Genomic DNA, 72,089 nt, shown 5'->3' on the forward strand with positions numbered 1-72,089 from the left:
CTCGAATGTGCAATATTGTGGATGCAACAGATTTTCGTCTTTTGTGTGGGCGAAAGGGGGTGGGGCGAAATTTTGAGATACACGTTTTATAGTAAGATCTAACAGGAGTGCGGATACCGAATTTCGTTACTCTAGCCTTAATAGTCTCTGAGATGTTTGAATATCCCCAGATTTTCGTCCTTTGCGGGGGCGGAAGGGGGTGTGGCGAAATTTTGAAACAAACTCGTCTCGGTCCGATATATTTGGAGTGTGGATACCAAATTTGGTTGCTCTAGCTTTTGTAGTCTCTGAGATCTAGGCGCTAATGTTTTACTTTAAGCAAAGCCGCCTATGCTACGTGTGTGTTAGAGAGAGACAGGGCGAGAAAAAATGAAATTGTTTTCTTGATGCTGGCTATAATAATAATACGATCCAATTCAGATTCCGCAGTCTTAAAGATATGGTCATTCTCTACAATTCTACGTTTTTGGTTTTCTCATATCTTTAAAATTGTGGATGCCACAGACTTTCGTCCTTTGTGGGGGCGGTAGTGGGCGGGGCGAAGTTTTGAAATATTTTTGTAGCAGTGACATATCACAGAAGTCTGGATCCAAAACATCGTTGCTCTAGCTCTTATAGTCTTTGAGCACTAGGCGCTGAAGGGGACGGACAGACGGACAGTCGGACGGACGGACAGACGGACAGACAGACATGGCTCAATCGACTCGGCTATTGATGCTGATCAAGAATATATATACTTTATGGGGTCGGAAACGATTCCTTCTGGACGTTACACACATCCACTTTTACCACAAATCTAATATACCCCAATACTCATTTTGAGTATCGGGTATAAAAATAAGAAATTAAAAGCCGTTCATATGCCCCAGCGACGGCGAACAACCACTTCGACAGCGCCAGGCGATATCAGACAGCAGAATATGAAGGGGATTCCGGAGGACAGGACAGGGCAGGGCAGGACAGGGGCCGGGGCCGGGGCAGGGGCAGTGTCAGACCAATCTCACCAGAACGCAGACTCAGACCCAGACCTAAAGCCTCAGACCTGGCAGAGAACAGGCGCTGACTGTTGCAATTTTTAACATTTTTGCTACTGCACTTGTGCAAACGAGGGGCGACACACGGACACGGACAGACAGAGCAGCTGGAGTTGGCGATGCAGCTGTCGGCCCAAGCAAAACAAGATCGTGGTGGAAGAAGGAGCCAGGCTGTGGCTCCAGTTAAGATGGTAAATCAATAAAATAAGCAACTTCCACTGACGGCTATTCCGCGCTTCAAGCATTAGAAAGGCTCCACAGAGAAAGGCAGCTCGGCGCAGCGTCTGCTCCCGAATTGAGTAATTAAGACATCAGAGATTGATCGACTCAACTTGACTCAAACTCTGTTCGCGTCAGCGGAAACTTGTCATGCTCTGATGCCTCCGACTGCCAAGTACTACAGTTGCTCAGTGGCAGTGGCAGTTGCAGTTGCAAGCTATTCAAAATCAAGATTGCAGCACATTATACAAGAATTCTGACAAGGGAGCCAGCGGCAATGATGTGAATGGGAGAGTTGTACCTGTATCCAACAGATAGCCCCAGATATGGAGGCAGGACCTTGAAGCGTACAAATCATGGCAGAGTGGCAGTGTGGCAGGGATATCATGAGAGAAAGGGGCGATTATAGCTGAATTAATCAAGCATTCATTCCGATATTGATTCCGCAATCAGTCAGCAATTAAAACTGATGCTGACTCATATTTCACATTAGAAATGAGAAATTAGAAACCAGAATTCGAAGAAGCTTAAATTCTTGGCAAAAAACGCGACGACTCAGGCCATTAGCCCAGCCATAGACTTGATTTTTATCAATTACAATTGCCACTTGATGATGCACGACAGCGATATGAGGCTGAGGCTGAGGCTCGGTTCGGCTCTCGGATAAACCAGCTACAGAATGTGTGCTTCTGCCCCTGCCCCTGCCCCTGCCACTGCCACGCCGCAATTGTTTTATTGCGTGAATTACACGAAACCGAAATGCTTGGCTCGTGGACAGCCACTGGAGATTCGCCCACACAGATGGACGGATGCTCCAGCAGCGAAGCAGCGGAGCAGAGTCGATGGCCAAATTAGGGGCACAGTGGGCGGGTGTCTGAGAGTGGAGCAGGGAGTGGGAACAGCAATTTGTCAAACCCAGAACATGAAATGTGCCAACAGAAATCAAATCAACCAGCATTTGGGTTCGGGTTCGGGTTCTTGGGATTGGGATTGGAATTGTGAGCGAATGAATGGGAAAACCCGGAGTGTAATTAAACTGAACATACAACGAATATGTTGTAAATGTCAATTATCAATCAAAATAACAAACACGCACTTGCGGACACTTGGGGAGAGGACTGGGCATATACTCGTAAAGATACAGATACATCCACAAGCGGAAAAGAGAGGGAGAGCGAGATACAGGCTTGAGGGAGAGAGGCATAAGGACAAGAAGCTGCCACTAAATTTGAAGAGGTTTTGCCCATCGATTTCCCAGCATCCGAACATCTCAGCGACTCGAACTCGAACCCGAATTTTAATGAAGAAAGGAAGATGCAGAAGCATCAGCATCGCCAACAGCAGAAGCAGATCCACATCCACACCGGCCCATTGTCAATATCCGAGTCCGAGTGGGCACTTGTCTGAGCGCTCGGACAGGGCACTCGAGCCACATAAGTACCCATACCCATGATGCCGTGATGGAAGCCCCCGTGAGGGAGCTCCGACTCCAGCTCCAGCTCCGACACCAACTACCGTTTTTCGGTGGCTTGTGAGAAAAATATACAACATGCTGCATGCAATGGGAGCAGGAGCCAGAGATGGAGCTGACGATGGGAAGCTGGGACTCAAAGAAGAATGAGTTGAATGAGAAGTCGGACACTTCAATGCAGTATAGAAAGTGTATTAAAGAAATTAATAAGAAGTCAGGCTCAGAGTCATCATCATCATCGGAGCACAGCACTCGCTCTTCATCGATGGCTGAGCAGGCAACACCGGATGTAGCCTTTGTTCAATTGACAAGTGATAGAGGGAGTGGGGGGAAGGGAGGGGAGGAGCGGGTCACATTTCGACCCAGAGGGGGTTGCAAATATTCAAATTCAAAGGCGAACAAATTTAAATCCCGTTTGTCAACAGATCTCTCCAGAACTCAGGCAGAAAGAGCAAAAATAAATGTTGATTGCATTTAGGTCCGCCACTCCAGAGACACGGAAACAGAAACAGAAACCCCTCGGGAGCTGGGACAGGCTGGAAATGGCTCTCAGGGCCGGGCCGGGCCGGGCCAGGCCAGCCAGCGATGCTCAGGCTTGTCTAAATATTTACACAATTTAGAGCATTCAATTTGAATTGACACAATTATCGAAATGCCTCGCAAGGCGATGCAATATTCTGCCTGATTTGGTACCGACTGCTATTGACATTGCTGCTCCCGTGGAGAGTTACCTCTACTTCAAAGAGTGGGCCTGCCAAAGGACTCCCTCTAGCTGGTTCTGTCTCTGATTGTCTGGCTCTGTCTCTGTTTCTGGCTCTGGTCTTTAAGCCATATTTAAATCGCAGCGAGAGTCTTTTGTTGGTCTTGCGGATCATGTTACCAGCATTCTTCTGCAGGCTGAATGGGTTTTGTTTCGTTTGGATTTGATTCGTATTGAATCCGAGTCGGAATCTCCATCTTCTGACATGAGACGATTAAAGAACATTTCAATGCTTCTCTTCTCGGGTTTCCAGCCAGCCAGCCTTTCTCTGACTGGTCATGTCCAAGCGGGTAATTACATACGTGTCATTTCGGTTAGGTTAGGTGCCACACGGTATCCGATTTCAGTCAACCCTTTGCCCCTGCCTACTGATGCCTGCTCTTCCTCCTCCTCCTCCTCCGCCGCCTCCTCCTGTGCCCTGACAAGTCAATTGTGTGGAAAATATATATCAGATTCGTGTATCCAAGCTTTCGGTTTCTTGGCTCAAGCCAAGCGTGCCGAGGCAAGCCAAGCGATGCGATGCTCCCAATGGAGCCCAAAAGTGGCCTTGAGTCGCCTGTGCCAAAACTGTTGGCTACTTACCAGAAGGAAGAAGGAGCATCCTTCGCTCCACATTTGTGTGTTGTGCTACCGCCGAGGGCTAAGGTTTCATACCGCCGACCCACCGCACACAGATTTCCATTACTTTCCCATCGTTGGAGGGATCCAATTACCAAAAATCAGAGGCAAAAAAACCTTTCTAATCGTCGTCTTAGGCCCCTTTTCTGGAGTATCCCAACAGCGGGTAGTCTCCCCTAGTCACAGCACATCTATCCCCATGCTGCTCCCCTGATTGTTTTGCTAACAATTCATCTTAGCCGGGAAAGGAGAACGGGGAACAGGGGACAGGGTCAGGGGCAGGTGCTGTGGCAGTGGGAAGACGAAGAGTGATCCATCAAGTTGGCACATTAGGCAACTAAACGATTTAATGCTCCCCTCGAAGGCGAAAGACAACTGTGCCAGTGTCCCTGCTCCCGGGTCCAGTGGTGCCCAATGGTGCTGTTGGTAGTGCAAGTGATGCTCCATTAATCACACGACACGAGCCGCTCAAGGATCAGCGGCGGGGCGGAGTGTGGTGAACAAATTGCGGCAACTTGAGCGAATCCTTACCGATAATTATGACATTGCAGGAGTCATGGCGCGATAGCAAATGATGATGTATATGAGAATGCTTCTCCCCCTTCTCCTTCACCTCCTGCCAGTCTGTCTCTGTCTCCGTCTCTGTCTCGCTGCTGGTGTCGAATCTATGGCGGCTAATCAAGTCATCTTCTGGTCGGATGGCGAGTCTTTTGTTTTGGCCACAGACAATTTATCTCACAGCATGTGTGAAAGTTGTGTCAGATTTATGAGGCAAACGGAGTTGGAGTCGCCTCCTTCTGCTGCTCTTCCTCCTCTTCCCCCCTGCTCCTTTTGACCCCCTGCCGCTGGAGGGCAGCGACAAATGAGCCGCCTTAATGGACGTCAAGCCACAGCCACTGCAACTGTCGGCCATCGACTAATTAACGATGCCTATGCCGATGCCAATGCAATGAAAGTCCCAGATCGGAGTCCATCAAAAGGTGGAAGAGCGGAAAATCGCGATGGAGCGACGGAGCGACGGGTCTGTGAGAGCAGAAGAAGTGATTGCCTGTCGAGTGGGGCTTGGGAACCGATCTAATTCTATTAGCCATTCGATCAATTATTATTGCTCTGAAACAAGCACCGGAAACCGCATTGAATACCTTTGCAGAAAAAATGTTCACATGACAGCTATATGATATAGTGGTCCGATAGATATAAAGAGACATTTTTAAATGGTTATTTTCTATGGCAATTATTGAGGATATAGTCATCTGATCAAGTATGCCATGAATGGTATGCTATCAGCAGAATAAAGAAGGTAGCTCCTTCTTCCTAATAATGTATTATGGGGTAAAGGATTTATGTATCTATACATCCATTAGTATATATTAGAGAAACCCCCACTAAACCATTCCTTTCATTGTAGCCTCCAGCACAACCAGAACTCGGGCATGGGCTGCCGCAGCCGGCGTGCAGATGGGGCTGCCTCACCCACGCCTTCGGACAGCTCCGACTCGGACATCTCGCTGGGCACCCACTCGCCCGTGCCCAGCAGCCTGCAGCTGCAACACAGCCCCGGGAGCACTTCGAATGGAGCCAACGACCGCGATGAGAGCCTCAGCGTGGATGACGACAAGCCGCGGGATCTGAGCAGCTCCCTTCCTCTGGCCTCGCCCGGCCTGACCCCTCCCCAGCTGCCCCACAGCGGAGTGGTGTTCGGTGGAGCGGGTGCTGGTGGGGGTGTTCCTCCGCTGCCCGGACCGGGCTGTCTGCCGCCCTTCAAGCTGGATGCGGCCACCAGTCTATTCAGTGCCGGCTGCTACCTGCAAAGCTTTAGCAACCTGAAGGAAATTTCGCAGCAGTTCCCCATCCAGCCCATTGTCCTGCGGCCGCATCCGCAGCTGCCACAGCTGCCCCAGCCGCTGGCCTTGAACGGAGGCTCCGGCGGGGCACCGCCTCTGCATCATCCCGGCTATGCGGCCTATGTGGAGTGCGTGCCCAGCCACGCCCAGCAGCACCCACCGCCACCCAAGCTGCGAATCAACTCCCCAGAGAAGCTCAACTCGACGGCGGTGGCAGCGGCCGCTGCAGGAGCGGGATCAGGAGGCGGTGGAGCTAATCCCGGTGCTGTGAACCATCATCACCACGAGGCGACCACCACTGGCTACCACCACAGCGGGCAATTGCTACTGCACAGGCCGTTCTCAACGTCGCCCGAGCTGAAGCACAGTGCTCCAGAGATCACATGATATCAGCGGGTCTGAGGTGTCGCCCCATCCGCATCCGCATCCCCATCCCCATACCTGTCCCCCCGAAGCACTAAGGCCCAGCTATTCAAATTGTTTCAATTCTAATTCTAAGTTAAATCTAGTTAAGCGCATCATTGGAGCGAGTTCCAGTTCGAGCAATAACTGAATCAAGCAAAATCGACTTTAGCCAGATCTTTGATCCGGAAATCCTACCCTATATCGTACCCTATCCTACCTACCTACCATATATCCAGCAAGTTCCAGTACTCGTACCACAGCACTCGTACCGTAAGCGTCGCACACTCTTCAAAGCCATTTAAGCCAGTTGGAAAGCGAGTTACAGATAGGCATAGTGCAGGAACCAGAGCGATATTATAGAGGAAGAGAGACAGAGAGAAAGAGGCCCTGCCACTTGCGCACTCGGGCAGCTGAATGTGAACTTGAATTCGAAACGTTTTCATTCAAATTTTTGTGTGTGTACGTAATTGTAAATAGAGTTTAAGTATGCAAATCATAGAGCTTACGTATACATTTAGATTGCAATAAAAACCGAATGAACAGTTAAGAATTTAAATCATTATACGAACTTGTTTGATTTTGGACATGGACATTGGAACCCCAAGAACCCCAACGTTTTAATTTGGATCAGAGATCAGAGATCAATTTTAAACAAAGACATCTCCTAAGTAAAAGTTACACCATACCAAATTAAATGGCATTTTGAATTGATAATATTTCTTATTCTTTCGGGAAGAAACTAATTCATGATCTTAAAGGATGTCTTGAACCATTTCCTCATATCAATGCCTTGGCCAGCTATCATTTTCAGCCTTCCTCAAGACCAACGCTATTCCCTGGAGTAAATAATTTCCCAAAAACTTCAACAGGATCGGGAAATTTCTCTCTTCCCCTGTTGCTCTTCCTTTTATTCAATTGCTGCTGCTGCTTTCCCGATAGTTGTTGATATTTTGAAATAAAATATCAATTTCTGTGTAAACATCAACAAGAGACTACGAATGCAAGCGGCACCGAAGTCATCTGAAAGCCAAGTCAAGTCCAAAGGGAAAGAACAACAACGGAGAACCGTCTACCATATATCATCTACCCCTCATCCTATCCAAATGATGGCAACGGCGTCGGCGGATGGCGCCAACGATGACATGTCCGGCCTTGCCATGTCCTACTTGAGTGGTTTACTTAGCTGCCTTATGAAAATATCCAATGCTGTGGGCAAACGCAAACACACGAATGCATCCAGCAGCCACAGCCACAAGCAGAGCCACGGCGGACCTCTCACCAAAAACAGAGGAGAGTAGTGGCCAGGCGAGGCGAGGAGAGGCGATCCACAGAAAGTGACGCGTCACTGTCACTCACACACAAATGCACCACATCATCGTCATTATGGGCTCAAAAGTCGCCTCTGTGGTGCTCCCTGGGAACATTCTGTGTCCGTATCCATGCCCATATACTATATACTATACTATATCGAATTTGGAATCATTCCGGCTCTGCATATGCGATCTAATCTGAGGCCGGGGCAAGCGCCAGAGGAGCCCCAGAAGAGGAGACCAGACTCTTGCCCAGATTGATGGGCCTGACTGACTAGTTGGATAAGTGCTTCCTTTTTACAACAAATTTTCGGCTCAAATTACAAGGTGAGTCCGTGAGGGAGAGGGGTCTGGGAAGGGGCCTGGGACGGGGACGGAAGCGGAGACTGGGCTAGAGCATGTGCAAGTCATCAGACCATCCGAAGGTCGTCAGCGCTAGAAACACTTGAAAGCGCAATTATCAGTAGACCGGGCCAGCCCCGTCCCGGTATTAAGTATACGCCACATTGTCAGTTAATTTTCCCCAATGCAAGAAGCATTTTCGGCCATTTCATGTTTTATTTTTAGTCCCGTCTTCTGTTGTTTTATCCAATTAATGCGTCGACGCCACAATTTCGAGGGTTGATAATTATTAACGCCCGGGAACAGTCAAACAACCTCTGACTCCTATGGACCCAAAGAGAGGGTGTGTGCTGTGTGGCGGTCCTGCATTTACATATTTTACAAGACGACTCAATTTTCAAATTGAATTTATGCACCCTCCAGGAAAAAGTGTTTCTCTTTCTGTTTTGTCGTCAATTTGTAGAGAGTTTCCTTCCACATCCCATCCTCGATTTCTGCCTCATTCTGGGTGCCGTCTCGTTCGAAAATTGCTGTTCAACAACTCCCCCGAACAAAAGCCCATGGTTACAGTGGAATGCGCTCTCATTGTGGGTGCACAAAATATTTGGACAGGCGACATTAAACGTTTGTTTTTTCAAAGAAAGAAGAAAAATTGATGTGGATGTGGTATATGGGCTGGAATGACTTAATAGAAGAGATACTCGAACATTCATAGAACTAATTTTGTATAGTCTCTTAAAAAAGATGTTGGGACTCCATATAGTTTTATATAGCCAAATATTTATAGAAGTGGACTATTGCATCCGTTTCCGGAGAAGTTTTCTTTCTACCATCTGAAAAGAATAGTCTCTGAATATAGTCTATTAAATATCGAGTTCAAGAGATGGTGATAGATGAACCTTTTCTATTATCTCTGGTTTGGGGTGTAACGAACCTAAAAGGTTTCGATACAATCCGTCCCCCGACTTATAATGAGAGCATCGCACCACACCCCACAACCAACGCCCCCTCCGCAAGCAACCACCGATCAACACGCGCCAACTCCAGAACGATGACCAAAGACATCAGGTCACGCGCACTTTCACCACTCCAAGCCAAGCCATCGGCCGAGTGCGGTCTTCCGGGTTCATCGACGGAGGAAAGTCGGCGCCGCCAAAATCTGCGACGATCACCAAGAACGGCAAAGTGCACCCCGACGCGGAAGTGCATTTGTCAAACCCGCAGACCCAGCAATACGGGCATATAAAAAGACGGCGACGAGAACCAAAGAGCAACTTACGCAGAGATCCGGCTCACAGTACGGTCGGGGTACCAAAATGTACGCAGAGACCCGGTCCGGAGTACAGACGCGGTACCCGGAACTCACAAGAAGACATCGGCGACCAATTAAAATAAGTTCATTTAAACCGCTAAGAATTACAATAAAGTGTCGAATTATCAAAGTAAAAAACCCTCGATTGCGTAAGTTCACCCCAATTAGTCGAGGCACCGACGCCACCCCACCCCGATCCACCTCTCTACGACAGGCCGTCCCCTGACGCCGCCCTTAAGGTTCCATCACATTTCTACAAATTTCTTGTGTATTGACCCCTGGACGGGACTGAGCTTACCTCAGCCTGAAATAGGTCCATCACAAGTGGCGCCCGAGCAGGGACCCAAGGGAACGTCAGCGAGGGTTTGTGGAATAAAACCCCACGGCCACTAGAGAAGAACAAAAGAAAACGACCCAAAGAAAACCCCGACCTCGCACAATACCAACGGCAAGAGTTGCGCAACGAGCAGCCGAAAGCGCGACACAGCGACAGAGAAACGGGAACAGTGCCGTCACCCCGAGAAGAAATTCGAAGCGTCAGCCGCGAAGCTCGACACAGTGCCCTAGTGAAGGAAAAGCGCTAGCCCAGCGAAACAGCCAACTCGAGTAACAATCGAAGCGATGGAATCCCATACAGAGGAACAGCCCAGTGGGTATTACCCTGGAGAATTCGTCGCCAACCCAGGGGTGAGTACCGGCTGGATACACAAACGCCGCCGAGAGGAGCTGGAGTCCTTCGCGGAGGAATTCGGATTCAGCCGCGAGGGTAACGTGGAAGATTTGCGGAGAAATTTCGCCGAACTAGTCGCCGGGCCCCTCGAACACGACGCCTGGGTCAGGTTGGCAGAGCTCGAGCGGCAGTACGCCAGATCGCCAGGACGAGCCAGATCGCCCCAGCCCGACATCTCAGCACTAACAGAGAAGCGAAAGACGGACCCCAAACTCAGCCTACAAGTTCCAGGAGTCATGGAGGGCAAAGCCAGCACCTCACCGACATCGATAACCGTCGAAGATCTACCGAAACCCCGCCCCCGGAGCCAAGGCCTTCGCCCATGAGAAGGATCTTGCCGACAGCAGGAGGAAATGGCCCCACAGACGGTCATTACTACAGTCACGCCGCACAGATGGCGGAACGGATCCGAAAGTGGGGAATCCAGTTCGACGGGCAGGACGACCCACTGTCGTTCGTCGAACTACTGGAAGAGCGTGCCCATGAACTACGTGCCGCAAGCCATGGCAGAGGTCCTCACCGACCGAGCCAACCGTTGGTTCCGCACCAGCCGACTCCAGAGCGCCTCTTGGGCCGATTTCCGCCAGGAATTCCTAGCCTTTTTCCTGCCTCCCCGGTACTTCGAGCAATTGGAAGACCAGATCAGGGACCGCAAACAAGCGGTGGGCGAACCGTTCAAGGACTTCGTCATCGAGCTCCGGTTGCTCATGCACCACGCCGGGTACGACGAAGCCAAGGAACTTAGCCGGATCTATGAGAACACCCTCCCGGCGTACCAGCTGTACGTGCGAAGGCACGAACTGAGAAGTCTGACGCAATTAACAATGTTGGCCACAGAGTTCGAGAGTATTCAGGAACGAAACGTACCAGCGACCCTCATCCCCCTCGACAACCACCCAGGTACACGCAGCCAACGGCACAACAAAACGAAAGCGTTACGAATCGGGCCCAATTCCGAAAGCCTCACTGGAACACCTCGGAACCCGCAAGGAAGCCGCCCCAGGCCGGCGCTCCAGCACAGGAAACGGCACATATAATGATCACCACCCCCATCGCCAACCCACACGCAGCCTGTCGACGCTGCGAAGAAGCTGGACATGTTTCTCGCGACTGCACCAACCCATCGATCCTCTTCTGTTGGGAATGCGGCAGGCGTGGAACGCGCACCGTGGGCTGTTGCCGCCGGGACCCGGCGGGAAACGACTCGCGTCCCCAGCTGACACGGGAACCGCCGGGCACGACGCTTCCTCAGACAACCAACTAAGAAACCCGCTACAAGTACACGACGGCCGGATAATGGCGAGAGTGACCATCGGAGGACGGCGCGCGGAAGCCACGGTCGACACCGGGGCGTCCCAAAGCTTCATCAACACCTACCTCGCCCGCAAACTCGGCCGCGACAACGACCTGCGAGCCGCATGCGTCCCGATCCGCTTGGCAGACGGCTCGGCTCGCGAGATAACTCAGATCTTGCTAGCGCGCGTCAAACTAGACGAACAAGAGATACAGATGCCACTCTTGGTACTACCCAATATGGTAGAGCAAGCCATCATAGGGATGGATTTCCTGTGCGCCATTGAAACCACAATACAATGTGGCGCCACACGCCTCCAGCTCCAAGGCTCCCGACGCCCCACCCCAAACACGCCGACGATCACCGCTAGCCAAGTACACGCCCCCGGACCCACGAACTCGAGACCTCCGCCGCCAATGAATTCCCCGCCACGACACGGGACAAGAGCACAAGGAACAAGGAACACAGAACCCGTGGCCACGACGAGGCACACTAGCCCCCGGCCCACTCCGAGAAAACCAAAACTAAGCAAAGCCACGAAGAAAGCGAGCCGGTCTCCCGAGGGCACCGACGCGGTTCCACCAACGAAGGGAAAAGAACCCAGGACGCCCCTCCAGAAGACAACCCGGCCCCAGCAACGACAGGCGCCACGCAGCAGCCAGGCGCTCGAGGTACCACCTCCGACTGCCACCCTGGCCCACGAACGCGTCGACACCGCCCTCGACGCGAAAACCCCTACGACACCGACCGACCCGCTACTCCCGCGCCCTCTCAGGCAGGACCCGGGAAAGGCGATCACTGCCACACGAGGCACCCATCGGAACCCCGACGCACCTGGAGCCGACGCACCATCGATCGTCCCCGACATCATGGAACGCCTCCCGGGCAACACCTCGTACGGCGCCGGCATGCGGCCCAGCACCACGCCTGGAGCCATGTCGGTGAACCTCACCGCCCAAACTAGCCGTCGGTCAAACGCTACGATCGCCATCGAGACCCGCACGTTCGTACATCACGCTGAGTACAACGTCGCGCAAGCACCCCCCAGGACGCACACGAGCCCCCTACTCATGATCGAGGCACCCGCCATCGTCGCCAGCATAAGCAAATACACTCGCGAAGTCGAACCAGCAAGCGCATTCGACACAACAATCCTCCCCGAGAGCCCCGACCACACTTGCGACCCAGGAATCGACGACCCACCCGAGGACGATTCGGAACGAATCTCCGACCCATGGCCTCCCGACATCGCGCCGAAAATACGGAAATTCCTAGACGAGGAACTGGCAACACTCGCAGGCATCCGAGGGACGACGGGCCTAACGGAACACACCATCGTCATGAGGGACAACTTACCCATAAAACAACGGTACTTTCCGAAAAATTCAGCCATGCGGCGGATCATCTATGAACAGGTCGACCAACTGATAGCTGAGGACCTAATCGAACCATCCCGGAGCCCCCACAGCGCGCCAATCGTCCTGGTCCGCAAAAAGGACGAGAGATGGCGCATGTGTGTAGATTATCGGCAGCTAAACGAGCGTTCTATCCCGGACGCGTACCCGCTGCCCAGGATCAACTACATACTAGAGCGACTCCGAAATGCCCACTTCATCACGACCCTAGACCTGAAAAACGGGTATTGGCAGATACCAATGGCCCGCGACAGCCGGGAAGCCACGGCATTCACGATACCCGGCCGAGGATTATACCAATGGAAAGTAATGCCTTTCGGCTTACACTCCGCGGGAGCCACGTTTCAACGGACCCTCGACGCCGTTATCGGCGCAGACATGGAACCATTCGCGTTCGCATATCTCGACGACATCGTCATCGTCGGGAAAAGCTTCCAGGAATACCTGAACAACGTGAAAGAAGTTTTCGCACGACTGCGGAAGGCAAACCTACGGGTCAACATGGACAAGTGCGCCTTCTTCCAACGCCGGATAAAATACCTGGGCCACATGATCAGCGAAGAAGGTATCCACACGGACCCCGACAAAATCGCAGCCGTAAAGGATCTGAGGCCGCCGACCAACCTGAAGGAGCTACGACAATGCGTAGGCATGGCCGGGTGGTACCGCAGATTTGTCGCAAACTTTGCCACCGTAGTCCAACCAATGTCACTGCTGCTGAAGAAAGGGAAAGCATGGACATGGGGTCAAGAAAAACAAGACGCCTTCGACGAGCTGAAAACACTGCTCACCACCGCACCGGTACTCGCCTGCCCAGACTTTAACGTCAAATTTTCCCTGCAGACGGACGCAAGCAACCTTGGAGTAGGCGCGGTCCTCACCCAAGAGATCGAAGGGAAAGAGCGGGTCATCGCATACGTCAGTCGACGCCTCAACAAGGCAGAAGGAAACTACTCGGCCACCGACAAGGAATGCCTCACCGTCATCTGGGCGATCCGAAAACTGCGATGCTATCTCGAAGGCTACCGATTCGACGTCATAACCGATCATCTCGCACTAAAGTGGCTGAATACCCTCGAGAGCCCTTACGGTAGAGTAGTAAGATGGGCGCGCGAACTACAGCAATACCAATACGACGTGCACTTTAGGGCCGGCAACCAGAACGTAGTCGCAGACGCACTGTCAAGACAACCACTGGAGACCCTCTCCCACATTGAGGAAGACGACACACCATGCACCTGGCTTAAACAAAGGATCCAACAAGTCCAAGACGAACCCCAGAAGTACCCAGACTACACGTACGAAAATGGGCAGCTATACCGCTACCTAGGACACGGAGCCGACGACGACGACCACATACCGTGGAAACTATGCGTGCCCAAAAACGGCCGGACGAGAGTACTTCGTGAATGCCATGACGAACCAACGGCAGGACACCTTGGCGTCCGGAAAACCATCCTGAGGGCAACACAACGATACTACTGGCCAGGACTACACCGAGACGTGCGACGGTACGTGCAGGGCTGCGTAAGCTGTCAGAAGTTCAAAGCCACGCAGCGCAAGGCCGTGGGCAGGATGCTCACAAGTAAAGCCGAAGAACCCTTCGCCACCCTGTGTGCCGACTTCGTCGGACCATTACCACGGTCCAAGCACGGGAACACCATTTTACTGGTATTCTTCGACGCTTTCTCCAAGTGGGTCGAACTGGTACCCCTCAAGAAAGCGACAACAGCGAACCTCGAACGAGCCTTCAGAGAACGAATACTGAGCAGCTTCGGCGTACCGAAACTATTCGTCTGCGACAACGGAACCCAGTTCACCAGCCGATCGTTTAGAACATTCATGCGAAGCGCAGGCGTGGAGCTGCAACACACAGCCCCGTATTGCCCCCAAGAAAACCCGACGGAGAGAGCCAATCGGACTGTGAAAACGATGATCGCCCAGTTCGTCGACGACCACCAGAATACATGGGACGAGCTCCTACCCGAGATGACATTGGCGATCAACTCCAGCGTCTCCGAGACGACCGGATTCAGCCCCGCCTTCCTCCTGCAAGGAAGAGAGCCCCGACTCCCCGGCGCCCTCTACGACGAAGTCACGCCCGGGACAGGGAGTACGCCAGAGACGGCCACCAGCAAAGCGACGAGGCTGAAAGAAGTATTCGCCATCGTCCGGAACAACATCCAGAGAGCCAGTCAAGAACAAGGGAGACATTACAACCTCCGCCGGCGACTATGGCGCCCCGCCGTCGGATCACTGGTACTACTACGCCAACACCACCTCTTAAACGCCGCCGAGGGCTTTGCGGCAAAGCTAGCCCCGAAGTTCGACGGCCCCTACCGGGTCAAGAGTTTTCCATCGCCAAACATCGCCAAATTACAACACTGCGAAAGCCGGAAACGCAAAACCGCAAATATCAACGACCTGAGAGAGAGTTCCACGATCACGAGTCCGAAGAACCCACTGACCGACTCGAGAATGCTGACATCGACGAAGAAAGCAACGAGACCTCAACCCGACGCCCCAACCACGGCACCGCTGAGTCAGCAAAACCCGGGACACCCGGCCAGAGACAGTACCGGCAAAAAAACGAGCCCGATGGCATAATACCGCCGAGAATGCAAGCGCAGCGAACCGCGTGACCACCAATTAATCGAACAGCGCTGACGCCAGCGAGAGAAGTAACGTAACCCACTGACGAAGCGAAGAGAACGCGGGAACCCCAACGCAGACCCGCCGACGGGGCAAGAAACGAGATGATAGCAAAGCGGCATGCGATCCCAAAACGCACCCCCGGTGCAACACGGAAGCGAAAAGAAGAGCGTGCTCCGCGTGTACAGCCCCAAAGAACGGTTTAAATAGCCGCAGCGCTGGCCCATATCGATCAGTGCACTCTCGCCAAGAGAAGACGAAGTCGTCCGAGCCAGCAACCCTCAGTCAAAGACTCATCCACCGCCGCACATCCAACGTACGAGTCTTCGTATCTCTCGTCGGGGAAGAAAGGGGAGAGTGTAACGAACCTAAAAGGTTTCGATACAATCCGTCCCCCGACTTATAATGAGAGCATCGCACCACACCCCACAACCAACGCCCCCTCCGCAAGCAACCACCGATCAACACGCGCCAACTCCAGAACGATGACCAAAGACATCAGGTCACGCGAACTTTGCCCACTCCAAGCCAAGCCATCGGACGAGTGCGGTCTTCCGGGATCATCGACGGAGGAAAGTCGGCGCCGCCAAAATCTGCGACGATCACCAAGAACGGCAAGGTGCACCCCGACGCGGAAGTGCATTTGTCAAACCCGCAGACCCAGCAATACGGGCCTATAAAAAAACGGCGACGAGAACCAAAGAGCAACTTACGCAGACACCCGGCTCAGAGTACGGACGTGGGACCAGAAACTTACGCAGAGATCTGGCTCACAGTACGGTCGTGGTACCAAAATGTACGCAGAGACCCGGTCCGGAGTACAGACGCGGTACCCGGAACTCACAAGAAGACATCGGCGACCAATTAAAATAAGTTCATTTAAACCGCTAAGAATTACAATAAAGTGTCGAATTATCAAAGTAAACGAGGGGGAACGTTGTGAGTTGCTGCGGACACCGCAACTCTACAGTTATACCCGATACTAAGTCAGTATGGCTCTCCTCCGGCAGACGCCGCTAATATTAAACGACACGACAAGGAGTGCGTGCGAGAGAGACAGAAAATCAGTCTGAGCGTGACGTCGGGTGCTGCGTAGCCAGTGCAAATTGATTTGTTCCTTTTGGCTATAAAAATGATCTGATCTGATCCAGATTCAACAATCTGATATATATGATCATTATCTATGATTCTGCGTTTTTAGTTTTCTCGTATCCTCAATATTGTGGATGCAACAGATTTTCGTCCTTTGTGGGGCGGAAGGGGGTGGGGCGAAATTTTGAGATATACGTTTTATAGTGAGATCTAACAGGAGTGCGGATACCAAATTTGGTTACTCTAGCCTTAAAAGTCTCTGAGATCTAGGCGCTAATGTTTTACTCTAAGCAAAGCCGCCTATGCTACGTGTGTTAGAGAGAGACAGGGCGAGAAAAAATGAAATTGTTTTCTTGATGCTGGCTATAATAATTATACGATCTGGTTCAGATTTTGCACTCTAGAAGATATAGTCATCTTCTACGATTCTGCGTTTTTAGTTTTCTCGTATCGTCGAAATTGTGGATGCCCTTTGTGGGGGCGGAAGTGGGCGGGGCAAAGTTTTGAAATATTCTTGTAGCAGTGACATATCACAGAAGTCTGGATCCAAAACATCGTTGCTCTCGGTCTTATAGTCTTTGAGCACTATGCGCTGAAGGGGACGGACAGACGGACGGACGGACAGACGGACAGACGGACAGACAGACATGGGTCAATCGACTCGGCTATTGATGCTGATCAAGAATATATATACTTTATGGGTCGGAAACGATTCCTTTTGGACGTTACACACATCCACTTTTACCACAAATCTAATATACCCCAATACTCATTTTGAGTATCGGGTAAGTTCACCCCAATTAGTCGAGGCACCGACGCCACCCCACCCCGTGTCTACGCAGCCGTTTCGTATACACGACGAGCGACGCCCATCCTAGCCCCGATCCACCTCTCTACGACTGGCCGCCCCCTGTCACCGCCCTTAAGGTTCCATCACATTTCTACAAATTTCTTGTGGATTGACCCCTGGACGGGACTGAGCTTACCTCAGCCTGAAATAGGTCCATCACAGGGCTATGTTTGCCCCACTGTCCTCGGAGATTATTGACAAAGGGACAAAACAGAGAGACAGGCAGACAGAGACAGGGGGGGACGTTTACCACAATATAAAACATTTAACGTGCACATCTTTAAATCTTTTGACTGACATTTGCTCACTTTTTCGCCGCCTGTCTGTGGGTGGGGTGGGATGATGAGGAGAGTGGGTGATTGAGAGGGGGGGGGGGGGGGGGCACAGAACGAGCCCCATCATTAAGTGCGTAAATGTACTGTAAATAGACAAACGCTCTTTGTATATATTTCATCCAAAAGAGGTGCATTGTTGTCTCGCTTTTCGGGGTGGGGAAGAGATTCAGATTGAGGAGGAGAATGGGCAGGGCGGGTGGGCCTGGGGCCCTGGGTGGCGGAAGCAATGCAAATTCCCCGAGCAAACAACAGTCGAAACACCGAGAAAGGCCCATCTGTTCCGGACTGTTCCGACAATTGTGAATAGTCAACAAGGCGAATCAATAAATTCCGACTTTATTATGATAATTTTTCGTGACAAATTGCTGAAGAGTGGTTCGGGGAGTGAATTAAATGTCCCGAGGGGCTTGGGATAGGCTTGAACTTTGTCCAAATATTTGCAGCATTAAATGAGCAACGAAAACACTTCACACACTTCACTCGACACTCGTACTAATTGTCGCCGCCGAGCATCCCGAATGAAAGATGAGTCGCTTTCCCTTTTGTGTGTCTAATGAGATTTTCCCCGGATAGAACCATCGATATATACATACGTAAATAGTATATATAAAGATGGGGGAGTCATGTTCAGACGGGATTCCGATGCCGATGCCGATTCGGTTTTGGTTTCGGGCGAAAGGTGCAGCAGGCAGACAAAGGAACAGGAGGCGTCGATCCGTAATTCATAAGAGCATTGAAAAGGCAGTAACAGTAACAGTCACAGTCTCAGTCTCAGTCCCAGTCTCCCTTTATCTGTATCCATCAAGATGATGTCTTCATCCTGGTTCTGGTTCTGGTTCTGGCTCGGTTTCTGGTTGTGGCTCAGAAAAGGAGGGCGTGGCTATAGTGGTTGCGTCTTGGTGCTAAAGAGACTCGCCTCTGCTGGGGTGTCCCTTAGTCCGTCAGTCCCTCGGATTCGGATTAACAAAAGCACTCAGCCAACTCCGATTCTGATTCTAGAAACATTTCCGCTGCTGTTTCTGTTTCTGTTTCTCTTTCAGTTTGTGGCATTGTTATTCTTGCCCACAGACCGCATGGATTTACAGATTTTGAAAACGGATTAGACGGAAAGACGGGGAAGGGAATGCATTAAATGCTCTCGCTGCCCATAATATTCATGAGGCCGGCTGGCTGGCTGGCTGGCAGATTTTCCATGCGATTACTGAAACTCCATGTAAACGGTTTTTCGCCCCGATAGCATCGTACATCGTACATCGTACCCATCGATGATGGCTAGATTCGAGTAATCTGTACAAATTCTGGTTGTTTATAATGACATATTCCCCCGATAGCTGTGACTGGCTGTAAATGGAACTGTTCAAAGTTTGTTGAGAGAATTAAAAAGCACTTTCCTTCGACATATAGAGGGATAGAATCCCTTAGTAGCTGCAGAAATTGGAAAACTTAATTTGAGATGCATTAAGCTAATCGGCCAGCGGTTGCCTTCATTCGAACTAATTAAACTAAATTGCTATTCCAATTTTCCACTTGCTGGCGAAAAGATGCCTTGGGACAGACCATCCTCCTCCCATCATCAACATCATCATCATCTCGTTTAGAAAATTGAGGCTGCCCGAGTGAGCTTTCCCATTGAAATCATCTCTTGTTGGGAGATTGAAAAATCGTATTCAAAATCCATAATGTTGCCAAATGTGCGATGTTCCATGGTCCCAGCTCTATTGTGTCTTCCCCAGCGATTCCCGATTGAATTATGAATTAATAAACATGTTTGCCCGCAGGCCAGATTTGGGTTACGCCAGCCAAAAGACAAAAGGGGAACCCCGGAACCCAAGTTCTCTGGCTAGAGAGAGACAGAGTCCAACCCCTATGGAAATGTTCTGTGCGTTCGTTTCGTTCTCTTTGGCTCTGGCTGTGGCCGGGCTGATGCTGTTTTGGCTTTTTGGTTTTTTGGATTTTGGGCAAAAGCACACATACAAATCCGTTACAACAACATGCGTGTAACTTGAGGATGCACTTTTCCTGCTGATGCCCCTTTTATTGAAAGATAATTGGGTTCGCCAGGCGATGGGAAAGGAGGGCAGGACCCGGGCGACCAGACAGGCGTAAAGAACGGACGTTTCCCCAAACCTACGATTCGCAATTCAATTGAGATTCAAATTCACTTACCCCCTTTAGTCGGAATCAACTTATTATATTTCAAATGGAAGTATCTGACACATCACCGCCATCATTCGTAACGCCCTCATCCAATCCCAGTCCCAGTCCCAGTCCCAGTCCCTGCCCCAGTCCTGAACGCTTTTGACGTGTAAATGTTATCTCTTTTACAAATTAAGATACGGAGATGGCCTTGTGGTGGCTTTTCGTGTACATACGCGCGTATCGTGTATCTGTTGATGTGCGGCTGTGCGTGCACCACCCTCGCCCTCCCGCTAGACCGCTCGAATCCAAAAAATGTCCAACAATTAATTTTGTAATTTTAACTTACTGACATGAGCGTTAACGCTCCCATGCGAGATTGTGCGTGCAAGAAGGGGCAACAGCAGGGGCGGGGCTCAAATAAATCTGCTTGGGGGATCACCAAGAAGTGGATAGGTAATATTTGAGAGCCATTGCTTTGTTAATTATTTGCCTCGCACAGATAAACGCAAGAAATTTATTTCAATTTGAAGATCAAATTCGAGGGTCTTAGAATATTTACGGGTATGTACATATGTATAATATCCATTAGAGATGCGTTGCCATTGCTTTTTAGATGGAAATTTTCTTTATTTCCATAAAGGACAACCCATTGGTTCATTTTGGAGCTGCATTCCGAATACTCGTTTCAAAAGCATCTCCGTACCTTTGGAGCAGAGCAATTTGTGGAGATTAAGCCACCCGAACGGCGGCTTCCAAACGGTGTAGAGTGTCGCCCAAAGTGTCAATGGGACTTTTTATACCCGATACTCAAAATGAGTATTGGGGTATATTAGATTTGTGGTGAAAATGGATGTGTGTAACGTCCAGAAGGAATCGTTTCCGCCCCCATAAAGTATATATATTCTTGATCAGCATCAATAGCCGAGTCGATTGAGCCATGTCTGTCTGTCTGTCTGTCCGTCCCCTTAATCGCCTAGTGCTCAAAGACTATAAGAGCTAGAGCAACGATGTTTTGGATCCAGACTTCTGTGATATGTCACTGCTACACTGCCCCCACAAAGGACGAAAATCTGTGGCATCCACAATTTTAAAGATATGAGAAAACCAAAAACGCAGAATCGTAGAGAATGACCATATCTTTTAGACTGCAGAATCTGAATTGGATCGTATTATTATTATAGCCAGCATAAAAAAAAAAACAATTTCATTTTTTCTCGCCCTGTCTCTCTCTAACACACGTAGCATAGGCGGCTTTGCTTAGAGTAAAACATTAGCGCCTAGATCTCAGAGACTACAAAAGCTAGAGCAACCAAATTTGGTATCCACACTCCTAATATATCGGACCGAGACGAGTTTGTTTCAAAATTTCGCCACACCCCCTTCCGCCCCCGCAAAGGACGAAAATCTGGGGATATTCACAAATCTCAAAGACTATTAACGCTAGAGTAACCAAATTTAGCATCCGCACTCCTGTTAGATCTCACTATAAAACGTATATCTCAGAATTTCGCCCCACCCTCTTCCGCCCCCACAAAGGACGAAAATCTGTTGCATCCACAATATTGCACATTCGAGAAAACTAAAAACGCAGAATCATCGATAACGACCATATCTATCAGATTGCTGAATCTGGATCAGATCGGATCATTTTTTTTAGCCAAAAGCAAGAAATCAATTTGCAGTGGCCGCGCAGCGCCCGACGTCACGCTCAGACTGATTTTCTGTCTCTCTCGCACGCACTCTTTGTCGTGTCGTTTAATATTAGCGGCGTCTGCCTGAGGAGAGCCATACTGACTTAGTATCGGGTATAACTGTAGAGTTGCGGTGTCCGCAGCAACTCACAACGTTCCCCCTCGTTAATCATCTATTGTTTAAATTCCCCCCATATCGACCTTACTCCGCTCTGTGGCAGCCTCTAATCGGTTTAGGTTCGCCTGCCGCACACACTCACCCAGACGCGGCGATACACGGTAGGGAGGGAGGGGGAACGATGCACATGTCGCACAGGAGAAAATGATCCAATCCACCGATGGATGACCAGACTCCAAAGGAAGACCGCAACTTGTGGGAATTTAGTGATGAGCCTCTTACACTCGGCCAAAAAAGAAAAATCTGCCAAAATTCTTGAAAAAGAGGCCCGTCCTGCCTTGGAGGTGTCACTCTCATGGCTGACGTCATGGATCGTCAAACGCCGTTTCAAAACGCATCTGCATGTGTGCGTTTGGGTATCTGTGTGTTCATGCATATATGTACACACTTGATCATAATAATAGGTACACGTTGAAGCTTTTCATTAATAATTAGTTTTATCGTGCTTTAAGTGTTGAAAAACAAATTTTTTTGGTATGTTTTATTTGTCAATGTATTGCAGTTCCATGACAAAAAAAATGAAACAGGGAAATCGCCGAATAACAGAGCTTTAAGCGAAATTGCGAGTTGACATCACATTTTGGCTGATCAAAATAATAGGTACAGTGTCAGTAAATTTTGAATATCAAGTGAATAATTTGGAAATTCTTGGCTTTTTGGCAATTAAACATTAAACAAATAATTTTTTTTCTTACAAGAATAGGCCGAAAGTCGTATTGTACAGCCCAATTGGCTCTTAGTCTGAAAAGAGAAGGCCAATCTCTTCGGGCCATTGCCAAATTAATGAAAAGGTCTCATAATTTTGTTGAAATGCTTTAAAAATTAAAACCTAGTCAGGAAACTCGCTGAAAGCCACAGAAAACAACCATAACACTTGACCACTACATACTTTTCTTTGAGGAATAAGGACCCATTTAAGTCGTCAAAGGCTATTGCATCAGAAATTGCACTAGAAGTTAGTGCTCTAACGATCCGTAGACGGCTACAACAAGCCAGCCTTCCAAGGAGAATAGAAAAAAAGGTCCCACTTACGCGTCAAAAAAATTTTGCCATGATGCAAACTTTTGCTAAAAATCATAAAGACTGCCCAGGATGCGCAGGAGAGAAAAAGTGGCCTTTTATGGAGCGTCGAAACTAAAATAAATTTATTAGGGAATGAATGTGAAAGCAATGTAGGAAGCCCTAAACGAAAGAATTTTGATCCATGTATTGTATCCGAAAGTCGTATTGTACAGCCCAATTGGCTCTTAGTCTGAAAAGAGAAGGCCAATCTCTTCGGGCCATTGCCAAATTAATGAAAAGGTCTCATAATTTTGTTGAAATGCTTTGAAAATTAAAACCTAGTCAGGAAACTCGCTGAAAGCCACAGAAAACAACCATAACACTTGACCACTACATACTTTTCTTTGAGGAATAAGGACCCATTTAAGTCGTCAAAGGCTATTGCATCAGAAATTGCACTAGAAGTTAGTGCTCCAACGATCCGTAGACGGCTACAACAAGCCAGCCTTCCAAGGAGAATAGAAAGAAAGGTCCCACTTACGCGTCAAAAAAATTTTGCCATGATGCAAACTTTTGCTAAAGATCATAAAGACTGCGCAGGATGCGCAGGAGAGAAAAAGTGGCCTTTTATGGAGCGTCGAAACTAAAATAAATTTATTAGGGAATGAATGTGAAAGCAATGTAGGAAGCCCTAAACGAAAGAATTTTGATCCATGTTTCACAAAAAAAAATACGCCAAAAATAATTATAAAGGTGAAAAAAAATAAAGGTGGATGCATCGGATATTAACTATTAAATCCCATTTAGGCAACAAAAAAATAATAATAATCAGTTAACAAACTTTTTTCATAACAATTATTTTGAGCAGCCTGACATTGACTTTGAAGTACAAATGGATCTATTTTCTTTTATAACATTATCTTATAATTTAAACAAGTTTACTTGATTGAAAAAAAATACTTAAGGAATAATTGAGTACTAATTTTAAGTCTAATATATTGCATAAAACCGTTTTCTGTTATGTTAAAGTTTACGTAGATGTGTGTACCTATTATTATGATCAAGTGTGTATGTATGTATGGGCGATACGTATGCCAAATCGGCTTAAGGGCAAGTTATCGGCATTTGAAAATAAAAACAAGCGCATTATTGACACCAACCCGAACAGCATAGATTTAGCCTGCCCAGCGATTTTGATATGTGGAAATACACTGAGAGAAACACAGGAACAATCTTAATTTGAAATGCAATTTTTTGACTAGGGAATACCTTTGTGAATACCCTGTAGCTTTAGCTATTATTTGAGACTGTAGACAATTTAACCAAGAGAAGGGTGTACGCAACTTCCCACAGAATTTTCTTAGTGTAGCCCATCGGCAGCCCATCGACGGCAATGCTTCTGGCAGGCTGGAAATAAGAATGACGATGTCAAAGCCTCCGTCTGTCTGCCTGTCAATACGTTTTCCATTTGTCGCCTCTAATGACACACATATTTAGGTGTTAATCGCCTCATTGGAACGCTGGCAGCGGATTTGCTCGCATTGTTGTCCGCTGCGGCGGAGTCGGGGTTTTAGGCTCATGCTACGGCAATGGCAACGGCAACGGCTCCGGATCGGCCCCAGAGTCGGTCTTAGGGTAAATATTGATGCTGCGATTATAACTATTGATGCGTTCACAATGGAGTTGCCGGGCATTATCCGCAGCCGATCAGCCAGCTAGATCTGCCTCTCTGTCACTCTGCCTATCTTTCTCTCTCTCTGCCGATTAGTCGTGACCGGCGACTCAGTCAATCGTTTTGGCTTTATGGCACATTATCCCCTAAATCGCAAATAAAACTGCAAACAAATTTCCGCAAAGCAAGACCACCGAAAAAAAGGAACGGAAAAGGAAAGAAAGACGAAAACATATGGGATCGGGGCAACCAGAGCATATGCTCGGAATCCGGATTGGGATCGTGAAGGTATTAGAAAAATTGTCAAATGGCTTCAGTGGCGACGGAAGTGAGCTGCCAATGATACCATAGTCGTCTCTCTCTCCCTCTCTCTCTTACAGGGTTGTTTGATTAAGTCTTTCGTAGGTTTGTACATACGAGTATGTATGCGAAAGATTTGCTAAATATTAGGTCTGTTGACGAATATAATTTTGTATTATACTAAAATGGTTCTAAATACATACAAATATGTATATAATTGGGCTATTAACTATATTCCCATGTAATGACAGATATCAAATCATTTTAATTTTCGTTTCGACCAATAGCAGTTACATAGTAAAAATTACCTCAACAAATCAATTAATAGGTAAATATGTACATCTGTACATATATCAATTGCTCTCAACTACTTAATAATATTTATATGTATAATCCATTACTCGTATCTTGATCATCACATTTAAAAAGATTCTCGAATTTTAGTCTTGAGAAGTGCTATGAACATAGGAATGTTCATGTACATTTTTGATAACATCCCGACGGGGGTTTGACATTTATGGATTTATATAATTTGGACTCCACTTTTAATCAGGGTATGCCATGAATTTCTGAATGTGGTTGTATTGCAGACACACAGATAGATGATTATGTGACCTAACACATTATCTTAAAAATAAACTCGACATCATTCATCTTTATCATATTTACATATGTATGTTTATTAACGTGTATCTGAGATTGATTGCTTGGATCCATTGGATATCATATGTACATATTCGTATGTATGTATGTATGTACATATATATGATTATCTGTGATTTTATTTGTCTACTTCCAAGAACTTTTGGATTGCTATGACACATATGTACGTACATACATACGTTATTAATTGTTCATCTTTTATCCGAGCTTATTCAAAGCTAAATCCAAAAATATGTAGACAATAAAAGTCAATATTCGATACGTTTAATAATTCTATAAACAGGACTCTTACACCTTTCTATATTTTACAGTTTTTATCCAAAACTACTTCTTATCTCTCTCCATTCATTCATAAATACATACATACCTACTTTTACTTTCTCATTTTTTCATTCTTTTTTAACCAATAAAAACCGTTTTCTCTTTCCTTTTCTCGCATGATTTTGATTGGCTAAAAACGTTTTGCACATTAACAGATCTCTGTGTAGCTTAACAGCGACGAACTGCTTGTCCCCCAAAGCAAGTGGTTCTGTGAACTGCTTGCAAGTACTGAAAACACTGCTTGCTACCGTTAGAGATTTGAAATGTCCTCAAATAAAACGCCTTGCTTTGTTGTTTTCAACCATTTTTATTTCTAAAAAATTAACATGCCTTTTTGTTGTAGCTATAATTATAATCACTAATTAAGTAAATGTTTTGCTTCTGCATTTGGTGTTTTTTCCACTTTCATTTTTCTCTTTTATCGATTTAATTCTATTAAAATTCAACACGAAGTTCAGCTAAAAATCAATCAATCGTTATATTCAACGTTATACGCCTTTGATCTTGAAATGAATTGGTTTTTTATAACAACTGGATGCTAGTTTATTAACAAAGTTCAATGCGCACGCAGGCGTACGCGTATGTATAAAAACAAAAACATAATTAATCCCTAGGATAGATTACTGAATATATGTATACTATATTAAATGAACACAACAAACCATTTTTACACAAGGGAATTGGCTATAGAAGAGCAACAGATTGTAAAAAACGATTACCATATCTAGAAGAAGAAGATAAAATGTACAATGCGCTAACAGAGATGAGAAACAAATAAAAAGTCTAAAAAAATCTTCGACTAATGATTAATTCTAACTAAGTGTAAAGAACATTAACAACCGAAAGAGAAGAACCTACACATTGGGGATGGGTGCTTACGTTCCTTATCTTCGTCATTTTTTTACACAGATTTTTTATGAATAAGTGGTTTACTTTCGCTATCAGGCCTAGAAATTTGTGAACATCATGGACGGATGTTAATCTGAAGTAAAATTTTGCGCACAGTGACGCCTTGCTGACGGTTTATAGTGGGGCAGGTGGTAGGAGAGAATGGAACTGGGAATGGGAAGAGGGGAAAGGGGAAAGGGGCAAGGGGAATATTGTAAATTTTGATTTACACTAAAGTTAACTATACTAATCAACAGCTTCGTGACCCGTTGGCTTCTCCATTTTGTTTCCTTTGTACAGTGTTCGCGCACACGTGCTCGTATCATGGATGTATACTTATATACTTGTTATACCCGATACTCAAAATGAGTATTGGGGTATATTAGATTTGTGGTAAAAGTGGATGTGTGTAACGTCCAGAAGGAATCGTTTCCGACCCCATAAAGTATATATATTCTTGATCAGCATCAATAGCCGAGTCGATTGGGCCCTGTCTGTCTGTCTGGCTGTCCGTCTGTCCGTCTGTCCGTCTGTCCGTCCGTCCGTCTGTCCGTCCCCTTTAGCGCCTAGTGCTCAAAGACTATAAGAGCTAGAGCAACGATGTTTTGGATCCAGACTAATGTGATATGTCACTGCTACAAAAATATTTCAAACCTTCGCCCCGCCCACTTCCGCCCCCACAAAGGACGAAAATCTGTGGCATTCACAATTTTAAAGATATGAGAAAACAAAACGTAGAATTGTAGAGAATGACCATATCTTTAAGACTGCGGAATCTGAATTGGATCGTATTATTATTATAGCCAGCATCAAGAAAACAATTTCATTTTTTCTCGCCCTGTCTCTCTCTAACACACACGTAGCATAGGCGGCTTTGCTTAGAGTAAAACATTAGCGCCTAGATCTCAGAGACTATAAAAGCTAGAGCAACCAAATTTGGTATCCACACTCCTAATATATCGGACCGAGACGAGTTTGTTTCAAAATTTCGCCACACCCCCTTCCGCCCCCGCAAAGGACGAAAATCTGGGGATATTCAAAAATCTCAGAGACTATTAAGGCTAGAGTAACCAAATTTGGTATCCGCACTTCTGTTAGATCTTACTATAAAACGTGTATCTCAAAATTTCGCCCCACCCCTTTCCGCCCTCACAAAGGACGAAAATCTGTTGCATCCACAATATTGCACATTCGAGAAAACTAAAAACGCAGAATCATAGATAATGACCATATCTATCAGATTGCTGAATCTGGATCAGATCAGATCATTTTTATAGCCAATAGGAACAAATCAATTTGCAGTGGCTACGCAGCGCCCGACGTCACGCTCAGACTGATTTTCTGTCTCTCTCGCACGCACTCTTTGTCGTGTCGTTTAATTATTAGCGGCGTCTGCCGGAGGAGAGCCATACTGACTTAGTATCGGGTATAACCGTGGAGTTGCGGTGTCCGCAGCAACTCACAACGTTCCCCCTCGGCAGTATATTTATAAATGTGTGTGTGTGTGTTTGTATGTGTGTGTACTTATGTAATGGTATATCATAGGCATCTAAGGCATAGTTTTTATCTAAACAATAAGGTTTTCATTTCATGTCAATCCATGTTTAAGTTTACCAATTATTTACAACAATTTCGTATCACAATTGTAATTTTTGCATGTTCTTTGCGTTTTGCTTGTTTCAAAAAAAGTTGCTATGCTTTGGACACACAGTGGGCGTTGTATGCAAACTGTTGAGCAGCACTGTGCGGATATACATATTCGAAATGTTACTTTTGCTACGTTGCCGTTACTTCATTGTATGTGTGTGTACTTATGTAATGGTATATCATAGGCATCTAAGGCATAGTTTTTATCTAAACAATAAGGTTTTCATTTCATGTCAATCCATGTTTAAGTTTTCCAATTATTTACAACAATTTCGTATCACAATTGTAATTTTTGCATGTTCTTTGCGTTTTGCTTGTTTCAAAAAAGGTTGCTATGCTTTGGACACACAGTGGGCGTTGTATGCAAACTGTTGAGCAGCACTGTGCGGATATACATATTCGAAATGTTACTTTTGCTACGTTGCCGTTACTTCATTGCTTCTTTTTATTGCTTTCTTTGCTGATTTTGTTTTGTTTTTGCTTTGTTTTTTGTTAAGTAAAAGTAACGATTATAATAATTGAATTCAAAATTCGTTAACCTCTTGCTAAGCTAAAACAAACTGTGTCTGTTTTTTTTTTTTTTTTTTTTTTTTTTTTATGGGAAAACAATATTAACAATAGTGGGTGGTGTGGGGGGGGGGGGGGGGGGGGAATGGGTTGTTGGAATGGGAATGTTGAGGGTAGGTCCGCTCCCGCGGGACTGCCGCTAGGCATTACTTCGCGGTGCGGAGCTTGGTGTCTTCTATGGCTCTAGTTGGTTCGGCCTTCCGGTAGTTCCAGACGCAGGATGTCGTCGTACATCGCAATCCACAGGATCGGCCCTAGGACCGAACCCAGTGGAACGCCACCGGTGATTATGTGCTGCTTCGCTCCATCTTCCGTGTCGTACAGCAATACGCGGTCCGTGAAATAACTTCGGAGCGTCCGGATGAGGTATTGGGGTGTGCCTCTCCTCGCCAGTGCATCGAGTTGAAGGCGCACGTCTAGCGTGCACACTAGGCAGTATTCCTTCGAGCCTCCTGCCCATCGCGTTCCTGCAATGGCTTCTCACCCAAGCTCGTAACCATCTGGATGGCGTCGATGGTGCTCCTCTGCTTCCTGAATCCGAACTGGAGGGTGGAGAGGCCATTCCGTTGCGTCAGCTCGGCCTCGAGTCGGTTGCATACCAGCCTCTCGAAGATCTTACCCACACCATCTAGAATGCATAGTGGTCGGTATGCCGATGGGTCGCTTAGGTCCTTGCCTGGCTTGGGTACCAGGGCAAGTCTCTGGCGTTTCCATGCTAGTGGTACGTACCGCTCCTGGATGCACTGGTTGTACATCCGTGTGAATACCTCTGGGTGGGCACTGACCAAGCATTTCACGGCCGCGTTGGGGATTCCGTCGGGTCCTGCCGCCTTGCCGTTCTTCAGTTTGGCAGTGACCTCCTTCACCTCCTTCACCGAGAAGGTGGTGGTGGCCGCCTGTGCCTGATCCTCGACGCTGTCTGCCTCCTGGAGTGGTGGTTGCCGGGGGAAGAGTGCGCAGACTATTTCCCTCAGCAGGACAGGGCACTTGGGGGTGGGTTGCCTACAGAGCTTTCCCATGACCAACTTGTATGCCCCTCCGAAGGGTTCTGCATCTGCCGCCTCACAGAGCTGCTGGAAGCATTTGGCCTTGCTGCTTCTAATGGCGTCTCTAAGGGCTCTCCGGTTTGCCTTGAATGCCGCCCCTTTGATCCCAAACTGTGGTGTACCTCTGGATCGCTGGTACGCGCGTCGCGCTGCGCAGCACTCCCTCCTCGCTGTGCGTGTACGTGCTCAGGACTTGCCACTTTAAGTGGCGAGCGATCTCCGGTCTTGCAAAGGTGAGGTCTATGATAGACACTCGGCCTGCTTTGCTGTATGTCGGGGTGCTTCCTGCGTTCAGGAGACAGACGTTCAGGCTCGCAAATTCCTCCAATAGCGCTGTCCCTCGGGGCGTGTTCCTGGCACTGCCCCAGGTCGTAGCCCAGGCGTTGAAATCGCCCGCTATTATGACCGGGGATCTGTCCTTGGCGTCGTTGGCTATGTCCCTGAAGACCGCCTGTGTGAATCGGGGGGCTATGTAGCAGCTATATAGGTACGTGCCATTATGTTTGGCTCTCGCATAACCCACCCTAGCCGCTCTATGTGTGAGCTGGCCTGGTTGGGGGCCACAGCTCCAGATTGCCGCACCGCCGTCTGTGCTTTGGTGCCAGGTCGCTTCGCTTCTTTCCTTATAGGGCTCACTGAGGAGCGCTACATCGATCTGCTGCTCCAGCACCGTTTGCGTTAGCAAGTCCTGGGCAGCTTGGCAGTGGTTGAGGTTCAGCTGAAGTAGCTTAACCATCTAGCAGCTGGGAAAGGGCTTTCTTATACTCGGGACAGCTGCGGCTGAGGACCGATTGGGCAGTTGTGCGAGCGTCTCCGTTGTTGCCCACGCACAGTAGGCACTTTGGGGGGTTGGTGCATTTGTTTTGTACATGCCCCTCTCCGCCACACCTGAAGCAGGTATCCTTCGCCACTGTACGTTGGCTTCTGCATCTCGCTGCCGTGTGGCCGTAGGGCATACACTTGAAGCAGCGTGTTGGCGCGATCCGTCGTCGCATGCGGCACACCACCCAGCCGATTCGCACCTTGCCAAGCTCCAGGAGCTTCTGTGCAAGGGCGGGCTGGAGGTTTAGTGTAGCCACCTGCGTGGCACCATACGCTTTCCGCATCCTCGGCTTTGTTGCTTGGGTCAAGTCCAGGTCGGTCGCTGCTGTAATTGCTTCCAATACCTCATCGCCTGTCGTGAGCTCATCTATGTCGAGCACTTCGACCGCGACTGTCTCCTGAATGGCCTTTACAGCTGCCATCTCTCCTATCGCTGCCTGTATTGCCTTCTGCAGTTCCTGTGTGGCAGGGTCAGATGGTTGTTGCATCCTGAGGAGCAGCTCGCCCGAGGCAGTCTTCCTTATGGCCTGGACCTTGCTCTTCAGGGCCTGGAGCGTTGGCGCTGCCTTCACCACCTTCAGGATGTCGGCATATGACTTTCCCTCGGTGCACTTCACCAGTACCACGTCCGGCCGGGCTGTCGGCTTGCGCTTCGCCCGTCGCCCTCTGACCTCGTTCCACTTCTGCGCGGGGTCAGTGTTTTTGCGTGCTGGTCGTCGGCTTCTTTGTCGCATCTTGCCGGTTGGCACCGTTGTTTTGCGCTGTCCGGGGCTTACGGCGTGCGCATTCCTCCTTCATACTGGGTGTTGTCCCCTTCCTGCGAACTCCTGGCGTCGTCTGCGTCTCCTTTGTCGATGTGGTCTTCGCATCGCCTGGGTGGGGGTTAACTAGCCTGGGGATGGGTTCTGCGGTGTGGCAGTGGCATTGACATTCACCCATCGCTACCTTTCCTTCCGCTGGCGCCTTCAGCTGGGACCTTACATCCAGTTGCAGCTCCTTCATGCGCGCCATCATCTTTTTGATGGCCATGTTAATGGACCTCTGTCCCTTCTCGTTCATCTTGTACAAAAGATCGTCCAGAATTGCGCCAATCTCATCGATGTCCTGCACGCTGGTCCTGCTTCTCTTGGGCGGCGTTTTCCTTCCGCTACTCGATGGGGTAGGGGGGTCACGCTGCCTCTTTGGGGTGTCGGCATCTCTGTTGCCGTCCTGTGACGGCCCGCTGGCAACGCCGTGTATTTTGCTCTGCTTCATGTGCAGGGCTGGGGCTGCTGGCTGCTGTGGCGGTGTTCTTGCCACTTTCGAGGCTTTTTGGAAAGCCGTTGCTTCGATGCTTGTAGTCATACTTGCTTCGCCGGCCAAGTGTGCCACCGGCGTAGCAAGGTTGGGGGAAATGCTTCTTGGGGCCTCCAGAATCCGTGCCCCTTCCGCGAGATTGCTCCGCGCGGGTGGATTTCCACCTTGTGGGTTTCCACCTGGAGTAGTTATGTTTTTCGAGTACATTTCTTTCCATTTCATACGCATTTTATACCTACTGCCAGGTTGTTTGCATTTTATACCTTCTGCCAGGTTATTTAACTGCCGATCACTGTGATACAGACGCAGACCAAGCAGCCGCCCACTGTGGGTCAGACGCTGTTTGGGTTTGGTTGGATTGTAGGCCCTTTGGGGCGTCCATCGGTGGTCAAGAAGGGAAGTGGTTTCTTTCCTTCTTTCTGGTGCGGGCCCCGTTTTGGGGTGCGCCGCCTAGACGGTGGGGGTGTCTGTTGGCCTACTCCATGACCTTTGACCCCTATTGTTCCGTGTGTTCCGCTAGGAGTAGGGAGCCTTTGAGACTTTGGCACGGGTCTTGCCCTGCACCGTAGTGTCTGCTGGCGCCATCTGTTGGTCAGGTTGCTGCGGGCGATCGGGCTTTCGCCCTCTACCGGAGCTTCCCTGTGGTACCTTTCGGGTTTCTCCGCTGCCTAACTCTGTTAAGCAGCTGATATCTAGATCAGCTGGCATGACAAGTGCATTTGCAGGGAGAGTGGAGCCGGGAGAGCGACCCTAAGTTACAGCAATTGTAAATGCAACAAGAAAGAAGAAGGCACGGATAGTGGGAGCGCAGAGGGCACTCTCAGAGAGGAAATTTCTCACCCCTCACCCCTGGCCTTGGTCATCGTTCTGCATCAAGGGCCTCCGGAGCTCGTGGATGCGGCAACTCCTATGCTTAGGCATTCTCCTGGGTATGTACGGACTCCAGTGTTGTTGTAGTTACCCATCTGGTTTCGTTTCCCTGCAGATGTCGCAGCTATAGGCTGCCCGCCCGGGAGCACCAAGGAAACGCGTCCGCACTTGTTCACACTTCTACACTTCTCTAACTGTGTCTATGTCTGTATCGGTATCTGTATTTGCATCTATGTATGTATCTGTACCTGTGTTAGTGTTAGTGAGGGTCTTGTATATAACCTGGCTATGTGTGTGTGTTTATATATATCCTGTTTTACATATATGTAACGTTGCTTATATTGCTTTTCATATAGATCTGTATAATTAAACTTGTTGCTGTTCTATTAAACTCTGAAAACATAACAAATTTAAAGCCTTTGATGAACATGTTTAGGCATTTTGATGTACATACGAGTATGCATGCATATGTTGTGCATATACGATGCTAAGTTCGATGTGTGTATATGATGAGTGGATGCCGGATGGTCTGCCCAGTTTAAAACCATAAATTGCCACCTTTGAGGCGTCCCGTAACTACAATGCACTAAACCGACTTAAGATCACTTACGTCACAGGAAAGTACTGTACTTGTTACGTATTCCGTTTACATATCGCATCATGACGTAAGTGTTGCTGCCAGTTGAACCGGCTGGAAATTATTGCCAAGACTTAAAGACTAAAACTACTAAACCTAATGCATAATAACACTACATAACAGGGTTCGGTTCGGTTCGTATCTGTTCTGTTCGGAGAAGATATTCAACATCATATTCTGTTGTTTCTGTTTGTGTTTCTGTTTCTTTTCCTTGTCACGTTAAACGTTCATGTAAAGTTTCGATTCGTTAAGGGATAAGGTAACTACGTAGCTCTCATTCCATGCTGCCTCGCCGGCAGAGGCTCCGCATGCAGGTCATAAAAATATGATGAGTGTTATCTCTATATATAACTATATATGTATGTATAATGTAGATGTAAACGTAGATCTAGATGTACAACTAGATGGTAGGTGTATAATCATTTGCTCTGAGCGTAACTGTGTGCCTGGTTGTGGAAAATCTCTCAAAATTGAGCTAAGTAAATATTCGGAATAAGCATTCGCATTCGAATTTGCATTTGCTCTCGCATCCGTGTCCAGGTGTGGAGGTTCTCTCCTCCTGCGCCAGACCACACCGCCCCCACCCCATCAAAGTGCCAGCAAGCAGGCTTAGATGCCGCTGGCGAACTGTGGCTGCTATTGATGACTCTTGCTCAGCAGATGAGCATTGAAGACGTAGACGTTGTTCAGCTGTTCGCCGCAGATGTTGCACTTCCACGGATTGCTCTCGCAGTGGCAGCCCTTGTGGAGGAAGTAGAGCGTCTCGTCGGGGAACTCGATGCCGCAGAAGTGGCAGGTGAGGATGAGCTTGCGATTCAGCAGATCCCCATCCTGCCCCGTCGACGTGATCGTGCCGTTGCAGATCTGTGTGGAGCCGGACCCGTTGCTGGGACTCGGCACCGCTGATGCGGGCGTGCCACCGCCGTTACTGCTGCTGTTTACGCCACCCGATCCAGAACCCGAACCCGACCCATTGCTGAGACTGTTCGACAGCACGCTGTTCTTCTCCAGGGGTGTGGCATTCCGTGTGATCCGGTTGTTGGCCTTGGCGCATATTCGACGTTTCAGATCCTCTCGCAGGAGAGATTTCAATGGTGAGACCTGGTCAAAAGTCAACAAAAAACCATCGTAAGCATCGTTGGATAATAGGATAATGATCGTCCGATCTACCCACCTTAATCAGTGAGGTTCTGTTGTTGTTGTTGTTGTTGTTGCTGCTGTGGTTGGAAGATTGTTCTGTGTCGCTGCTGGGATCGCTGCCGTTGACCTGCAACTTTTTGTCCACATCCTCTGTCATTGGCTCCTGCATTAAAACGAGTACATATTAGCCTATGATCATTCGGTAGATCTACCCCATCTCTAACACTCACCTGCTTGATTGGTATCAGGCTGATCGAGGGCGTTATGTGATTCTCGTGGTGGTGGTGATGGTGATGGTGGTGCTGCTGGAGATGACTCTTGAAGCTCGTCGTTGTCGTGGTGCTCGACGAGATGGGTGTGGCCTTTGTGTTGCAGTCCATGGGCAGCTGCAGCTCCACCGGCGACTGCATGATCAGGGCGCGATCTTTCACCTTCTCCGCATTGGACTCGCTGCTTCCATTGCTAATCACACTAATTGTATTGTTGTTGTTGTGGCTGTTGCAATTGTTGTTGTTACTGCTGCTGCTGCAGTTGTTGTTGCTGTTGTTGATGTTGTTATTGTTGTTGCCCTGAAATGCAGATTCACGCCAAACTCAAATTAGCTGTGGGGGCTTACAATAAGCAAGGGGGATTGGTGGAGGAGATGCTCGAGTGGAACTTACGTTGAATAGCTCCGTGTTCCCGTTCTCGCTTAGCGGGGAGATCTCCACGTGCGGCGTGAGGAAGTGCATGGGCGGTGTGGCGTTCTCCAGGGAGCGCATCGACTCCCCGCTGTCGCTCTGATGACTAGCAGGAGGAGGCGCTACCGAGGACGACTGCTGCTGCTGCTGCTGCTGCTGTTGCTGCTGGGCTGTAACGGGCACGGGAACGGGAACGGTACTCATGCCGGGCGGGACATAGCTGGCAGCAGCCGCCGCCGCCGAAACCTGCGACTCGAGCGCCAGAAGCAGGGAGGATGTGCCGCCGGGCCCCGGGTTGTCCAAGTCGATCCCATGCCGGTTAAAGAAGTGGATGCGCAGCGATTTCATGGACCCAGCCCGGTAGCTGCAGAGAGGGCAGGTCTTGACCAGATCGTGCTGGCCGACGTGCTCGTTCTGGAAGTGCGCGCGCATCGCGATCTGCCGCTGGAAGCCGCGATTGCAGATGGGGCAGTGGTAGGGCAGCGTCTTGGTGTGGGTGGTAAAGTGCTCGGCCAGGTGGTCCTTGCGGAAGAATCGCTTCTGGCAGACTCGGCACTCGTACGGCTTCACGCCCGTGTGCCGCATCTTGTGGCGCCGCATATTGGCTCCGTTGGAGAACTTCATGTTGCACACGTCGCACTCGAAGATCTTCCTGGAGCTGCTGCTGTTGCCACTGCCATTACCCGCCGGCGAGGAGCTGGCCGAGGAGCTGGACCCCCGACGTTGTCCGACGATGGCTTTCCAGTGTCCATGTGGCTGAGGCTCATGTTCTCCGGCTCCCCCAGATCCTCGCTCTTCAGACGGACCGAGGCCGCTGCCGCGGCCGCAGCCGCCTGTCCGGCCAAACACTGCACCACGTGGAGGAGCAGCGAGGCCCGGGAGCTCGTTTCGAAATTGTCACATCTCTCGCAGCGGAATGTCATGGGCGGCGAGTGGGGGCCGCCAGTACTGAGATTCGTGGGTATCGGCGTCGGCGAGCGCGGCTCCGGGAGCTCTGATTTCGAGGCGGATCCCGAGACGGACGCATCCCGATGGGCTGCAGCCTTCTTAAGGCTGCGCAGGGCCAGTGCATTGTGGTGCAACAGTGCTGCCGTGGTCGGCGTCATATCCACTATGAGGCCCCCTCCCACTGCCACCGAGGGGCTGGTGTCCTTGAGGGCCAGCTCCATGCTGCTGGCTGCAGTGCTGATCGTTTCGGCCATCTGCAATGGATAATGGAGGTGTATAAATGCCAAGATTAGTCCAAGCCCCGCCCAAAAATCGATGACAAGTTGCGGTTTTTATACCCGATACTCAAAATGAGTATTGGGGTATATTAGATTTGTGGTAAAAGTGGATGTGTGTAACGTCCAGAAGGAATCGTTTCCGACCCCATAAAGTATATATATTCTTGATCAGCATCAATAGCCGAGTCGATTGAGCCATGTCTGTCTGTCTGTCCGTTTGTCCGTCCGTCCGTCTGTCCGTCCGTCCGTCTGTCCGTCCCCTTCACCGCCTAGTGCTCAAAGATTATAAGAGCTAGAGCAACGATGTTTTGGATCCAGACTTCTGTGATATGTCACTGCTACAAAAATATTTCAAAACTTCGCCCCGCCCACTTCCGCCCCCACAAAGGACGAAAATCTGTGGCATCCACAATTTTAAAGATATGAGAAAACCAAAAACGTAGAATTGTAGAGAATGACCATATCTTTTAGACTGCAGAATAAGATCGTAGCATTATTATAGCCAGCATCAAGAAAACAATTTCATTTTTTCTCGCCCTGTCACTCTCTAACACACACGTAGCATAGGCCGCTTTGCTTAGAGTAAAACATTAGCGCCTAGATCTCAGAGACTACAAAAGCTAGAGCAACCAAATTTGGTATCCACACTCCTTATATATCGGACCGAGACGAGTTTCTTTCAAAATTTCGCCACACCCCCTTCCGAACGAAAATCTGGGGATATTCAAAAATCTCAGAGACTATTAAGGCTAGTGTTGCGTGACCTTCCATCCATGGCCACAATTATTAGTTATTGATCTGAATTATGAAGTCTAGTGTAAGTTAGGCTAGGGCAAAGCGGGAGCGCAATAAAAGCTCGCTCTCTCGCTCTTGGCGAATTCGCCCCGCTTTGCCACCGTAGGTTAGCTAGAGTAAGAGATTTGAATTGTGAAGAAAATATAGTTGTTCGCCAACCTTCAATTAGATCGAGCGTATCAAGTTTTTCGCCCCGCCAAATAAATAATTTAAATTACAGCCACCCAAAGTTTTCGGTAATTGATTAGAAAAACTCTTCTAATTTTTCATGGCGCCCCCGGGTGGACTGTAAAGTGAATTATAGGCAACAACAATAAGTGACAGTGACACAAGAAATTGCAGTATACATATGTATGCAAACATATTCGTTGCCCGCGTCGTGTGTGTGTGCAATCGGCAATCAATTTGTAAAATATCATCGCGTCGGTCGCGCCAACAATAATTTTTGTGCAAATTCTGCTACCGCCGAGGGATGCCCTGCGATAAAGACAGACATATGTGAACCGCTATTTGGACGCAACAGTTATATGTACTGTTGTACTGTACCCCCATCCTTTTATTTTGTTATACCTTTCTTGTCGTTAGAACCTCACAAAGTTTGTTCGTTCGTTCACCCAAGCCACGGCGTATAGAAAATACCCACACATACATACAAGCATCAGCACCTGTGCATTATTTCGTTTTCGCTTCTCCACTGCTGCTTGCGTTGTATTTGTTGGGAGAATTTTCGTTGCCGCTCTTGAGCTTAACGGTGCGCCAAGTGACGCGCTACCCTGTATCTAACGGGTATATTGTTTTCGGCTGTTACTTGCCAAGTGACGCGCTACCCTGTATCTAACGGGTATATTGTTTTCGGCCGTCACTTGCAAAAGGTTTTAGATAATGTACGACGCTGGACTACAAGAGACCAGCCCGCCATATGCGATCTTTCTAGGGGGTGTTGGGGCCGCGACTGCCATTATATTCCCCGCCCTTGGAGCTGCTTACGGCACTGCAGTGTCCGGCATGGGTATTGCCCAAATGGCTGTGTCCAAGCCAGAGATGCTGATGAAGTCTCTCATACCGGTGGTTATGGCGGGAATTATCGCCATCTACGGCTTGGTCGTCTCCGTGCTGATCGCGGGCTCTATCAACGATGGCTACACCGTTCACGACGGCTTCATCCACCTCGGCGCCGGCCTGTCCGTGGGCCTGCCCGGACTCGCTGCAGGAATCGCCATCGGCATTGCTGGGGATGCAGGCGTCAGGGGAACGGGCCAGCAGCCGCGACTCTTTGTCGGCATGATACTGATCCTCATCTTCGCCGAAGTCCTGGGTCTCTACGGGCTGATTGTTGCCATTTATTTATACACGAAGATGTAGTCTTTTCGATCCCAATAAAGTGTCGACTCTTTCCCTTGATACCTCGTGCCTCGACATTCAATTCAAATTCGTTTTCGATTATCGTTCTCGTTCAAACATATAAAAAAAAAATAAATAATAATAATAAATAAATAAATAGAAATAATAGTGGTTTGTTGTGTAAAATCTTCATACACAAACATTATGGCAGAAAAAAGTAAATCCACTCTTGAAGACTTAAAGATTAAGCTCAAAAGTCGAGTAAAAAGCATTCGCCGCTTAGAGGATCGATTAGATCAAGGGTCGATTCCTTTGCAATTACCGGAATTACAATGTAGATTAGATTGTTTGAATGCTTCAATTGAAAAAGCTAACCATTTGCAGGAGCAAATCGAGGACATAACAGGTGATGATGCATATGCAGCCGAGTTGGAAGAGCTGATAATTGTCACCAAAGGAAATATAATGTCGCTTATCGCCGCCTTTGATGCAGCAAGCGAGACGAAGCCAGTGTCTTCTTCACCCCAACTCATGCTAGACTTCCGAAATTGGCATTATCCAAATTTAGTGGTAAACACTCGGAATTCAAAAATTTCATTAGCCTTTTTGAGAGACTAGTCCATAGCGACAACAGCATACCGGTGATCGAAAAATTTAATCATTTGATTTCGTGCCTCTCTGATGAAGCATTAGGAACAATAAAGACGTTCCAAGTCACCGAGGCAAAGGCCATGGCTGGCCTAAAACGGGTATATGACAACGATTATTTGATTTTCACGAATAATATTTCCACATTGTTCAATCTGCCGAGAATGTCGCATCAATCTGCATCATCTCTAAGAACTCTAATCGATACTGTTTCGTCGATTTACGGATCGTTACTGTCGTTCGGAGATGATACAAAAATTTCGAATGCAATGCTCATTCATCTCGTTTTAAACAGAGTCGACCCAGTGACGAAACAAAAGTGGGATGAACAGCTTACTTATGAGAGTTGCCGCTTTGGTCCGACTTTGAGAAAGTCTTGAATCGTCGATACCAGCATCTGTCTGCTGAAGAATCGACCAAGCCAAGGCAAGACAAAGTCATGCCAAGCAAGCAACATAATCGCAGTTCATTTGCTTGTTCTTCCACTTCCACCAACAGTAGAACTCAGCAAACTTGTAGCTACTGCAAGTCAGGAGTAGTGTCAAATTGCCCTTCATTTTCGCGTCTCTCGGTGATGCAAAGGTTTGAGTTTGCTAAGTCGGCATCCCTATGCATTAATTGTCTGCGAAAGGGCCACGCTGTTGTAAAATGCAAAGCCAATAAATGTCGAGTGTGCAGCCGCTCACATCATACATTATTGCATCGATACACAGTGTCGGCTAATAGTCTCGCGTTGCCTCCACCCCAAGAGAGTCCTTCTCCTCCATCAAATCAGAATCAATCTTCCACATAGCCACTTTTGCATGCGACAGCGTTGGACAGGGTAATTCTGGCTACGTAGATCGTAAGCGTCCGAACTAAGAGCGGTGAACACATTCTGGCCAGAGCTCTGCTCGACTCTGGATCACAAACAAATTTTATTACCGAGGACCTCGCTAATCGCTTACAGATCCGTAGAGAGGAGTCCTGTATTAACTTGCTTGGAATTGGTGAATCTAATTCTCAAGTAAAGGATAAAATACACACAGTGGTGAAGTCGCGAATAAATGGTAGTGAGTTCTCCTTTGATTTTTGGATCCTGAAATCAATTTCAGGTTATCACCCTGAGCAGTCAGTGAATGTGACTGACTGGCGAATCCCAGAGCACCTACCACTGGCAGACCCTTATTTCTACAAGCCACATAGAATAGATTTGTTAATTGGAGCAGAATCGTTCTTTGAATTATTAGCTGTTGGTCAAATTAAACAAGGTCCTGACTTTCCAACTCTTCAGAAAACCCTTCTTGGCTGGGTTGTGTCGGGAAAATATGTTTCCAGGAGTTCTGCTCCTCAAATTACAAACAGTTTGAGTTGCAGTGAAGAGTTGCTAGTATCCATCGATAGGACCTTGAAAAAGTTTTGGTCACTGGAAGAAATGCCATCTACCAAGAAAATTGCCACACCTGAGCACAAGCTATGTGAAGAACACTATCGTAAGACGACTCAGGTACTATCATCAGGTCGGTTCGAAGTAAGGCTCCCGCTTAAATCAGATCCAAATTGTTTAGGCAACTCCTTTGAGGTTGCGAATCGGCGGTTTTTGTCGCTTGAAAGACGATTGCATCGTGACCCTGAGTTGAAGAAAATGTACTTGGAATTCATGGAAGAGTACCTCTCCTTAGGTCATATGTCTCCTACTGACAATACGATTCCTTCTACTTCACACTACGTAATCCCTCATCAGTGTGTTGTGAGGCCCCAAAGTACGTCTACCAAGCTCCGAGTCGTGTTCGATGCTTCGTCCAAGACGTCCTCACAGGTGGCCTTAAATGACATTCTGATGGTGGGACCTACCATTCAAGAGGAATTATACTCGACACTGCTCCGTTTCCGTCTGCACAGGTTTGCCCTGACTGCTGATGTTAAAAAGATGTATCGCCAATTGATGGTGAACGAAGCGGATCGGCAGTTTCAGCTCATAGTGTGGAGAAGAGATCCTTCTGAATCCTTGAGATTATACAAGCTCAACTCTGTAACCTATGGGACTGGACCAGCCCCATTCTTAGCTATCCGGTGTTTGAAAAGGTTGAGTGAGTCTGCGAAGCTCTCATTCCCTAGAGCTGCTAACGTTATTGGGTCCGACTTTTACGTCGATGACTTGTTGACTGGTGCTGCATGCGTAGAGGAGCTAAGGGCAATTAAGTCAGAAGTGTCTCAGGTTCTTCAGACCGCAGGGTTTGAGTTGACTAAGTGGTTTTCAAACTCACCCGAGATCACCGCATCTGAGAGCACAGCCAAACCCATAACAATCTCGGATTCAGAGTCGACAAAGGCGTTAGGAATCTCATGGTTACCTACTGACGATGCCTTTAAGTTCAAAATTGACAATTCAGCTATGGGTCTCCGAGCTATCGGTGACCCCTTTGGTTTATTAAGTCCTATCGTTATAAAAGGCAAGATCCTATTGCAGGAGCTTTGGCTTAACAAACTAGATTGGGATGAGTCGATCCCGCTGCATTTGGAAACAGCGTGGAATAAGTTGAAAAATACACTATCTCAATTGGAAGACATATCCATATCTCGGTTTGTGTATTCCGATCCGATGTCACCGGTTCAAATACATGCCTTTGCTGACGCCTCCATGAGAGCGTATGGAGCGTGCGTCTATATACGTAGCAGAACTGCAGAAGGTTTAAAAATATCATTGTTGACTTCGAAATCCAAAGTAGCGCCGCTCAAGACCAAAACGCTCCCAAGGCTTGAGCTATGTGCCGCTCACCTTCTCGCAGATCTCTGTCACAGAATCAAGCCCCTATTAAACGTGCCCATGGAACGAGTCGTTTATTGGTCGGGTTCAGAGGTAACTCTCCATTGGATCCGGTCTCATCCATCGTCGTTGTCGACTTTCGTTTCAAATAGAGTGGCTGAGATTCAAGAGTGGTCAGATGATGCTACGTGGCGGCATGTACCCACGAAACAGAACCCAGCAGATATTGTCTCAAGAGGTTGTGACGTCGACGAAATCGTTCAGTCAATTTGGTTCGAAGGACCATCATTTCTGAAAGAGGAAGAAGAAAACTAGCCCAAGAACGCACATTTCGAACACTCCGATGATCTTCAGCTGGAAAAGAGGAAGACTGCGGTCGGGTTGACCGCGGCTGTGCGAAGTTCGGAGCTGTTAGATGTCATCGAGGGATTCTCGTCACACCTCAAACTGCTTAGAGTGTTCGTGTATGTGTTCCGCTTTATAAGAAAATGTAAAGACCCAAGCCTAAATTTCGAAAAAACTATCTCACCGACCGAATACAATGAAGCTTTTTATAAAATTGTCGAAATCATCCAGCATCACGAGTATCAAGGAGAAATTGAAAAGGTTAGGAAAGGATCTACAATTGGTCCTAGTCTTCAGCGGTTGAACCGATTCATCCATGAAGACACAGGGACTTGGTGCTACTTTTCGTTGTTGCGAGTGGGGGGGCGACTAGCCAAAGCTCCTATATCATACGATGCCAAGTTTCCTCTGCTTTTGACTAAGCGCTCGCAATTCGTGCGAAGCTATATTCGTCATCTGCACCATTCGAATTTTCATGTCGGCCCACGAGCACTTGTGAGCATCCTTCGACAGAGCGTGTGGATAGTGAACGCTCAGGAGGTCTGCCGTCAGACAGTTCGATCGTGTATGCGCTGTTTTAAATGCAAGCCTCGATTGCTGACGCAACTCATGGGGAATTTACCCGCAGATCGACTCCGTGCTCTCCGCCCATTTTCAATTTGCGGCGTTGATTTTTGTGGACCAGTGCACACGACATTGAAAATTCGCGGAAGGCCCCCATACAAGTCATACATTGCGCTTTTTGTTTGTTTTGCGTCCAAGGCGGTTCACCTAGAAATAGTTTCCGATCTAACCGATTGTTTTTTGTTGGCTTTTCAAAGGTTCTTCGAGCGCCGAGGATATCCCCAAGTCGTTCATTGCGACAACGGGACGAACTTCGTGGGAGCGAGCCGCCATCTCAGCGCTCTGCGGATCAGGCTCAACGAGCAAGGAGACGCAATTCGCGACTTCGCGTCAAAGAACGGATGCGAATTTGCGTTCATACCGCCGCGAGCTCCTCACATGGGAGGGCTATGGGAGGCAGGTGTAAAAACTGCCAAGAGCCTACTCCTACGGGCGCGGTAGGCAGCGCGCTCCTAACCGCCGAAGAGCTCGCCACAGTCCTCGTCGGCATCGAGGCCATAATGAACTCGAGGCCGCTGGGAGCCATCAGCCAAGATCCAAGCGACGGCGAGGCCCTAACACCCGGGCACCTGCTGACAGGCGGGTCGCTCATCGCCCCCCCAGCACTGCGGACTCCGGACCAGGAGAGTCTCAGTTGCTTGCGGCGATGGCGACTTGTCTCGTCAGTCAGGCAAGCGTTTTGGCAGCGATGGTCCCGCGAATATGTCCTGGGGGGCAAATGGCACCAGCAGCAACCGAACCTCGAGGAAGGAGACCTCGTCATCGTGGCCGAGGACAATCTGCCGCCTCAGGAGTGGCACGTGGGAGGGTCATCGCCACGCACGCAGGAGAGGACGGCATGGTCAGGGTCGTCGAAATAAGGACTAGCACTGGAGCGGTTTTTCGGCGGCCCATACACAAATTAACGCCGCTCCCAATGTGTTGAAGCCGATGCAGGCGTTCAACGGGGCCGGTGTTGCGTGACCTTCCATCCATGGCCACAATTATTAGTTATTGATCTGAATTATGAAGTCTAGTGTAAGTTAGGCTAGGGCAAAGCGGGAGCGCAATAAAAGCTCGCTCTTGGCGAATTCGCCCCGCTTTGCCACCGTAGGTTAGCTAGAGTAAGAGATTTGAATTGTGAAGAAAATATAGTTGTTCGCCAACCTTGAATTAGATCGAGCGTATCAAGTTTTTCGCCCCGCCAAATAAATAATTTAAATTACAGCCACCCAAAGTTTTCGGTAATTGATTAGAAAAACTCTTCTAATTTTTCAGCTAGAGTAACCAAATTTGGTATCCGCACTCCTGTTCGATCTTACTATAAAACGTGTACCTCAAACTTTCGCCCCACCCCCTTCCGCACACACAAAGGACGAAAATCTGTTGCATCCACAATATTGCAGATTCGAGAAAACTAAAAACGCAGATTCATAGATAATGACCATATCTATCAGATTGCTGAATCTGGATCAGATCAGATCATTTTTATAGCCAATAGGAACAAATCAATTTGCAGTGGCTACGCAGCGCCCGACGTCACGCTCAGACTGATTATACCCGATACTCAAAATGAGTATTGGGGTATATTAGATTTGTGGTAAAAGTGGATGTGTGTAACGTCCAAAAGGAATCGTTTCCGACCCCATAAAGTATATATATTCTTGATCAGCATCAATAGCCGTGTCGATTGAGCCATGTCTGTCTGTCCGTCTGTCCGTCCGTCCGTCTGTCCGTCTGTCCGTCCCTATTAGCGCCTACTGCTCAAAGACTATAAGAGCTAGAGCAACGATGTTTTGGATCCAGACTTCTGTGATATGTCACTGCTCTAAAAATATTTCAAAACTTCGCCCCGCCCACTTCCGCCCCCACAAAGGACGAAAATCTGTGGCATCCACAATTTTAAAGATACGAGAAAACCAAAAACGCAGAATCGTAGAAGATGACTGTATCTTCTAGAGTGCAAAATCTGAACCAGATCGTATAATTATTATAGCCAGCATCAAGAAAACAATTTCATTTTTTCTCGCCCTGTCTCTCTCTAACACACACGTAGCATAGGCGGCTTTGCTTAGAGTAAAACATTGGCGACTAGATAGATCTCAGAGACTACAAAAGTTAGAGCAACCAAATTTGGTATCCACACTCCTAATATATCGGACCGAGACGAGTTTGTTTCCAAATTTCGCCACCCCCTTCCGCCCCCGCAAAGGATGCAAATCTGGGGATATTCACAAATCTCAGAGACTATTAAGGCTAGAGTAACCAAATTTGGTATCCGCACTCCTGTTAGATCTCACTATAAAACGTATATCTCAAAATTTCGCCCCACCCCCTTCCGCCCCCACAAAGAACGAAAATCTGTTGCATCCACAATATTGAGGATACGAGAAAACTAAAAACGCAGAATCATAGATAATGATCATATATATCAGATTGCTGAATCTGGATCAGATCAGATAATTTGTATAGCCAAAAGGAACAAATCAATTTGCACTGGCTACGCAGCACCCGACGTCACGCTCAGACTGATTTTCTGTCTCTCTCGCACGCACTCCTTGTCGTGTCGTTTAATATTAACGGCGTCTGCCGGAGGAGAGCCATACTGACTAAGTATCGGGTATAACTGTAGAGTTGCCTTTTTTTTGGTATTTCAAGTGCTTCTAAACCCCAAACCCCAAACCCCAGACCCAAACTCAGACTTTGACTTCGACTCTAATAAGCCAAATTGGTGTCAGCGACGAAGCTTTTCTGGTAGTGGAGGTACGGGCGGTGATGGAGTAGGGAAAGGTGGCCAGGAGGGTGCGCGGTTGAGGGGAGACCTGCGGCGAATTCGCTAAGAACCAACAAAGACCATTTTTGGGCGGCCTCCACATTGTGGCTGTGTCTGTTGCTGTTGTTGTTGTTGTTGTTGTTGTTGTTGTTGGTGGTGGCACGTTGACGTTGACTTCGTGCGGGGCCTGCTTCTATGAAAATACCAAAGTTTTTGGGGCCAATTACTGGTCTTGCAGGTGGGCAATCGTTTGGACACCCATACAAAGCCAGGACAGAGTATTCGAAGATTGTGGAGACCGCGACCACACCAACAAACACCAAAAATCATTCAAAAGTTTGTTTGCCCCAACACACAATGGGGGGATTCGCCATAGAAACTTTGACGGATCTTTGAAGCAGAGTTTTTTTTGAGAGAAACGATTCCCATGCTGTAAGTACTTAAAAGATAATACTTCACCCAATGTTTTTATATAGGTATGGTTTAAATATTTTGATACATGTATCTGTATATGTATATTGTATGGGAAATGGTAATTTATTGCAAAAACCATTTCTAAACTAATTCTCAATGAACCTTTCACTCAAGATTTGATACAAGAAGTTTGAGTATGGTTTTGGAAGCTTTTGAGATTGAATGGATCATAGAAATATAGCTCTACGAAGAATTCATCATTCATTTCTGTGTTTTGTTTTCACAAATGGAATTGAGGTTGTGCCTTACCTGGTTCTGCATTCGAACTATTAGTAAATTAGTAAAATCTCAGAGACTGAAGGTTTTAAATGATTTCATAGTCTTTCAGGGATCGTTGAGTTCAGCTTGTGCCTATGTTGTGAGTTTTCCATGTAGGCTTGCTGAGACGCGTGTCACTTTGTCTGGGTCGGGTCTGGGTCTGGGTCTGGTCTGGTGGATATTTGGCAATAGGTCAAATGTGAATACTACTGTGTATATGTTCATATGTATGGTATATCGGTCAGAGTATAAATCATCATCCATAATCATTTCGCAGAGCTGGTCCGGAGCTCTTCTCGCAGCTAATTTAATTTAACCTTGAATGCTGTTTGTGCATTAGCATTAGCCAGATCACAAAAGCCAAGAGCCAAGAGCCATGGGGGACGACCTCAGCCCCAGAGCTGAAGCTATGGAGCTTCCCCATACCGACTATCACCATTCGAATGTGTGGGGATGTGTGTGCATTTCTGGTCAGCAGATTGAGGACGCCTTCTCATCGCCTCATCATCACCATTATCATCATCATCGACATTATCCGCAGAGCAGATTGAAATGTGTGTCGTAGGGCCCACCCTGCCTCTCGTGTGAGAGCATAAAGATATCAACATAATTACGAATTCACTTTTCGATGCATAACAGGTTTCGCCGACTGACCATTTGAATGTTTGAATGCTTGATTGTTGTAAACCTGTAAGCATTAGCCGCGGCCAGTGGGCCAGCGGGCCAGCGAAAAACTATAGCACAGAAAACGCACAAAAAGTTGGTTTGCATTTTCAGTAATTATGAGGGGCTTTTGCTTTGCTTTCGGCTCTGGCTCTAGCTCTGGCTCTGGCTCTTGCTCTGGCACTATAAATGCCATAGTTAGCCCTGGCCTCGAGTTGTTGCCAACCCAATGGAGTCATTGGGTCAAGTTTTAAAGTGCAACTGGGTCATGCTTTATCATTATCGTCATCATCATCATCCTCCACATCGCTGTCCACCATCTCAGGTTGGGCGACCCAACTTGGTCTTGGCTCTTTGGGTTCGGTGGTTCGGGGGTTCGGGGCTGAGGTCTGGGGTCCGGTGGGTTGTGTGTCCCGCATTTTCACTTGCTAGGTGTTCCCAATTCGGAATACCAAAAGCCGAAAGCAAAAGAAAATATGTAAGCACCAGCGCCACCGCCAGCGCCCGAGCTTGAGCTGCTCCAGAAATGAGAGCACACACACAAGTGAGCGACATAATTAGAGCGCTTTGAGAGCCCTTAATGTTGTTGCACAGTGTCCGCAGAATGGGGGAGAAATGTGCGCCAATATTGGGGCTAATTTTAGAGCGATTATAACGTAAATTGAACCTAATACTTGGATTCTAGGAAATACAGCACATTCCTTATCAACATTCTTCCATTGTAAATGTAAGAAAACTATGATATAAATGCAAATGTAAAGTTCTCTTTAAAATAGTTATTCAGGGAATTCGGGGGTTCGGGGCTGAGGTCTGGGGTCCGGTGGGTTGTGTGTCCCGCATTTTCACTTGCTAGGTGTTCCCAATTCGGAATACCAAAAGCCGAAAGCAAAAGAAAATATGTAAGCGCCAGCGCCACCGCCAGCGCCCGAGCTTGAGCTGCTCCAGAAATGAGAGCACACACACAAGTGAGCGACATAATTAGAGCGCTTTGAGAGCCCTTAATGTTGTTGCACAGTGTCCGCAGAATGGGGGAGAAATGTGCGCCAATATTGGGGCTAATTTTAGAGCGATTATAACGTAAATTGAACCTAATACTTGGATTCTAGGAAATACAGCACATTCCTTATCAACATTCTTCCATTGTAAATGTAAGAAAACTATGATATAAATGCAAATGTAAAGTTCTCTTTAAAATAGTTATTCAGGGAATTGCTTCTACATATAAGCGAGGCGGAAAGGGGTGGGGCGAAATTTTGAGATATACGTTGTTAAGCTTTTAAGCGTTTTTAACAACTGTTGCAATTTGAAGTTAATGAAAGTCGAGAGGCTGTTTATAATTCACAATTTATTTGCATATGTAAACCAACTTATCGCGTATGTACATATGGGGATGATTGGGGCGAACGATTGATGCGAGGATGTTAGTCTAATAGCTGCGACGATTAGCTCAAGACTGCTCATGCAAGGGCTGACGGGCCAAATTGCCGGGCCCTATGCAGCAAGCTTAGACGCGAGCGAGAGCGTATGATAGCCCGAGAGCGTTAGAGCTGCTCGGGGACGCTGTTAAGCCGAGTCCGAGAGATTGCGACATAAGGAGACGAAAGAATTCCGCTGCATGCGCATATGCGGTAGCAAATGATCTTTGCAGTGGGGACATTGGAAACGACAACACCAAAATGCATTTCCTTTGGGCCGCACCACTGGCAATAATTTAAAATATTTAAGCTGCTTGACCTGACATACTCCTCCCGTTGGAAGCCTGAGTTTCAACAGCATCTTTAAGGGGCAGCAGGCACAGCTTGTTGACGGCGCGCTTGGTGATTCCAGATGACGTCTTCAGCACAGCAACTCGGGCAACGCCATCTCGTCCAGGCAAAAGCTCGACCACTCTCGCCAGTGGCCACTTCATGGGAGGAAGATTTTCATCCTTGACAAGAACCAAATCTGCGACTGCTAAACTAGGCTTCGCAGTGCGCCACTTTGAGCGCTGCTGCAGTGACGTTATGTACTCCTCCTTCCACCGGGACCAAAAAAACTGCTGCAGGTACGAAACGCGCTGCCAGCCGTCCAGGCGATCGAAGTTTAGCTGCGTGACGTCAGGCTCAGCGAACGAAGCAGGAGGGCCACTGTTCGGGCCAGCCGCTGAAGAATAACCGTAACTTTAACATTATTATTGTATGAGCAGAGAGAGCCGCCTATGTTGTAAAACGTTGACGTTCTGCAGAGCTGCTGCGCTCTCCCGCTAAAGGGGCTCTCTGCCGCCGCCACTTCGGCAACTACTTTGATCTACTGCCGCCACTTCGGCAATCACTTTGATCTAACGCCGTCGTCTATAGTTTAGTTCTATGCTAACCCCTCTGCGCATTGGTTGCATATCGATCTCGCATAAAGTTTATCTGGCAATAGCAAGCAATCGGCTTCCGCTAAGCCACCAAGATTAAATACGAATTATAAAGTTTAACCCAAAATCTCTTTTCATTTTGAAACACATAGGTGCCAAAAAAGCTTGGCATCTCAAACATTGGTGACCCCCCGACGTGATATAAACCCATTGCTTAATCGCGTTCCGTTAAAACACTTATTATTTATACAATATTTTGCTGTTGGGTAGTTTAACTACCAACAAATACATTTGGGTGCACGTTGAAAAACAGTTTAAAGTGCAAATTCAGTGAGAGTGCGGCTGGAATATTTATAGACAAATTCCGGTACTTTAAGCGTCGAATCTCTCATTCTCTGCGCAGCTGCAGCCGCGGTTCTTGACTTTTCGTGTCTTGCATTCTCGCTCTCGCGTCTATACATCGTCGCTTAAGCGGTATTTCATTTTCCGTTGTTGTGTCGAATTGCACAACGGTTAACATGGACAACGATCCGAATACAGGCGCGGGCGGAAATATTGTGGTGGCTGATTCCCAGACTGAGTCTGTATAAGCGTAAAAGTCAGTCATTATATGGTCGATTGCACAGGCTTGGCGAATCCTTCGCGGGGAATAAAATCGATAAGCTGACCGCCGCGGAAGTCGAGGTGCGCCTTGATATGTTGGAAGAAATTCGAGAGGAATTTAATAAGGCCCATAATGAGTTGGAGGCTCTTGATCAAAACGAGATTGGGAGTGAGCTGCGCGAAATCTTCGATACTCTTTTCATATCGTTGAAAGCTGAGTTGCTGGCTGCTGTTGAAGTAAGCCAGTCACACGCCGCTGCCCATTCTACGACTCTGCCAAGCCATTCCGGACATAGTGCCATCATCATGGCTCACAAGCAGCGACTTCCTGAGCTGAAGGTGCCTAAATTTTCTGGTGGATACGTCGAGTTCTCGGATTTTATGGCAATGTTCAAATCGGTGATTGAAGCGGATGCGGATCTCAGTGACATCGAGAAATTCCAGCACCTTCCCTCTTGCCTCGCTGATGCGGCTTTGGATTCGGTTCGATCGTTAGAGCTTTTCAGTGCCAATTATCGTGCGGCTCTGGATATACTTAATAAACGCTTTAATAACAAAAGACTTGTTTTCCAGGCACACATCAAGAAGATTCTTGGGCTAAAGAGGGTAGACTCGCCTTCTGCTAAAAGGCTTCGGGAGTTTTCGGATGCAGTCATTGGGAACTGCTGAGGAGATTTCAGGATTCATGGTCATCAACATGCTGCTGCGGAAGTTGGATTCGAAGACGCAAACCAAATGGGAGGAGCACACATCGTCGGATGCTATACCTACCGCAGAGGAATTCTTCGAATTCTTGCAGCAACGCTGCCAGAAAATGGAGCGGTTGGAATATGCTACAGCGACACACGCTAGTAGCGATCAGGTGGGAAAAAACCATTCCTATACGCAGGTTAAGAAAACGTTTGTAGCTTCCAACTCTTCCGCCGACCCGTCTGTATGCGTCTTTTGCCACTCAGCGGGCCATGGAATATACTCGTGCAAGATATTCGGAAATCTCTCACCGTTGCTGCGAAACAAAGAAGTGAAGAAGCTTTCCCTATGCTTCAATTGCCTAAAGCCGGGGCACCGGACCCGCGCATGCAATAGTGGAAAATGTCGAGTATGCGGCGGTAGGCATCATAGTTTGTTGCACTTCGATAGTATACACCCCACAACACAAGGCTGCCCAGGTATTACTCCTCCCGATCTGGCCGTTCAACCGGACACTCTTTCCGTTGCTCAAAATTCTGCTAGCAGCTCGTCTCTACCTTCGTCTACCTCTCTTGCTGCCCAAGGTCTTCACTCTGATGTCGTGCTTCTGGCTACAGCCGTGGTTTTCGTAAAGAATCGGTCTGGCGTTTTAGTTCCTTGTCGTGCCATCTTAGATTCAGGATCGCAGCTGCATCTCGTCACATCCAGGTTCGCCCAGCAGCTTCAGCTTAGGAGAACTCAAACGTCTGCACTTGTGTCTGGGCTAGGCGATACCAGCGTTTCTACTGAGGGATCCACCATAAGCATTTGTATGCATTCTCGCACCTCTGCTTACACAACTACACTTACTGCTCTCATCGCCCCCACGATTACCGATTCTCAACCAAGTATGACAGTAAATGTATCCGATTGGCGTATTCCATCTAACATTCAGCTCGCTGATCCTGCATTTTTCAATCCTCAACGGGTTGATCTTCTCATTGGTGCGAGCGTTTTTTATGATCTCCTCTGCGTAGGGCAAATCAAACTCACCGATGGACTGCCTCTTCTGCAGAAGACCCGGCTTGGGTGGATCGTATCTGGCGGTGGACAGAAGGTATCAAGCTCGGCGTTTTTGGCTACGCACAATTGTCCAGATTCGATAGCTGAGATGGAAGCAAGGTTGAATAAAACTCTTCGTATGTTTTGGGAAGTCGAGAATTGTGTGGAGGCTGGGTTGAATACCAAAGAAGAAGACGATTGTGAAGCACATTTCGTAAGCCACCTTTCACGGTTGCCATCCGGGGAGTACGCAGTTCGTTTGCCGCTAAATAACAATACTGATCGTTTAGGAGAATCTTATGCTCAGGCTTATCGACGGTTCATCAGTCTGGAGCGAAAACTGGAGCGTAATCCTACACTCAAGGAGCGGTATTCCGCCTTTATGAGGGAGTACATTGATTTGCATCATATGCACCAAGTCAACCCTGATTCCCGTAGTCTCTGCAAATATTTCTTGCCTCATCACTGTGTCCTAAAGGAGGACAGTACGACGACAAAACTCCGTGTCGTTTTCGACGGATCCGCAGCTACATCAACTGGATATTCTCTAAATGATGTGATGATGACAGGCCCTGTTATTCAGCCTGCATTGTTTAACATATTGATTCGCTTTCGAATATATCCAGTCGCTCTCACTGTGGACATTTGTAAAATGTACCGCTGCGTACGAGTGTCTCCACCCGACAATTTGTATCAGTGCATCCTATGGCGAGATTCCATCGAGTCCGAGGTTCAAGTCTACACATTAGACACCGTCACATACGGGACGAGGGCTGCATCATTTTTAGCGGTCCGCGCAATGCACCAGCTGGCCATCGACGAGGGTGAGTCCTACCCTCTTGGCTCAGCTGCTCTGCGGCAGGAGTTTTACGTGGATGACCTTATTTCGGGCGGTAATTCGGTCGCACAGGTCATGGACAAGATGCACCAAACATCAGCTTTACTGTCCCGTGGTAATTTTAGACTTAGGATATGGTGCTCCAGTCACCAGGAAGTACTTGAAGGAACCCCTGAAGATGACATAGAGAAGTTCCTAAAGTTTAATGCTGGAAGCGACATTGCCAAAACTCTCGGCTTAGCGTGGGACCCTGCTTCGGATCAGCTGCTTTTTGCCTTGTCCGCACTGGACACAAACTCAAAGCCATCAAAGCGGTCGGTTTTATCTACGATTGCGCGGTTCTACGACCCTCTTGGATTGATAAATCCAGTCATTGTCAGGTGCAAAATCTTCCTTCAGCAGCTTTGGAGAGAAAATTTGGATTGGGATGAAAGCCTACCCTCAGCGTTGCATTCAACTTGGATGGACTTGAGAAATAGTTTGGCAAGCATTTCTCGGATCTCATTTCCTCGCTTGGTTCTTCGTTCTAGTGTGGCTACAGAAGTTCACGGATTCTGTGATGCCAGCTTAGAAGCATATGGCGCTTGCGTGTATGTCGTGTCCAGGGAAGCCCAGTATTTGAGCCACGTTTTGTGCTCAAAGTCGCGAGTGGCGCCGCTAAAGACTATATCGATTCCTAAGCTGGAATTAAGTGGAGCGCATTTGCTTGCGAAAATCATGCAGAATGTAAAGGACATGGGAATCATTACAGGTCGGTTCTATTGCTGGTCGGATTCGTCAACAGCATTATCTTGGATTAGGGACGAGCCAGCTAAATTTCAAGTTTTCGTGGCAAATCGAGTGGCATCAATTCAGGAGTTGACGGCAGCCATGGAATGGCGCTATGTTCCCACATCGTTAAATCCTGCTGATATTCTCTCGAGAGGCTCGCTTCCCAACCATCTTATCCAGTCAGAGCTATGGTTTCACGGCCCATCCTTTTTGCTAGGCTCCAAGGATAAGTGGCCTGTATCTCCATCTAACAACATAGCAACTTTGGAGCTTCGTAAGAGAGGAATGCTAATCACGTCTCCACATGCCGATCTCACGTCCGGATGCAAATTTGCGAATTCATTCTTTCGCATGCAGCGCACATTCGCCTACATGCATAAATTTATACATCGTCTTAGGCATCCAGGACTCACCGTTTCTGATATTCGGCAAGGAACGCATCTTCTAATTCGACACATTCAGCTGGCAAATTTGTGGATGGACATAAAGGAGATTCGGCGCAATGGTCAAGTCATGAAATCCAGTTCTATTAGTTCGCTCAATCCGTACATCGATCATTCTGGACTACTTAGAGTTGGAGGTCGTCTTGGCAACTCATCGCTAGGATTTGACGCTCAGCACCCGCTCATTCTGCCAAAGGGACATTCCATTACCTTTGCGCTGATAAGATATTATCATGAAAGAAACCTCCATGCCGGACCTCGCGCCTTGCTTTCCAAAATTTGGCTGGAATATTGGCCCATTGGAGGTGTTAAGGCAGTGTCAAGGGTCGTCAGCAGATGTGTGAGATGCTTCAGGACTAGGCCGCGCATGGTCGAACACATCATGGGAGACCTACCTAAGGAACGTTTGGAAGGATCTCGAGCTTTTGAAGTCACTGGAGTAGATTACTGTGGACCTTTTTTCTACCGATCAGAAATCCGCACGAGGCCTCCGATCAAGTGCTACATTAGCGTATTCATCTGCTTCACTTCTAAGGCTATACACATGGAGCTCGTAAAGGATTTGACCACCGCATCGTTTCTAGGCGCACTAAAGCGTTTTACTTCCACTCGAGGAAGGCCAAGTCAAATTTGGTCGGACAATGCGACAAACTTCGTTGGGGCCAAGAACGAGCTTCTGGAGCTAAAGAAGCTTTGTCTGAGCGAACCGCATATGAAGGAGGTCCACGAATCCTGCTTGGCTGACTCGATCGACTGGCGTTTCATCCCACCTCGCTCTCCGCATTTTGGCGGGTTGTGGGAAGCGGCCGTGAAGACCGCAAAATATCACCTGTACCGCTCAGTTAGACCATCTGTGCTTAGCTTCGACGAGCTGCGCACTCTGATCTGTCAGATCACTGCAATTGTTAACTCTCGCCCTTTGCTCTCGCTTTCAGAAAATCCTGATGATTTAGACGTTTTGACTCCTGCTCATCTGCTTTTAGGCGGCCCCCATGAGCAAATCCTCGAGCCTGACCTAACGAAGCTGAACTACAATCGTCTGGATGGCTGGCAGCGGGTCACCCAACTACAGCAAATATTTTGGAGCCGTTGGCGCGAAGAGTATCTCACTCTTTTGCAAGAGCGCGCGAAGTGGCGTACCCCCGCGCAAAACATCTGCAAGAACGACCTCGTTCTGGTGAAGGACGAAAATCTTTCTCCAATGCGTTGGCCACTGGCTAGAGTGGTCGATGTCGTTTTGGGCAAGGACGGAGTGTGTCGCGTCCCTGACCTGAAGACATCCTCAGGAAACATCCGGAGGGCCGTCACTCGGCTATGTTTGCTGCCCCTTAAGGAATCTGTTGAGAGACTAGCTCCCAACGGGGGAGTATGTTCGGGCCAGCCGCTGAAGAATAACCGTAACTTTAACATTATTATTGTATGAGCAGAGAGAGCCGCCTATGTTGTAAAACGTTGACGTTCTGCAGAGCTGCTGCGCTCTCCCGCTAAAGGGGCTCTCTGCCGCCGCCACTTCGGCAACTACTTTGATCTACTGCCGCCACTTCGGCAATCACTTTGATCTAACGCCGTCGTCTATAGTTTAGTTCTATGCTAACCCCTCTGCGCATTGGTTGCATATCGATCTCGCATAAAGTTTATCTGGCAATAGCAAGCAATCGGCTTACGCTAAGACACCAAGATTAAATACGAATTATAAAGTTTAACCCAAAATCTCTTTTCATTTTGAAACACATAGGTGCCAAAAAAGCTTGGCATCTCAAACAGCCACCATTCAAGAAATGCGCTGGAGTTAGAACATCTAGATCGGCAGGGCTCTCTGAAATTGAAACTAAAGGTCTTGAATTAATCACTGCCGTGATGTGGCACAACAGCGTCCGCAGCTCGTCAAATCCAAGAACCGAGTTGCCTATCGCACGGTAGAAGTGGTACTTGGTCGTCTTCACTGCAGCCTCCCATAGACCACCAAAATGAGGGGAGCGCGGAGGAATGAAATGCCAGTCTATAGCCTCGACCAAGCAAAAATCCAGCAGCGCCTTCTGATGGTCATCGCTGAGGACCAGGCGCTTTACTTCCATCAGCTCATTCTTAGCGCCGACAAAATTGGTTGCGTTGTCTGACCAAATTTGCCGCGGCTTCCGTCTGGTACATATGAAGCGCTTTAGTCCATGTAGAAATGCAACTGTGGATAAGTCCTTTATAAGCTCCAGATGAACAGCCTTGGTAGCGAAACAAATGAAGACGCAGACGTAGCACTTGATTGGAGCCTTGTTGCGTGCCTCCGGTTTGTAGAAAAACGGCCCACAGAAGTCCACGCCTGTGATCTAAAAGGCATGAGAACCATCGAGCCGCTCCTTTGGAAGATCCGCCATAATATGCTCCAATACCCTGGGCTTCAGTCGAAAACATCTTGCGCACTTGTTTACTGCCTTGTTTACCGTCTTCCTCCCCCCAATAGGCCAATATTGGGATCGAATTAGTCCAAGCAAAGCTTGAGGACCAGCGTGCAGATTCCGCTCATGAAAATGGGAGATTATTGCAAGAGTCAGTGGATGGCTGCTGGGCAAGATGATGGGATGACGGCTATCAAAATCCAACGAAGAGTTTTTCAGTCGACCATCTACCCTGAGAAGTCCAAGCTGATCCATGAATGGCGATAACGATGCGATTGAGCTTGATGAGGAGACTGCTCCCCTTGCCCGCAGTGACTTCATGTCCTCCCATAGCTGAGTACGCTGGACTAGTCGTAGCAATACCTGGGTTCCATGTTCAATGTCTGAGACAGTGAGTCCGGGGCGCCGAATTCGGTTGCAAAACTTGTGAATGTATCCGAAAACGCGTTGCAAAGAAGCAAATGAATTCGCATACTTGGAATCAGCAATAATGTCCATGTAGGGCGATTTGACCAGAAGAACCTTCCGACGAAGTTCAAGGGCTGGCTTATCAGGTAGCACAGTGGGTGGCCAGTCATCTGAGGAGCCGCAAAGAAATGGAGGACCATGAGCCCAAAGAGGTGACTCATTCAGCTCAGTCGGATTAGCCCCTCGAGACAGAATGTCGGCTGGGTTTAAAGCTGTGGGAACATAGCGCCATTCCATTTTTTCGGTCATTTCCTGAATCGTTGACACTCTATTTGCAACAAAAATATTAAATCTTGACGGCTCGTCCCGAATCCAAGAGAGCGCAACGGCAGAATCACACCAACAGTAACACCTTCCCTTGAATACATTCATTCCAGCTATCTCAGATATGAGCCTAGCCAGCAACTCCGCTCCACAAAGCTCCAACTTTGGTACTGTAAGTGTCTTCAAAGGAGCCACACGAGATTTGGCACAAAGTAAGTGACTGCTGAAATGCTGACCCTTGGACACGACATAAATGCATGCACCATAAGCCTCGATGCTGGCATCGCAAAATCCGTGAATTTCCAGCGTAGAGTCTGGAAGGAGCACAAGCCGAGGAAATTCAAGTCGACGAATCTGACCAAAACTGGTGCATATTTCCTGCCACTCGGTGTTCAGTGCGACTGGAAGGCTTTCATCCCAGGACAACTTCTCTTGGCACAAACGCTGGAGAAAGATTTTTGATTTAGTAATTACGGGACCAGCTAGTCCGAGAGGATCGTAGAATCGCGCTATGGATGACTGAAAATTCGGAAGAGTTTTTCCAAAACAAACGTTATGATGACTCCGGTCCAGCGGGCTCTAGTTTCGGTTTTTTACGTTAAATTGTCAGGTAATTTATGACTAAATAAAACAAGTGCTCGACTTCAAAGCATTTATTCGACTGGTCGCAGCCAGAGATAGAAAAACTCCCCGACTCCACCGTCGAGCCGATCTTGAATGCGCAGAGAGCAGTACAAGAGCGCGGCGTGTGAGAGCAAAAGCTCTGCTCACAACATCGCACACGCTACGATAGAGTAATTACGATCGTCTGCTGCAACCTTCCGGCCCCGTTGAAGACCTCCGGTGCTTCAACCGTCTATTGGCAGTTTTGCCAATTTGTGTATGGGGCGTTTAATTACGCCCGCGGGTGTTCGCACCTCGGCGACGCGCACTCTCCCATCTTCTCCCTTGATTGCGGCCACCACTCGTCCTGTAGTCCACTTCTGTGGCGGTGTGTTGTCCTCGTGGACGAGCACTAGACAGCCAATGTCCAAGTCTGGCCCTTTGGTAGCCCACTGGTGACGCTTCTGCAGGCTGACCAGGTAGTCCTTGGACCAGCCCTGCCAAAACTGCTGCTTGAGCGCTGACAGCATTCGCCACCGCTTCAAGTACGCGAAGCTTCCCCTGCTGCATCTGTCGTCGTGATCTGATTCGGGCGGCAGCGAAAGAAGCGGCTGCCCGATCAGCAGGTGCCCTGGCGTAAGCGCTTCTCCATCGCTGGGATCGTTGCCTGGGGACGCGATTGACCGGGAGTTGAGAAGAGCCTCTACCTCTACCAGGTGGGTGCACAGCTCGTCCGCGGTGAGCTTGGCGTTGCCCACTCCGCGTACCAACCTCTGCTTGGCTGATTTGACGGCTGCCTCCCACAATCCGCCGCAGTGTTGTGCTCTCGTTGGTATGAAACACCACTGGACGCCTTGGCGCGCTGCGTACGCCTTGAGCCGGTCCTGGTCCCTCTGGTACGCTTGATGCAGCTCGTTCAGCACCTTGCTCGCGCCCACGAAGTTGGTGGCGTTGTCGCTGTACACCTTCTCCGGAAGGCCTCTTCTCCCGATGAACCTTTTAAAAACAGATAAAAAACTATCAGTGGACAAATCTGCTACAAGCTCCAGGTGAACAGCCTTTGATACAAAGCAGACGAAGACGGCTACATATGTCTTAATAGGGGGCCTGCCGCGAATCTTGAGAGACACGTAGAATGGGCCGCAGAAATCTACCCCACAAATCAAAAAGGGCCGAGCTCTTCGCACTCTATCAGCTGGCAGGTTTCCCATGATCTGTCCCTGTAGGACTGGCTTGTATCGGAAGCAGTGCACACAATTTCTCAGGATCCTTGTACATGCTTCTCGAGCATTGATTAGCCATATCTGCTGCCTTAGCAACGAAACCATGACTTTGGCGCCTGCATGGTAGTGAGTCCGATGCAAATTGCGAAGATAAAGCGTCACGAACTGCGACTTTTGCGACAGCAGCAGAGGAAATTTGGCGTCATACGGAATCTCTGCGTTGATCAACCTTCCTCCCACTCGAATCAGTCGCAGCGTTACTCCGTCGAGTTCGCTCGTATGTATGAACGGGTTTAGTCGTTGAAGATGCGGTGACAGGATTTCCGACCTCGCTAGCTTGTGGAATTCTGGTCCCAACTCGTGTCTTTGGACTACTTCTACCAGCCTTAGAAATGAGACCTTAAGTTCTTTGGCTGACAGAACGACCTCTCGACTACGCGTGCTTCCTTGTAGGAACCGGTTTACATATGCCATAATCCGAAGCAATTTCTCAAAGGAAGAGCATCTTTCAATCAACTCGATGAAATCATTGGCCTGACACTTTGCCACTGAATGTGTTGCCAAACACTTCTTGTTTTCCGACCGTTCCATTTCTGGGGACAACTCAACCTGATGTAGACATGGCCACTCCTCAGAATTCCTGAGCAGAAATTGGGGACCCTCAGTCCACAATGAGCACGTTACACCGTCTACGTCTGTGCCACGTGACACCAAATCGGCTGGGTTTTGCTCAGTAGGAACGTGCCGCCAAGTCACACCGCTTGACGATTCCTGGATTTCAGCAACCCTTTTGGCCACAAACGTTGCGATCGTGGCTGGATCCCTTTCCAGCCAGTACAAGGTGACTTGGGAGTCCGACCAAAAGTTCACACTTTCGATCATGAACTTGTCCAGGAGCGGTTTTACTTGAGCCCATAAAGTGGATAACAGGAGTGCTGCGCACAATTCGAGTCTTGGAATCGATTTCGTTTTGAGAGGAGCTACTCGAGACTTTGCGGTAAGAAGCTTAGACACGACATTTTTACCATCACTGGTACGGATGTAAATGCAGCATCCGTACGCTTCACCTGATGCGTCTGCGAATCCGTGAATCTGAACGCTTTTATGCGTGGGAAGGCCAATGTAGCGAGGTATGGTTATCTTGTCTAATTCAAACAAATTTTGCTTGAAGTGGTTCCAACTCGTGTGCAAACTCATGGGAACCGACTCGTCCCAATCCAACTTTTGCCACCACAATTGCTGCAGCAATATTTTTGCCCTCGTTATTAAGGGACATAATAACCCTAATGGGTCGAACAATCGGGACGCAACTGACAAAATGTTTCGCTTTGTAGGGGTCAATGAATCAAATGAGTCATCTAAATGATAATGGAACAAATCATTTTGCGGATTCCATCTAATTCCGAGCGTTTTAACAGACGACGAAGGATCAAACTGCAGCGATTTCTCCTGGCCACTATCGGACAGCAGCTGGGGATGATTTGACGCCCACTTGGCCAACTTAAAACCCCCGGATTCTAAGACCTCACACACTTCCAGCCGAATACGTTCTAAATCTTCCAGACTGTTTGCTCCAGTAAGCATATCATCGACGTAAAAGTCACTTTTTATGACTTGTGATGCAATAGGATGGGACTCAGCATAAACGTCTGCCAATTCAACGAAACAGCGGATGGCCAGAAATGGAGCTGAGGCTGTCCCATAAGTAACCGTATTCAGGCGATACGTTTGAACATCTACATTTGCCTTATCCCTCCACAGAATCAATTGGAAATTTCGGTCTTCTTCGGCGACCTGAACTTGCCTATACATTTTGGAGATGTCAGCTGTGAGCGCAAAACGATTTAATCGAAATCGGGCAAGAGTTGCGTAAAGCTCCCTCTGAATAGTTGCACCCACCATCAAAGTCTCATTTAATGAGATTGAAGTCGATGTTTTGCTCGATGCATCGAAAACGACGCGTAGCTTGGTGGTTTTACTATCAGGTCTCAGGACACATTGATGTGGAATGTAGTAATGGCGTCCTGGAGGAGTGTCTGGAAGCAATGACATGTGGCCAAGGATGAGATACTCTTTCATAAACTCCATATACAGATCATGCAAATACTGATCTCGTGCAAGTCTGCGTTCTAGGGATAGAAAGCGGCGTTTTGCCGTCTCGAACGAGAAACCCAACACGTTGGGATTTATTTTAAATGGCAGCCCCACTTCAAAACGACCCGATTCGAGCCTGCGTAAAGTCTGCTTAAAGTTTTGTTCGCAAGCCAATTGTTCAGCTGTATATACTGCCTTCGACTTCTCTGGGACCTGTTCCAATTCCCAAAAGCGCTCTACCAGAGAGTCGAGAGAACAATGATCGCTACCAACAGCGATATTGCATACAGCATCCTGTGCTGATGCCTTATATTTTCCTGATACAATCCATCCCAACAATGTTTTCTGGATTGTTGGATGTTCGGAACTTGCCTTTAATTGGCCTACACACATTAACTCAAAAAAGGTTTCTGCCCCTATCAATAAGTCAACCTTAGCAGGCTTGTAAGACTGCGGGTCTGCCATCTGCAGGTTTGCTGGTATCTTCCATTGGGCGAAATTGACAACATGATCGGGTTGGTATGTGGAAATCGACCTTAACACCCAAAAATCGGAATCAAAGTTGTGATCGTTGATACGAGATTGGACAGAAGTATGAATCTTGTGCCTTATGACGGACGAGTTTTTTCCAACAGTTGTGATATTAAGGCACGACTCATCACGGCGCAATCGTAAGCGCTGGGCTAGATCCTCGGATATAAAATTAATTTGGGAGCCGGAATCTAGAAGTGCACGTGCATACTGAAATTGTCCGGACCGATCTTGCACCTTTACAACAGCGGTAGCAAGAATAACCTGGTCAGCACTAGCAACGTGACTAGAATAAGCTGTCTGAGGCTCAGACGATGACGAATGTTCTACTGGCACAGAACTAGGCCCATTTTGCTGTGGCTCAACCCCGTATCGATGAAGCAGAGTGTTATGGGGCTTAGAGCACACTCGACATTTTGCTGTCTTGCACCTCGTCACTGTATGACCTGGCTTCAAACAATTTATGCACAGTCGGAGTTGCTTGGTGATATCGAACCGTTGAAGAACAGGAAGAGCACTAAACGATTGACAATTGCTTATGGTATGATTCCCCGCGTGACAATAGCTACATTTCGAATCAGCTCGCCTATCCGTCTTTGCACATGAAAATGACGATTTAGTGGGTCCTTTACTTGTCTCTTGTTTAGTTTTACCCTTATTCCGTGTTGACTCTTCGGCAGCTAGATGCTGATAGCGCCGATTCAGCTGGGCTGCGCACTCGGACCAAGACGGTAGTTTATCGTAATCCAGTTGCTCTTCGAACCGAGACTTCGTTGTGGGATCTACTTTAGACAGCGCCATGTGAATTAGCATCGCGCTATTTATGTCTTTTTCACTTCCTAACGACTGCAGAGAAGAATATATGGCTGACACCGTGTCAATGAGGGACCTAAGGCATGAAGCAGAAGCTTTTGTTGTGCTGGGAATGTCAAACAACTGCGAAACAGTATCAGAAAAGATCAAATATTTTTTGTCGTAAACCTCCTTCAAACTATCAAGAGCCTTCTCATAATTGTCTGCAGAGATCTGAAACGCCTTCACTGTTCCCAATGCATCGTCAACGAGACACGACAGTAAGTGGTTGAATTTTTCCACATTTGATAATATTGGGTCGTTATGCACCAAACTCTCGAAAAGGCTTATAAAGTTTTTAAATTCAGAATGTTTTCCACTAAACTTGGGGAGATTCATTTTAGGCAGATGTGATGAATGACGCTGGCTACTCCTATCCCTCCTCTGTATTCGCTGAGTTTCGGGTTCTTTAAGTGCAGACATGTACAGAGCCTTTGTGGTAACACACATATCCTCGACCGATGCTCGTAGATCGTTGTTGGGATTTAAGCAATCCATGTCTGCCTGTATATCCATCAACTTTTCACAATAATTTTCGATCAGCTCGAGTCTGCATTTAATTTGAAGAGAGTCGAACGAAATAGTTTTTTCTTCAAAGGCCGTTCTCACACGCCTTAGATCGCCCATCAACCTATCGTGTCTTTGCATTGCTGTTGCTAACTTTTGCAGGACTTTTGGACCCCCTCCTTCTTTTGAACCTCCTTCCCTGGTAACAATTTCCCTTTCCTTTTCACTCATTCTAGCGCTTTCTCTTACTTCAAGAGGGTCGGAAAGTAATGCACTGGGTTTAGACAATGGTTAACCAAAATACTGTAGGGTATGCAAAAACTATGAAAGAACGCGAAATTTCCACAAAAAACTATGTATCGGCTTCAAAGGGTTAACGCAGCGAAACAAACACAAATTATGCTGCCAATGCACACAACCAAACGCAGCCAAATTATGCACAATTTGGCGCAACGATAGCGTTACCGAAGTAAAGGCAGCACCAATAAGCGGTACTTCGCAAAAGAGAATTGAAAACAGCGGCAATGACCGGAGCGTCTGATTAGCAAGTACCGTAAACCCTCATCAATTTGCACTTTTCTTCAATCCACCAATATTCCGCATATAATAAATATTTTATGTTGCTGGCTGTTCACTTTGGTTTATTTTATTACTTTGTGTTTTATTTAATTGGTATTCCAATTCAACGAGGTGCCAATGAAATTGAGATCAGTGGCAAAAACACAGCGCACAAAATGGTGGCTTGGTTCTAGCACTCAATTTTTTTCGCACTAAATACCTGAGAATTCGGCATAGATTAGCCGAACACTTTCCTTTTTTGTTGAGTAAAGATGAATCCAATTTGTCGCACAAAACCAGCCAGCTAGAGCTCTATTAGCAACAGAACAAAAAAAAACCAATGACTTGTGCCGAGACAACGAAGATGGACTGTAGGTCACTGGTTTGTCGTGCGAATTTCCACGAAATGCTGGATGCCGATTTCCCTGCTCGGGCGCCAATGAAAATTCGGAAGAGTTTTTCCAAAACAAACGTTATGATGACTCCGGTCCAGCGGGCTCTAGTTTCGGTTTTTTACGTTAAATTGTCAGGTAATTTATGACTAAATAAAACAAGTGCTCGACTTCAAAGCATTTATTCGACTGGTCGCAGCCAGAGATAGAACGAGGGGGAACGTTGTGAGTTGCTGCGTACACCGCAACTCTACAGTTATACCCGATACTAAGTCAGTATGGCTCTCCTGCGGCAGACGCCGCTAATATTGAACCACACGACAAAAAGTGCGTGCGAGAGAGACAGAATATCAGTCTGAGCGTGACGTCGGGCGCTGCGTGGCCACTGCAAATTGATTTCTTGCTTTTGGCTACAAAAATGATCCGATCTGATCCAGATTCAGCAATCTGATAGATATAGTCATTATCTATGATTCTGCGTTTTTAGTTTTCTCGAATGTGCAATATTGTGGATGCAACAGATTTTCGTTCTTTGTGGGGGCGGAAGGGGGTGGGGCGAAATTCTGAGATATACGTTTTATAGTGAGATCTAACAGAAGTGCGGATACCAAATTTGGTTACTCTAGCCTTAATAGTCTCTGAGATTTGTGGATGCCCCCTTCCTTTGCGGGGGCGGAAGGGGGTGTGGCGAAATTTGGACACGAAACGGTCAAGGTCAGATATCACAGGAGTGTGGATACCAAATTTGGTTGCTCTGGCTCTTATAGGTTCTGAGATCCTTGAACTCATATTTTGCAATTGGCAAAGCCGACCATGAAACCTGTGTGTTAGAGAGAGACAGAGCGAGAAAGAATGAAATTGTTTTCTTGATTCTGGCTATAATACTTATACGATCTGGTTGAGATTTTACACTCTAGAACATATAGTCATCTTCTACGATACTACGGTTTTATCGTATCTTTAAAAATGTGGATGCCACAGATTTTCGTCCTTTGTGGGGGCGGAAGTGGGCGGGGCAAAGTTTTGAAATATTTTTGTAGCAGTGACATTTCACAGATGTCTGGATCCAAAACATCGTTGCTCTAGCTCTTATAGTCGTTGAGCACTAGGCGCTGAAGGGGACGGACGGACGGACGGACGGACGGACGGACGGACAGACAGACAGGGCTCAATCGACTCGGCTATTGATGCTGATCAAGAATATATATACTTTATGGGGTCGGAAACGATTCCTTCTGGACGTTACACACATCCACTTTTACCACAAATCTAATATACCCCAATACTCATTTTGAGTATCGGGTATAAAAACTCCCCGACTCCACCGTCGAGCCGATCTTGAATGCGCAGAGAGCAGTACAAGAGCGCGGCGTGTGAGAGCAAAAGCTCTGCTCACAACATCGCACACGCTACGATAGAGTAATTACGATCGTCTGCTGCAACAGACGCCGGCAGGAATTCAAAGAAGATTGAAGGGCTGAGAACGAAAATAATAGTAGATCAGAAACCGGATCCCACGCAAGTCCTAAAGTTTTAGTCACATGGCTGCCATCGTCGAACTTCAAAAATGTTTCCTTGTCCTCTTCCGGAACTCCATCCAGCACAGCAGGGACGTTCGAACACCATTTCCTCAATCTGAACTGACCCCTAGACAAAATTCCAGTAGTTTGCTCCCGAATCCGGATAGCCTCCTCCTGCGAGCTGGCTCCAGATATCAAGTCATCCACGTAGAAGTCACGGCGAAGGATTTCAGCTCCAACTGGAAACGCCATCTGCTCGTCTATTGCCAACTGATGCATCGCTCGCACAGATAGATAGGAGGCAGGCTTCGTCCCATAAGTAACGGTGTCCAATTGAAACACACGCAAGTCTTCTTCCCTGGAGTTTCTCCACAGAATACACTGCAAGTTGCTATCCTCGGTCGAAACTCTTACACAACGATACATCTTACAGATATCTCCCGTAATCGCAACGGCGTATGACCGAAATCGAGCAAGAATATGAAACAGTTTGGGTTGGATTACGGGACCAGCCATTAAAACGTCGTTCAGGGAATATCCAGATGAGGTTGAAGCGGATCCATCAAAAACGACGCGAAGCTTGGTCGTAGAACTATCTTCCTTCATGACGCAATGGTGAGGCAAAAAATATCGGCAGTTGCTGATTGACTGGGTAGGAACCTGAGACATATGGCCTAAATCAAGGTACTCCTTTATAAATGCTGCATACTGAGATTTAACATCAGGGCGATGATCTAACTTTCTCTCAAGGGTCAGGAATCTACGAAGCGCTTGATTGTAAGATTCTCCAAGGAGATCCAAATTATATTTTGCTGGCAGCCGAACACAATAATCGCCTTTATGTAATGCTGCACAAAGTGTGCTTCACAATCTAGCTCTTCTTTGGTAGACTTTATTATTGGTTCGATGCAATTTTCTACCTCCCAAAACCTCCGAAGAAGCACCTCAAGCCGATCCTCTGGACTATTACCCTCAGCAGCTACGGCCCGAGCGCGAGAGACCATCAACGAGGAACCTTTTAAACGCGAACAACTTCCAGACACGACCCATCCCAAGCGCGTTTTCTGAATTGAAGGCAATCCTGGCAGTAACTTGACCTGACCAACACACAGGAGCTCGAAAAACAGACTTGCACCAATTAGCAGATCGATCAGCTAGTGGTATGTTAGATGGAATGTTCCAGTTTTGAGTGTCAATTCCAAAGCTTGGCTGTCGATCGGTTATGCTGGAGGCTACAATGGCAGTGATGAGAGTTGAGTAATCCGATGAGCGAGAGTGCAGGCTAACGTTGACCGAAAATCCATCCGTGACGAAGCTAGAGTCGCCTATTCCCGAGACTGCAGTCGATGATTTCATTTTTCGAAGCTGAAGCTGATTCGCGAAACGAGAAGTTATTAGATGCAACTGGGAGCCGGAATCCAGCAACGCTCGGCAGGGAACTAAAACTCCGGAACGATTTTTGATTAGGACCGTGGCCGTGGCAAGTAAAACAACACCATTCCTGAGATCTTGGGCAATAAGGGCAGACGAGGTAGCCGCTGAAGTAGAGGGCGCAGTGGTATGCTCAGACGGCGTAGACTCAGACAGTGCAGACTGAGATAGAGTATACGGCGCTGATTTCCCTTGGACTGCGGTATCTTCAGGGCTACCAAAATGAAGGAGGGTATGGTGTCTACCCCCGCAGGTACGACAGTTGCTCGAGGTGCACTGAAGTAATCGATGCCCTGTTCTGAGACAATTTATACACAACGAAAGCCGCTTGGCTTCTTTATGGCGATTTGTGGGGGACAGCGCTTTAAACTTCTGGCAGTGCTGGACCTCGTGAGCACCATCGTTGCAGAGCGCGCAGCGTGCTACGGTTTGGTTCGTTGTAACCAATGTGGACCTAGAATTATTATGCTTTCTACTTCTGCCCACCTGATTGCTCAACGCATAGCTTGCCATAGAAGAGTCCATCGTCTCCAATAATCTGCATCGCTGCTCCAAGAACGAGGCCATAGATTCCCACGACGGAATTAAGTTTGCGAATGCGGGGTCGTTGAATCGTTCCTCCCACTTCTCTTGGCTCGCTGGATCCAGTTTTCGGAGAATTTCCTGCACGACGATGCATCCTGCGATCTGCTCAGTGGTGCCCAAACCCTGGAGCGCGCGCATATGTGAATTGAACTTGTCTGAAAGCTCCCGAAGCATGACCACTGACCCAGGTTCCACAGCCTGGAGCGCCAAGATCTCATTGATGTGTGCCTGAAAGACCAATCGCCGATTATTGAATCTGTTTTCCAACAAATCTAATGCCACAGCATAATTGCCATCTGAGATTTCCAGCGACCGAACAGTCTCCAATGCCGAATCCCGCAGACAGGAACGCAAATGCTGGAGCTTTTCTATGTTTGTTAAGTCCGGATGGCTGTCGATGATGGTGGCAAACATTGAATAAAAGTCCGTCCAGTTCGCATACCCGCCGCTAAACGTCGGCAATTGTATAGGAGGCAGGGATGGTACCTGTCTACGGTGAGATAGAAATTGCGAGCCGGCAAACTCAACCGTAGTATTTCCTTCAGCCAAGGTAGAATGAAACGGCATGCGGCCGCTACTCTTAGCGGCTTAGCGGTTTGTCACACAAACCACTGTGAATTTCGCTTCGATCCAATTCCTCAAGCTCGCCGTGAAACATCTCAAATTTGCTGATCAACTTCTCGACTTGCTCTTGCTTTACCACGAGCATGTAGTAGTCACAGTCTGACGACTCATTCTGCCAAGCGGTAGCGCTAACCTTTTCATTTTCTCGCATAATTCCGTTGACTTAAGCTTCAAACGAGGGGGAACGTTGTGAGTTGCTGCGGACACCGCAACTCTACAGTTATACCCGATACTTAGTCAGTATGGCTCTCCTCAGGCAGACGCCGCTGATATTGAACGACACGACAAAGAGTGCGTGCGAGAGAGACAGAAAATCAGTCTGAGCGTGACGTCGGGCGCTGCGTAGCCACTGCAAATTGATTTGTTCCTATTGGCTATAAAAATGATCTGATCTGATCCAGATTCAGCAATCTGATAGATACGGTCATTATCTATGATTCTGCATTTTTAGTTTTCTCGAATGTACAATATTGTGGATGCAACAGATTTTCGTCCTTTGTGTGGGCAGAAGGGGGTGGGGCGAAATTTTGAGATACACGTTTTATAGTAAGATCTAACAGAAGTGCGGATACCAAATTTGGTTACTCTAGCTTTAATAGTCTCTGAGATTTTTGAATATCCCCAGATTTTCGTCCTTTGCGGGGGCGGAAGGGGGTGTGGCGAAATTTTGAAACAATCTCGTCTCGGTCCGATATATTAGGAGTGTGGATACCAAATTTGGTTGCTCTAGCTTTTGTAGTCTCTGAGATCTAGGCGCTAATGTTTTACTCTAAGCAAAGGCGAGAAAAAATGAAATTGTTTTCTTGATGCTGATTATAATAATAATACGATCCAATTCAGATTCCGCAGTCTTAAAGATATGGTCATTCTCTACAATTTCGGTTTTCTCATATCTTTAAAACTGTGGATGCCACAGATTTTCGTCCTTTGTGGGGGCGGAAGTGGGCGGGGCGAAGTTTTGAAATATTTTTGTAGCAGTGACAAATCACAGAAGTCTGGATCCAAAACTTCGCTGCTCTAGCTCTTATAGTCTTTGAGCACTAGGCGCTGAAGGGGACGGACAGACGGACGGACGGACGGACGGACGGACGGACAGACAGGGCTCAATCGACTCGGCTATTGATGCTGATCAAGCATATATATACTTTATGGGGTCGGAAACGATTCCTTCTGGACGTTACACACATCCACTTTTACCACAAATCTAATATACCCCAATACTCATTTTGAGTATCGGGTATAAAAAGAGACAAAAGAGAGCGTATAACTGATTTGACCTTAGCAGGCATTTGCCTACCGGCTTGCTAGTGCGACTCTTTAGAGGAAAAGCAAGGGAGGGGATGTTGCTGTTGGATGCTGTTCCATTTGTGCCTTTGGCGTCACGCAACGAAGTGAGTCAGTCGGTCGATGGAGCGCTGTGGCGTTTCGAGCAAATCAATGAACCATTCCCCCGCAAACAAAAGCCGTGGCAACGGCAGGGGCAACAACAAGAACAAATGAGCGTTACATGTGCGTTGAGACGAGAACCAGAACGAACCGAAAGAGACACAACAACAGAGAGAGACGAGAGACAAGAGAGAGAGAGAGAGGGAGAGGGGAGAAAGAAACCACTTTCCATGGCGACACACTTTTATATGCTACGTGCTCTTTTGCTACTTTTGCCACTGCCGCTGCCGCAACAACAACTTGGACTCGGGTTCCCCATAATAGAAAGTGGAACAGGAATTTCCCCCCATCAATGCCACCAAAACGGAGGCAGCGGCAGAGCACGATGAGATCATTTTGGCCTGCACGCATTGCGAAACACTTGCCACGTCCAACAACCAAATGGCGGCAACAGCAACAGCAATACCAACAACAAGCGGACATCGAGAAAATCAAGAAACGGAAAAAAGATTGGAAAAAAAATAGTTCAGTGGCAGCAAGAGGGAGCCAACGCCAAAGCCATAGCCATAGCCATAGCCAGAGCCAGAGCGGCAGACAGCTGAGTGGCAGGCAAGCAAGACCAAAAGAGAGAGCTCTCTTTTTCCCCACTGACTGTCTTCGAGTGGAGCGCATGTCCCATTTTTATACCCGATACTCAAAATGAGTATTGGGGTATTGTAACGAACCTTAGGAAGGTCCGTCACAGCGCGCTACATCGCGGGATCGTCACCGCCTCATTTTTCCCCTTTTTATATCTCCAGTTCCCTTAAATATATCGTTACTTAGCCTTAAGAACAGAGAATGCATACGATAAATGTACCACCAATAAAGAAACTCATTCCCCATATCGTTTCGCCTACCGTTTCACGACAGCCAATCCCACATTCTCGTACCAACACATTACCCCCACCTCTAACGAAAAGCTCCCGAAGCACTGACAATTAGCCGGTAAGAACGCCCCCCACACCAACACATTGACCCGCGTTTAGCCATAAGCTCCCGAGACACGAACCGTGTAGTGGCCAGTTGTGACTCTAAAACTCCAGAGAACAGCTTGGGAAGTACGGCCCTCGCGTTTAACATTAGCTCTGCTCTTTACAAAAACAAGATAAGAGATCAATTACAAGAGACCAGTAGTTAAAGCTTCCATTGAAGAGCTTAATGTCTAATTTAGAGAAGCAGCGTGGATCTGTGGGAGTTATGTTTTAAAGCTTTACTAGAAATCATACGATTACTCCGTTAGTCGTGGAAGCTATGTGTAAGCTTTGCTTAGCATCGTACGATTACTCCGTTATCTAGGGAAGCAAGGTGTAAGCTTTGTCTAAAATCGTACGATTACCCCGTTGGTTGTGGAAGGTAAAGTTCCGATCGTAAGGGCTAATGCAAGTAATAGAACTTCTGGCTAGATCATTGCTATAGTGAAGCTGTGCGAATTCGGATGTGTCTTTTTATACAAATATATAGATCCAAGTGAATTTGAAAACGTTGTGCAATCAAACACGTGCCAAGTAAATTGAAGTTCTGGTGGACTACATTATTCCTTTTGGATTAAGAAAAACAGTCTCGTATCATAGGGCTGGAAATTTTACTACGTTCGACACTGGGAAAGAAAAACCAATTGACCCCCCCTCCAAGAACGAGGTCGTCAAAGTCCATCGATTTCTTAGTTGATCTGGGAAAGACCTCGGATTTCCCAGGATCCAGCATCTACATAAACCAACGATAACTACAACCAAATAAACCAGAAAGAGCCGTCCGAAGATATACTAGAGTGAAACCCGAAGTTATGTGGAGGCATACTTGAGCTGAAGTACATTTTGGAGTAAGACGAGAAGAATGGTTTTCTTGCGAATTCGGAGAAACTAATATGCCGCACTCGTCACCCTTCTCGCTTATGAATTAAGCGCGCGGCTAAGGCTTTCGCATGTAGTTCTTCGCAATGTGTGGAGTGGCTCTCAAACTGTGAAAATAAAACATTATTCTGCGGCGATCCACACTGCCGTTTAATAGTCGTCGTGTGAAAATGTACCAAAGTATTAGTTTTGAGTCTCGTCATGAGATTTTCCATTTATTAAAGATTAGGCTACGCACTAACTATTTTTGTATTGTCTAGATTTAAAAAGAAAAAAAAAAAACCAATAATGTATATAATTACCCATAATTAGAAATTAGCGCAAATGAAAACCACATTTTTTTAAGATCCGCCGTGGAGTGGCAAATCGTCGTCGTACGGGTATGGAAATGGAAAGAAAATCGGTGTTTCATCCGAATTAGAAGTGAAGACCTGTATATTCATAATTTTTCTCCCTTCCTCAGAATATGTTCCTACGTCGCCCCTTGAGCTCAACGGACACGCCGGATAATTCGTATAAAGTATGAGTGAGTTACGAAACTTCCTTAAACGGAATTCTCGAGTATTTTCGAAATATATATCTGTCTTATAAAACTTCTATTCCGGTATATAAAACAACCATATCCGTGCCATAATTTAAAGCGGATCGGCTACTAATTTTTCTTTCACGTTTGCCTTCCAGTTATATAATTATCATATTTTTCTCTTCTTTCCAATTTAATTTCTTTTACGCCATATTCTCTACACATAAGTCCTATATACATATACACATATAACTAGGTATAACTGGATTCTATTTCCTCCTTCTTTATTTAATTACTTTATGCTAAGTTTATACTTATCTGGAAAACCATGAAGTCCAAACCCTTAAATTTTGAATTATTAAATAATAATTAGTAGATAATAATGGAACATTAAACCTTTCGTGT

General features: G+C 47.6%; 2 protein-coding genes and 1 pseudogene across 3 annotated transcripts in view; 2 read left to right on the forward strand and 1 right to left on the reverse strand.

Annotated features, from left to right (window-relative positions):
- Window positions 1-6,913, forward strand: part of LOC117191044 (protein Optix-like) — a 10,786-nt gene extending 3,873 nt beyond the window's left edge. Inside the window, exons 1-2 of one of the 2 annotated variants that reach the window (XM_033396013.1) lie at window positions 5,358-5,434; window positions 5,511-6,913. In XM_033396013.1, coding sequence (XP_033251904.1) covers window positions 5,430-5,434; window positions 5,511-6,333 — 828 coding nt within the window. In that variant the 5' untranslated portion in view covers window positions 5,358-5,429 and the 3' untranslated portion in view covers window positions 6,334-6,913. Of the gene's footprint in view, window positions 1-5,357; window positions 5,435-5,510 lie in introns of those variants that run through there. The other variant, XM_033396012.1, reaches the window with a different exon arrangement.
- Window positions 6,914-34,037: 27,124 nt separating this feature from the next.
- On the reverse strand, window positions 34,038-46,531 carry LOC117191021 (annotated as a pseudogene).
- LOC117191019 (V-type proton ATPase 16 kDa proteolipid subunit-like) lies at window positions 38,112-39,743 on the forward strand. The gene has a single exon (XM_033395996.1). The coding sequence runs from the start codon at window positions 38,146-38,148 to the stop codon at window positions 38,623-38,625; it is 480 nt and encodes a 159-aa protein (XP_033251887.1). The 5' UTR covers window positions 38,112-38,145; the 3' UTR covers window positions 38,626-39,743.
- Window positions 46,532-72,089: the final 25,558 nt, after the last annotated feature.

Source organism: Drosophila miranda (assembly GCF_003369915.1).
Source record: "Drosophila miranda strain MSH22 chromosome Y unlocalized genomic scaffold, D.miranda_PacBio2.1 Contig_Y1_pilon, whole genome shotgun sequence".
NCBI lineage: Eukaryota > Metazoa > Arthropoda > Insecta > Diptera > Drosophilidae > Drosophila > Drosophila miranda.

What these genes read in the sequence shown, in the direction of transcription:
- LOC117191019 (XM_033395996.1), top strand. Translation starts at nt 38,146, where the DNA reads ATGTACGACGCTGGACTACAAGAGACCAGCCCGCCATATGCGATCTTT.